Source organism: Buteo buteo, chromosome 6 (assembly GCF_964188355.1).
Source record: "Buteo buteo chromosome 6, bButBut1.hap1.1, whole genome shotgun sequence".
Classification (NCBI taxonomy): Eukaryota; Metazoa; Chordata; class Aves; order Accipitriformes; family Accipitridae; genus Buteo; species Buteo buteo.
This window is the reverse complement of record NC_134176.1, coordinates 6959785-7031873: the sequence shown is the minus strand read 5'-3', so window position 1 is coordinate 7031873 and position 72089 is coordinate 6959785. Positions and strand designations below refer to the sequence as shown.

The following is a 72089-nucleotide window of genomic DNA, read 5'->3' as shown; positions in this document are numbered from 1 at the left end:
ACAATCAAACAATCACTGGGTAATAGTTTCCCAGGTGTATTTCTGTTTTATATATTTTGTAGACATATAATGTTTTCTCACAGAGGCTACATTACTTAATTACCCAATGCTTTTTAAGTATTTTGGTAAAATTAGGTGTGCAAAAAAAGGTATTATTATTATTTCACAGGTGGCATAAAAGTAGCTTCATTAAGGAGGCTGGTACTAATAGTCCTTTAATACAGAAAGCCAGGAGATGGTTCTTCACGTTGTACATTAAACAGTGAAACATGCCAATTTTGACTTGATTTCTATGCTGCTAAACTACCCCATATTCATTTGCTTCAGCTTTAAGTCCTTCCATTCTAGTATTCTCTAGCCCTGGTTACAGAATTGCAGCTTGCTTTTCACCTATCTTCTAACAGTTTAACATAGATGTCTGGGTCCAGTCCATTGTTCCAATTGTATATAGTTTAAAAAGCTCTGCAGTGTTTTACTCTTTCCATTATATCTTGGCTTCCCTGAGCGCTCTGCTCGCTGCATTTTGCTTGTACTGGCTCTGTTTTCTAAACCCATTTATGGCTTTTTTTCTGTACACACTTGTTCATTGGGGAGCTTAAATTGACTTCTCTCCATTCTGTTTCCTTAACTAAAAATGCACCATTAAGGTTGATTGAAGTCTTTTGAAAACACTTCATAAAAAATGAAAGGCCATAAGAAATTAGGCTACCAGTGTTTGCAAATACCTGTTTTCAGCTAAATTGATGGGAAGGAATAAGAACTGAAATTTAAAAATGTTACTGATATATATTTGTTTGCTACTTATTTTTATAAGAATAGAAAAAACATGTGTAAAACATTTTGAGGAATAAAATATCGAGACTTAAAGAAAATATGCCATGCAGTAGCTTTTTGTTGCAGAAAGCCTTTTCGCCCCAAAATATCAGGCACAATACTGACGAGAGAAAATGGCAGAATGAACAGAAGTATCTGGATCAGTTATTTCCATGATTTGCTGTTTTAAAAAAAATATTTTTTAGTCTCAAATATTTCTCTTCAGAGAATATGGAAAACTACTTCTTTTTAAGAGCAACATTTGAACCATGGAATAACATATTTATCAGGAGTAGGATGAGTCCTTAATAAATTGCTTTACAAATGGGAGAAAAAGAAAGGTTAATTAAATCAGCGAAACTTTGAGTGTCCTTTCAGCACAAAAACATCTGTGCAGTGGTTGAGGATATTAAGTACATTTCACATTATGTATACTTAATAAACAAAGCAGCCTCATTTCACAAATCACCCAACAGGAATAAGGGAAGTCATTCTGAACAGCATGCTGAATTGTCAGGGAAACTTTTATAGACATATGGAAATGCATCTGCTTTAAAAAGAGAAGTATCAAGAGGGATTTGCACAAAGTTAAAAGCAAAGCAAGTGCTTTAGAATCAAAAGTGATTACACTGAAAATGGCAGCTTGCTCGTCAGAGCAGCTGAGATGGTTCCTCACCAAACAAAATACTAATCGTTCCAGCTGTTTCCAGGCTCTCCTAATACTGCTGCTTATCATTAAAAAATATATACTTTAGAAATGTGGAAAGCTCTAAAAGAAAAAAATATTTGATTTTAGTTTATTTTTAGATAATTTTTCAGACAACTCCCAAACATACTTCATTTACAAGATATATTACTTCTGTGGCTTTTTCTCTTTTCAGAAATACAGATATTGATTCTGACAGTCATCTCACTAAGTGGAGACATCTAAAATGCAGAAGACTTTCAGTATAAGACTCCTGTTACAGAACAGTAGAAAAAAATCTGCATAGTGTGAGTTCTAGTTTTACAGGGTTTTTTTCCAACCAAACAAATCTTAATTACAGACCCCCCCCACCCCTACCTAGCCCCAAGATCAAACTCAGGTTTGAATTCAAGATGAAACAAACTTGTAAATGAAATCTGTTCCTAGATTTTGCCTTTAATAATGTGATTTAAGATTTTTGTTCCTTTTAATTTTATAAAAGCAACAGAATAAGTCCACCAGACCTCAAATGCGGTAGTATTTGATGGTGTATGTGAACACAAATTGTAGCATACTGTATCACTTCCTTTAAGAATTCTCCCGTTAATGGAGGAAAAGAGCAGTGAGATCAACAAGAAAAGCAGCTAAATACAAGGAGGTCATGCAGCAGTGATGAGTTCTGTAGCAGTGGTACAAGGAAACCCTGTCAGTTTCCATCCCATTAAACGAGCTATGAGCTATGTGTTGGACTCACTGGGATTACCAGCAAACCCCTACCAAGCTGTGTGCTAGCTCTTGCTCACATCCTCTATCAATTATTCAGTTCCTTTTATGCAAATAATGTTTCATAGAAGCAATGGAGATCCATAATGGGAAGAAGAGTAACATCCATTTAGAAGAATTAAATGGTAGATGAAAAGTGTGACACTTTGCAGGCAAAAGCTATTGAAATGGTGCAGTACCAGTACCTTTTAAATGTCTGCGTGCATGCACAGATGGGGAGATTCGAAGTTTTGTTTGCTTTTTTTTGACCATCAACTTTATACAAAATTAAAGAAGAAGGCAATAGACAAAGACTCCTGTATTCACAGTTCTGCCCAGGGGATGGTTGCAGAAGTGAGGCCTCTCTAGCAGTTCTGTCTGTGTTCTTCAGGCTCTAAGCTTTCATTTTGTATTTTACAGGGAATGTATGCAACAAGCCTGGATGCAAATGGAGTTTATACTAAAGAAAGACTTCGCTGTTCTTTAGAGTCAGGAGTCAGAAAAAACCTAAAGGCCAGTCCTGCATCCTTTTATCAGGAAAAAATCCCATTGATTTCAATGCATATATGGGATCAAAACTTCTCTGCTGTAGTCCCACTACAGTTCACTGGGCCAAATTCAGTACTGGTGTATGCAGAAGCAATTCCATTTCCGTCAGTGGAAGTAAGCCTGCTGAGTGAGATTCAACAAAGATGCTCCAAGAAGGCTTGCTTTCTTCTGATATTCTTCCCACAGAAGAGATTGATAAGTAAATGCAGACAATCCTGGGTGCATCCCGCCAAAGAACTGATCATGTCTCTGATGCGAGCCTTTAAATCCTTGTCTGGGATTTTACTTGAAGGTTTATCCCTTTTCTTGTCAGTAAACTAATTATAGTCTTCCTGCTGAACTCTCTGTGGGCTGTTTGACCACTAATGTCTGGGTCTCCACTGGCAAGTTTGGGAGTGGTGATACCCCACTTATGCCGCTCCACTGCAAAGGCTGCGGTGGAGCTGCTTGTCATGAACATAAACAGGTCAGTGGGGGTGAGAAGACCTCCATCATCCTGTGCGCTCCAACATCCATTAGAGAATCTCATAACAACCTTGAATTTTATGCCAGAAAACCAGTGTCTAATAAGGCAGAAGCACAGAAATAGGACCACAGCCTCAAGGCTTCTATTTCTGTCCTGCTGAAACCCCTTTGCCACACTTTGCTAGTGCTGCTCTGTCTGTGTAAGGAGTGTGAATCAAAAGCAAACAAAATGTTATTAAATCTATCAACTTAATTTTGGGAAACCACCTAAATGCTAAGAAACTTCTCACGGCTTGAATCTGTATTTCCTGGAACTCACATACATGCTCCAGTGTTGTAACTATGTCTTCTAGACACGAAGACATCTCTTCTAAAAGCTTTGCAATGCGAGTGCCCTGTATATTTATGGTGCTTCTGCATTTAACTATCTTTAATTATACTGTTATTTGCAAGGGAAATTTTTTGCTAAAGCAGGAGAGACAGAAAACGTGTTTAAATGGAGCGCAGTTAGCCCCCCAAACAGAAATACGCTTCCATTATAAAATTCTGCACTTAAAAAAGCCCAGGCAATAGGCAGGCAAAGGTGGAATTAAAAATCCCTGAAAGATGCAAATTTGAAAGAATATTATGCACAAGCATAGGTAAGTTCAGATAATTAAAAAGAAGCAAAGCTATAGGGGGTACACACATATTTCTAATTTCACATTCACCACATTGTGCTTTTACAGCCTACAGAAATGAAAGCTATTCACCTGTAACAGGCTGGCAGAGCAATGGTCTCCCATCTTGGATGGAGGTAGCATGCCACAGAAGCTCCAAGTCTTTTAGGAAACTTTGGCTGCTTTGAGGCACAGGATATTTCTACTCAGGATTATACAAGGGCCTTTCTGTAGAGTTCAAAATTACACAGAGAGCACAAGAGCAAAAAGCTGCCCTGAGCAGTCTCTGCAGAGAGCTATCTGAGCTCACTCTCATCCCTTTGCTCTCCCCTTACTCCTAGTTAAGGCCAATTTTTAAGTCTTGCCTTAAAATTCAGTTGTTACCTGTGGCGGGCTGGGACTGGCCATGTACAGAGGTCAGTAACACGAGGCCACGAGTACCACATGCTGCATGAGCAGTCCTATTCCTCTTTTTCCTCCATGTACTACTTTTACAACCAGTTGACTTCTGTTTTGTGTTGTTCCTCTGCCTCCATCAGCTACACATGTGCTTATCTCTCCTTTGGGCTCACCTCAGAGGTACAAACTGCTTTCCCGGACACTACTGTGTCCTTGTTCAGGTCCCTCTAGCTCTCCTGCAATGAACAAACCTGACTGCTAGCAAGGCAGTGACTTTTAGGTGCAATGTGATCCAAGTTGTCTGTACAGATACCAAACCAGTCACACTCAGACCCATTTCCCAAGAAGTCAGGGCTCCAAATTAGAAAGCAAAATGAATCGGAGCCAAAGGCTGTGCTGCTCTCACAGATGCACGCTGAGCTCTGCAACACTGCAAGCGGTCTTTCCTTGCCTTGAAATTTCAAGAATGAGATTTAAATCTTTGATTTATTCTGGTGCAAATCTGCCATATCCCAGTCGAAGCGAGGGGGGAATCTGTTATCCTATGTACTCATTGCACATCTTAGTAGCCCTGATGTGAAAAATGAGCAGTACAACAAAGACACCTCGTGGCTGTCCTGCAAACCGCACACAAGACAAAGAAGACTTACCAGCCAGACAGGAGATCTGACCACAACCTGAATGTCTCTGGTCTGGTAACAATCACACTTACTGCCTGCCATCTACTTGTAAGTATAATTAATACTAACCCCTCTTTCAAATCACCTAGGAGAAACAAAAAAAAATAAATGTATGAGTATAATAATATCTTAATTGTAAAAATTAAATAATATCATTAATAGAAATTAAGCATAGAAACTCAAATTATTAAATTAAAAAACCAGTAACTCTAGTAGTATTTTAATTTGACCTGGTACGTGAAGTGAATGCTATGAAGAATTTATCAAGTGTGGAAGTAAGCTCTTGTATTAGAGATAGTACTCTAAAGTCTTCTAAGAACCTTAATTTCATAGTAACATGGTAACTTATCAACATTTACTTTTAAAATACGTATAATTTTATTAGATATCAGCAGATATATAACATGTTTATAGTTTTGTACACCAGTATATTTTTTAAAACCCTATATAATCCTATGCACTATACCCCAAACCCTATATTTTAAAAAATATGAAAAGTTAAATGTATTTTTAAGAAAAGAGATGTAATAATAAAGTCCATAATTACATTCAGATGTAGCTTCATTGCTATTCCTTGCATCAGTTCACACACACATATATATGAGAAAGGCTCTATAGATACAGTAAGCACATCTATTATAGTGAAGTGGCAATTTTTGTGATTATCTAAAACTGCATTTCTGAACAGCAGAACAAAATCTTGCACAGCAGATTTACCAGCATATAACCTTGATCTGAGATGTACTTACACTTTTTCTTCCTGATCTTTACATTAAAATTCATTCTAATATAACCCATGATATTTTCTCAGTTTAGTAAAAAGGAAGAGTAATTAATTCAGATCATAAAGCTCTTGGAACAAAGAGCAACCCACTATGCAATAAAGGTGGAGAGATCAGACTCTGCCCTCTGTTTTTTCCAGTGCAAATCTGAAGAAATTGTATTGAATTCAGACTTCTTGTCAACTAAATTCTGAGATTTTACTGCTGATTTATACCAGGGTGAATGAAAACAGAACGAACCAAAGGGATCTCCGAGTCCCACAGGATCCAGGTATTCTGCATGTATGTAAACTGTTGCTTCACTGAATTAAATAATTTCATTACGTAATTGATATTTCATATTCATTATACATTCACAATCACCATATTAAAATAAAAGTACACATGGCAAAATTCTCCCTTCAGTAACACCGCTTAAGTCTGTGGAGCAATCCTCCTCAGGAAGATTTTCTTCCCCGTGAATGTCTCTAATTTTCACAGTTCTCTTGACTCTTATGGTTCATTTAGTGTGGAGAGGCTAGAAACAATTCCAAGTCAAACTACAGAGACTTTGTTTTAAAAAATATCCATTGATTTTGAGAAGTAATAATAATAATATGTATTTAATACATTAACAACATGATATTCAGTCCTATCATGCACTCCCATGACAATAACTATATGTACCATTCACAGATGAAATCAGGACTTTGCTTAAGTAACTTGGAGATCTGCTGCTAATACAGAGAAGCCAAGATTTCACCATGTACTTCAGTACATCCCTCTACAAGCATTTTTAGAACTTTTCTTGTTTTATGAAGAAGAGATTATTTACAAAAATGATGAAATACTGAATTCCCTTAGGATCAGATTTGTAAACATACCTAGATATTGCTCTGTTAGCCCTGAGAAGCCTAAATATCTTAATAGTTTTAATCCTACTGAAAATCAACTATCATATTCCCCATACTAACAGGTGATTTGCAAATGACAAGCAGAGAAATATGTCATTACTGGTTCATAAACATCCTGTTGCTTCTTTTAACTCTGATCAAACTCATTGATTTCTCTGTGTAATGAGAAAGCTTTTAGCCCTGTTCCAGTTGTGATAACATGAAAACAGTACTGACCTAATACTAGGGAGCATGTGTCCGAGAATGTGACCTCAAAGAACCCCTAAGATAATAGAGTATTATCTTATTATCACACGCATCTACAAGCAGCTGATGGATGGAGTGACTGCCTACTGCTTTGTGCCATCAAAGGATAAAAAGCCAATGCTCTTAAAACAAAGGTATTTCCATTTGTGTCCAAATTATCTTTTTTTGATCATCTCTTTTTGGTAGAGTTTGCCTCCTGTTGAAGTACAAGTTGTAACTATAATATTTAAAACTGAACAAAATGAAGCCTGGAAGATTTTAATACTTAGAAAGGCAAACAAATGTGATGTTCTGTTTTCAGCAGGGGACTGTAGTGGAGACTCCAGTGGTAAAGCAAAGCTGTTTTCCATGTTAAGCAAGGATTCAGATTCCTTCTTTTGTACATTAAACAGTGCATTACCAGGTCTCTAATAGAATGGGAAAATTCAAGCAAATCCATTTGTTACTTTTTGAAATGTAGTGAGGTGAAACTCTGTCTTTTAAGAGCTTTGCCTTCCTGTGTGGTTGTTTCTCCTCCTAATCATAACAAAGGAAAAATACAGGTGCTTTAAACTTTCAAGGGAAATATATATATTATACATAGACTGCACTTGAATAAATTACCTGGCAGTAAATTTAAGTTACTAATAAAAATCATACACAAGTGTTATGATTAACTATGACACACACAAACCTAGGTAAAAAATTTAGTTAACTCCAAAGGGTAACTGTCTTAATATGCGTCCACCAACCACTCACCCTGTAACCTCCACTGCTAATTTTCATACAACACTTCCACATGTTGTAGTGGCTCACTAGCATAAAATTGTTAATTGAATGTTAGCTAAGATTCCTAAGAAATGTCATGGCTGCATGGTACCTTGAGTACCTTGACAGTGGGCTGACTGGGAGCATTGAAAGAGCATTGTCGAAAGACCTGAAGCAACGTTAAAACCTTAAAAACTTTTTGGACTCAGGAAACTAGGATCTTTCTTCCTACATAGAGATACAGTCAAAGTTGAACTTATGTTACCATACAAACTAACGCTTTGAATTCCAAAGATTAAGGAAGAAATGCATGGGTTCATATGTTTTCTGATGATGGAATGCAACTATAAATTTAGCTTAAGTGATTACTGTAGTCTTCCTGCTTTGATGTATCAGTGAATCCTCCTTGAAGTTAAAAAAATCAGTACTGATTAAAGACAGATCCTGTAAACAGAAATAATGAAAAGTATCGCATAACAGCATTCTTGTTTCATTTTTACTTTAGGGTTGTATGCACATTTTCTCATTATAAAATAAAATTAAAATAGAAATTAAGTAGTAAATATCAGAAGCAACTATAAAATGCTAAGAGATGCTACAAATATCATCTAAGTTAAGAAATTTAGGGAAGATAATTCTTCAAAGAAATCTAACCATAGTAAGGTAAGAATTAGGCTGTTAAGACACCTGAATAGCTTTAACTCTGCCTGAAGAGATGCCATAAGGGGAAAGGTTAAAAAAAGGCCGGATTTGTCCTAAAACATCACTTCATCTAGTCTGGGATGATGTGACTACCATTGCTTAATCAGAGGCAAACATTTTACTATCTGGGTGCACTTGTGGTGTTCTTCTAATTTTAGCATGTTGGATTTAATAAAAAGTAAGACTAAATTGGAAACACCCAGACACTATGCATAGTTTTGTAATGTTACAACAGGTTGAGAGAAATGGGAAAAGATCAAAAAACACATGGGGCATGTGAGGGAATCCAAACATAGCTACTGATAGAGGATGCTTGCTACAGCATCTCATCTACATTATTTAAAAATACATGGTCTCCATATGTGTTTTTTTTAATGTGTGGGGATCAATCTACAACATGGGGAAAAGGTCAGACATACTGCTTTAAGCCAGAAAAGCCCACTTTTTAAGTAAAAGAGAAGTACCTTTAAAAGGATCCTGGACAGTATACAGTTAAGGTAAAATCCAGTTCTGTGAAGAGGCCAGCTTAGATCATGGCTAGGGGGAATTTAGTTCTGTATAAATCAGTCATGCTAAGTAATGTCACTTCCTCTGATCACTGCTTTCTAATCTGTAACATCTGAGTCAGCATGGCACTGCTTGGTTTAAATAAGGTTATTTAAAGTGTTTCCCCTCTAGAGTTTTGGTGATATCAGTCACCAAAAACAAATGTTCCTTTGGAAACTACTCCTATCAACCCTGTGCATATGTAAATACCAATTGAAGATGGCTGTGGAGAAACATCTTTGGGAACAAGCCCTTAATTAGCTCTCTTTTTCATTGGCAAATATGGCCTACAGCTTTTAAACACATTTTTCTAGCAAGGAAAAATCACAGCTTACACCATGGTGTGTAGGTATAATAATATATGAAATATGCCTAAGAAAAATGCTTGTTTGGGACTAATCGTACACAAGGAGAAACTATGCATACTGATTCCAGAAACAATCACCTCACTGACTTCCATGTGATTTTCAGGGAATCTCTTTAGGTAATAAATACTAGTAATCAAGATGGAAATGTAAAAGTCCTAGTGCCAGACCTGTTTGTTCACTTCCTTGTTGTGGAGAAGCATTTGATACAGTAAGAAATATTGGTGTAACATTCAGTCAAACACTGGCTCGTTCCAGCTGCTGACAGTCAGTGATAGCAAGATATTGCTGTTTGTATCACAATTATTAGATGTATTTAACCACAGTAACAGCTTTACCTTTGCATTTCTGCTTCCATACTTAGTATTTTTAATTACTAAACCAAGTTAGACTTCATGCAACAGAAAACAAACAAACCAACCAACCAGAAAGTCTTTGAGTTAGTGATAGAACAGGATTAAGCGTGGATTTGGGAGATACCAGCTTATTTCTGTTAAGCAGCTGGCTCCATTTTATAATACAGTCATTGCTCTAACTGCAAAATTTTAAATTGTTGTCTAGATGTTTTCTTAGCTGCATTGCAAGTTTTATCAGAAGAAAGAGAGAGTAAACACATTTTTGGTGGATCTGGAAACTGAGGTAAAGAAAATAGGGTAGCATTTAGAGAAAGAAAAGTAATATTTGAAGATAAGTGCTTTGGCTGCACACAGCCCCCCCCCCCAAAAAAAAAGGAAAGAAGCAGCAGCAGTATTTAGGGCTGGTAAGAGCCTCACCTGCCTGGATTTTCTGTGTTGCCTTGATGCAGTTGGCTGGTTCAAGAAGTAGTGCTGTGGTGCACCAAATGGTTTAGAAGATTAGTTGCTGCTCCTTTGGCTTGCCTAAGAGCTCTTTCTGCATGGATGCTTCAAAGATTATTTGTTGTAATTCCTGGGTTCTTAGACTTATCTGTAACACAAAATGCACATGGATATTCTCCCTGCACAGACTCACCCCAGCTGCCAATCATCAAGTACTGCACTCGTTCTTCTTTTCTTCTTAATTTTCCTCCCCAGAACAATGTCACATCATTTCCTTTCAGTTCCTAGCATAGTTAAAGCTTTAATTTACAGACTGATATTGGTTAATAAATTAAAAAAACCCCCACAACCCAAAGGTTTTGAAAGCACTGAAAGGCTAACTCTTCTATCGGTGATTCAGACTGAATCTCAAGATCCATCCTAGGGTAAAGAACCAAGAAAGATATGTATTCCTCCAGAAAACACATTTCCCAGCTCTGGGAAGGTTGTGAGAAACTTACAGACTTGCAAGATACCCAGGAAAGATAAAAATGTTCTTGTTAAAAATGCTTTATTTGGCCATATAACATGTAGCACGAAGGAGTATAACTATGTTAAGTATTCAGGAATATGTAATCCTGTTTGTTTGTGCTTACTTTCATTTGACTTATTCAGTAGAGGCTCTTCAAGTTCATGGCCAAATATAAGATCAGAGCCAAATAAATTGTTAATGTTTTCATTCAGATTTCCATTTGTTATTCTGAGAGGATTATGTCTTGTAGAGTTTGCTGGCAGTAACGGAAATCCAGACTCCTCTGGAGAGTTTGCTGGAAAACCAAAAATAAAGATTACATATCTTGGTCTTTATGATAGAAATGTCGTTTTGGTTTTGCAGTAATATAAACAGTAATGATCAACTTTTTGTGATTAAAGAACTGCATGATCAGTTCTTCAAATTACTGTTGTGAGCTTAAGATTTGACTATTGCACTTTCTAGATAAACCGTCAAACATAGAAGCTATGCAAGTTGTGTACATTAAAAAGTACCAGTAGCTATAAAACTAAAATGCTTGAAACAAAATTGTAACCACTTCAAGAACAAAGCTACTGTAATGCACTGAAGCTGTTTGTACTGAGAAAGATAGAAAACAATATATTTTCAAATGTAAACCCAATACAGGGAATGGCTGGCAGGGGGCTGCTAAAAATTCAGCTTTGGAAGGATCTTTATAATATTTTAAAATACTTAGTAGTTCATAAGTCTCACTTTGTGACCACCACTTCTAGTGATTGATTTAAGGCTGTGTGCTGGCCTGTGTTGATTTGTTAATTTTGTTAAAACTGGGTACAGTACAATGACAACGGTGATTGATTGCCTCCTGTAAATCATCTCCAATTCAGCAGTGACAACATTAAAAGAGATTTAATCAGTAGCATGAAAAAAGAAAATATTATTGTGTACAGTGTTCTGGTGTCTACCTAAACCAGTACTAAATAAAGTGCTAGCCTACTTTCTGCTGGGAAAATCTCTTTTGAAGCTTAAGATCAAAAGCACTTTTTAAGCTTAAACAACACCATACGGTTTCAATTCTTGCTTTCTAACAAGCACTTTAAAAAGCACAACTAAAATGCAACTGACAAACTTGAAAAATCTTTTGTGTTGTTCCACTTGAATGATCTAATGAGAAAATGGCTCAGTTCTGTTGTAGCTAATGAGGTATAACATCTTCACTGAACCTGAATATAAAACAGAGATTTCTCTGAAGATATAGTCTTAACATGCTTCTATTGCTTTACTCATTCTGCCATGTTTTTATTTAAGTGATGTCCAATGAATAAAAGCACAGGTCAGTTTTGAAATAAAACATTTACACATGAAATTACTCAATCCAAAAGTGCTTTGAACTCTGTATATAAGCATTGTGGCTTCAAGTGGGAAAATGTGTTTCACTAGCTTACTAAGGTCCCGAGTCTGCAAACAGAGATATTAATGTAGCCAGACAGAGATGTGTGATAACACATTTTTGGCAGATGGAGTTCTGAGGCAGAACCCAAGTGTACATGGATTTTAACCTATCTGGTTTCAGCAGTGACCTACTATCAGTGCGAAGACTGAGATTTGGCAGAATGATGAAGTATCAGTATCAAGTAATAGCATTTATTCTGGTAGTACCTAGAAGCTAATATCCTGCTAAAGAGCTTTATTTATACAATAAAATAGTTATGCAAAGAATTTTATATAGGGATACAATAAGGACAAAACCCATAGGTGTGGGAAGCATAAGGTAACAGCAAAGGGGTTAGATTCAGTGCATCAAGTGGTATTTGCAGCTGGGCAACAGTTTAGATGTGGTTGGGCATGGTGACAGCATCATGGCAGTAAAAACTTTAAGGAGATAATTGGAGTAGAATAACCTTGTGGTGTAAGTGTCTCCTGGTAGCACTTCTTATCTATAACACAAAGAGGTTTGAGGAAAAGCTGGATAAGTTGATGAGGACGGGAGAATAAAACCAATTTTACTGATACTTCTCATCATCCTTAGTACGTACGTTTCAGATGTGCAAAAGAACTGTTTCTGTGCTCCATAAATATGAAACTGAGACATGAAGAGAGAACTGGCTTGCACAACACAGAGTGGGAACAGGCTCTAGATCTCCTCATTACTCTATTGGTCCTTCTGGGGAAACCGATGGTTAAAATGCATACTGCAGTCTTTTGAACTGGAGGGAAAGAATTCTGTTCATCAAACAAATCTCCCGAGAAGTTTCATGCTGTGATATGGAAAACACAGGTCTTCTGTGGGACAACAAACTCTTTCAGTGAGTGGGGTCTTAGTGATAAACAGAACCACTGAGACAATGAACCTTCTGTTCGTAGGAGAGACGTGCTGGGCTAGCCTCCTCTGACTCCTTGGTGTTGTTACTGTCACTCTTGTATTTAGGAAACCTAACAGTGAATCCTACTAAAAATCTCTGTTCCAGTGAATTTATACTGTAAAATGAGATGAGGCACACCCAATGAATGCAGACAGACTGACAGATGGGTGAGCACAAGAAAATAATGAGCAATAAAATTGGTCAGTGTGACAGACAATAGTCACAGCAGATGCCCAACTGTTATGAAGCTTTCTTTTGGTTTCATAGTCAGTGAGAATTTCAGGTCAAGGTCTGGAAGAAAACAACAAGGTAGCCTGTCCAGGAAGCCCCTTCTCAAGAAAAGGAGTAGAAAAGGTAGAAATATGGCAGTGAAAAAGGTGGTCAGCTTATCATATGCAATTGCATCTGAAGGCATTAGGACATGACCTCACTCTCAACAAGAAGCATGGGGATAGGCAAGACTGAACCACAGCAATGGAGACAAGTACTTTGATGAGGAGGGACAGTGAGAGCTAACACAAAGCAACAGGATTATGGGCAAAGCAATAAATGAAGAATTTTATCTGTGTTGAAGTATTCCCAATGGATACAGATGGGACAAGACAGTGTCTTTCAAGACAAGCCAATGAGATATTGCATTATCAAATTATAGTTGAAAATAATTATGAAGGTAACTATCAGCAAGAAGAGAAATTGGAATCAGGTGTGTCAAGAATCCCATTTACTGAGAAAAGATGGACAGAGAAGTTATATCGGTGAATAATGCACTTTGAAATTACAGTTTAAAACATTGATGCAGCATTGCTGCACTATGTAGTAACATTATGAGGTAACAGAAATAGGTTCCTCTGAAACTTTTATAAAAAATTATCAGACAGATACCCTGTGAAAGTATGGGTGCTTCTATTCCTTCTGTTCTTGTTCCACATGGACATACTTGCATGACACTGATAGTGCATCTGCTTAACCTACTTATGAGGATTTGGTTCATCAAATGTGCACCTGCAAGTTTAATTCTCCCTATGACCTCATTCTACCTGTAGTCTAGACTATCCAAAAGCTGTGTAAGTGCACAGAAGCATGAACTGAGGGTGAACCCTGCTGGAAAAAATGAGTGGATTTGCTGCAGCATGGAACTTCAGGGTAAGTATAAGTTACTACCAGGGGTAAATTTCACATTTCTGAACAATAAATTCTATAGTGTCACCTATATCTATAGATAGAGGAGCCTGAGACTCTAATGGGTCCTTTCTAGTTTTTAAATGTTTGGTTTGTATTGCAATTGCCTATCACAGGCACCTCAATGAAGGTTTCACAACACCCAAATAGTAGGCATCTTCCTGACAGGATGATAGAAAGAACCTGATATAGATTCTCACACTCATTAAATTCTGTGGTGAAGAAAGGGAGCAGATGGTATGTCTTTTTCCTGACTTTACAAAACCTGAGATTGCTTCAGAGAGTCTATCTAGAAGGAAGAAAGAAAATCTATTTTAATGCTATGATAACCACATTAGGCACCTATTATAGGTGACATGAATATTGTCCTTGGAATTTGAAAAACATTTGCTTTACTTGTTCCAGGGGCTGGTAGGCAGCTCTCATCCTCTCTTCTGCATTTACTGGCAGTCAAAACATAAGCAATAAACAGCAGTTCTTCTTGAGAGAACCCTGTGCAAAGAAAATACAAATTAACCCAGAAATGGGGTCCTTGTCCAAGAATTCAATCTGACAGTATCTTGGCTACACCAGTAAATGACTGAACCAAAGCTTACACCAATGCTACTCTCCTAGAAACAGAATCCAACCTGTGCGTAAAAGACTATATACTCTTGAGCAACTTTTTTCAACTTTAAGTGCCCGTGAATAACTGACACTTTGTACTGACAAAGTGGCATGGTGTGGGCAAATTTATACCTTCCTCATCAAGGTAGCCCAGACCACAGCAGCTTCTAATGGCTCTCAGCACTTATGAGGATTTGAGCGCACTGTGTGCCCTGGAGAGACGTGACTAGGAAACAGACTTACAGAAGGCCAAGTGTTGAGATGCAGGCTGTGCTGCAGACAGAAAAGGCTAGCAATATTCTTCTGTTTTAATATATGATGTTATTGAAAATGACAGGCGGTAAGCTATCTGAAGTGTGGACCATAGTGGTGGTGTACTAACTGACGCTTACACTGAGATGTACTTCTTAATGCCACGTTGTATAGGACACAGCTGAGCTCACCACCTTGACCCCCTTCAGGAAAAAGTCTAGGCCTACAATTCTGAAGAAGGAAACCCTGGAACAGCAATTTCCCAAGAGGAATCTGTTTGTCTTTTTTCCTTGTGAAGTGCATGACTGTTCCTGCCATTACTGGGTAACATTCAGTTTGCTTGACATTCTCCTGCCATTTCATCATCCATTTCAGAAGCCAGTTCATTTCCCACTCTGTTATAACCCTTTGAAAGTTGGTTTAAAAAATGTCCTAAGTGTAAAAATATTCTTCTGAGTCAACCACTGAAAACAGAGTGCATGACTGCACCATATGTACTACTGCTCTAACGTGTCCCTGCCTTCTCTCTTCCCTGTGTTTCCAGCTGTTGCTTTAGACCAGAAACTGCTGGTTTATGGTAAAAGGATGTTAAGGGGCATTTAGAACTTGGACTTCTTTCCACCTAATCTTCAAGGGTCTGTTTATGAAAACATGCCATATGAACTATATTTTCAACTGAAATTTAGAAAGCCACGCTTTTTCTCAAAGCTAACAATGAAAAATATATTTTTGTTTCCATTTATATTTGATGCTACTTCAAAGCTCAGCAATGCTAAGATACTTAAATACATGAAGCTGAGATCCTACAAACTTTATTCAAACACTTGGCCCCACTGAGTTCCACTTGTCCTTTTATGGCTACCAGGAAAGCCTTTTCTACTGTGTGAAAGTGTTAGCTGTCTTCTGTCCCACAGCTATGTATTCATAAAATCACAAAGGCTAGACTCTTCTTTACTGTGTTCTAATAGTTTGTTCCCAGGGATAAAAAAAGGCAAACCAACAGTACTACACTGAAAAACAGAAGCATGTCTGGAAAAAAAGAAACATGAAATTTCCCTTCGGGACTCTTGCAAGGAGTGATGTGCAAAACAACAAAAAAGATTGCTATTGAGCCATTTTAAAAATAAAATCAACTATTTCAGAAATCCTTTAACATTCTTTGACCTTTCTTCACAGATCTGACCTGCTTTGGAACATTGAAAGGACAGCCCATCACTGCAACATATTCATGCAAACACATACATTTTAAATTTATCTTGCAGCACTATGAAGAACAGTATGCTGAAGAATGAGTGCCTTCTGATCACAGTATAGCACTGAGACAGGCACAGTGAGGCAATGTGATCATCACGCATCCTATGAAGCTTTCAACTTTAAAACAATAATAGCAGATACTTAGGAATGATCTGGTTATGGAGAAATTCCTAATAGTTCTAATGATTATGAAAAGTAAATATTCAGTGTATAAAGTGAAATACACATCTAGTTCATTTAATAATGCAAATGAATATACTCACTGTATTTCTGTGTTTTGAGAGCACCTTAAGACTGAGAATAACTGGAGGTTTTTCTAGTTCAGATGATTCCTGTCCAAAAGTTAAAAAATACACCATATGTCAGGAGTTCTCAAAAATCTTGCAACTGGTATATATATATTGGGGAAAATACTGGTAATTTTATTCAGGCAAATCCATAGAAGAAAATGGGAATTTTATCTGAAAACAGTCCACCACAATTAGCTCACTGAATCTACACTAATTAACAAAAATATACTGTACTTGAATTCTGTTGAAGTCCAGAAAGAGTTTCTGTATTTTTACCAAAGGTTGTAAGCTGTTCAGTTCTCGTATTTGGTTTTGCTCCAGATGAAGAGTCAAAAGACCACTCTGACTAGCAAGGAAACCTCATGCAATCATCTTAATGCAGTTATGGTCCAATACCAACTCCTGCAGGAGTCTGAGACTTGCAAGTCCTTCAGTTTGGCTGATGTAGTTTCCTAATATAGCAAGAGTAAATGCATGGAATCATCTGTAATGGATTTGGATTCCTTTCCAGCAAAAAATTATCTTAAGCAAAAGCAGCTCATGAACTTTCTGAATTACTTGTATGTTGTTTTGGACCACTTCAGTGACACTGGAAAACTGTGTTTTATTTCATCTACCTATCTGCCATCTCTATTTAAAGCAAAATATCTTCCTAAATAAAATCTAGGCATCTTGAGGAACAAGACTTAGGTCAATTGTTTTCGTCAGTATTGTGTACAGTGAGGAGGAAATTTCCTGAGTGTGGAACTTGCTGCTGGCCATGAGCTGACAAATATATCTTCCACATGCTGGTTACCCTGCTTTGCCCTTGTAAAAGAAAAGTGAGGCACAGTAGTGCAATATGGAAGAATTTCACTGTTGAAATTCTGAAGGATCTTGGAGCCGGGGCAAGAATTAAAGCTGGGATGTCATTCTTATGGGGGTCAAGACTGTCCTCCACAAATTCAAGGCACAGAGTGAAGACTGGACATAAGGAAAGTACTGTAAAATGCTTGAACGAATGTACAGAAGAGCTGCTACCACCTACTCTGCAAAAACAGAAGTTTCAAGTTTTTTAGCCTGCTAAGCTGTAGCTGGGCCATGTTAGTAATTCCAGATTAAAATCTTCCAAACTCTGCATTATCAGGGGCAGGTTTTCTCCAAATTCTGCATCCCCAAACCAGTAAAGCAAACAACAGTATGATGCCACAGTTTTCCTTGGACAAAAGAACTTCAGCATTCCCCCCCCCCTCAAAAAAAAAAAATTTATGAAGGGTATATATGGATGACTGCAATTTCACTAATCATTGGAATGGGTTTCATAAGAATTACACCTTTATATGTTAAAAAAAACTCATTAAAAATGAAACAAATCCACTACTTTGAAGTGGAAATACTCCATATATAAATTTCTGTTCTGTGGAAGCTAGGTCAAGTTTTCTGGATCCAGACCATGGCAATCAAACAAATAAAAAACCCCCTTCCTTTGCTCACAGAAGTCTGAGGACATGAAAAGAAAACAGCTATAAACCACTGCTACATTTAGTAAAATACTTACGGCAACCTTTGGGTGTATTCTCACAACAGCTGAATGACAATAGGGCAAAATAAAATAACATGCACTGTTCTACTAATGTGTTTGTAAAAGCTTCATTTCTGTTATGTCTGACCTGTAATTAGGTAGCATGAACTAATAGATTAGGAAAGAGAAGGGAAAAAGGGTTTTAATTTTAGCTTTGCTTCTTCCTTACCACCCAGCTAATGAAACAATGTGCTTAGCGACCTCAATTTCCATAAAAACACTAAATAGTGGTGACTGCTGAGCAGGTAGCGAGTTGATTACATTCACACATCACAAACAAAACAGTATCCAAAATGTATGTGAATATGTAATATTAATTTGTGTTAAGATGTGTAAATATGTAATAAGTATATTTCATGGTTTACACAGGCTTATCTCATAAGGCTACAAAAATTAAGAGCTAATTCAACTTCTGAAGAAAGTGTCAAGAGTATCCGGGGAAGGTTTAAGAACATTTTTGTTCCTAGAATATCTCACAATTGAGAAAGAAGGCAACAGTCATTAAAAAGACAGTATCTACTTAGTGGGAAATTAAAAGCATCTATAATAAACGGAAAAATAAAAGAAATTGACAGTAAGAAGTAAAAATGTGCAAAAAATTGATGAAAAGAGCAAATGCACAAAAGGGGACATCAATGGCTTGTAGCATTAAGAACAGTAAGAAAGAGTTTGAAAATATACCAATTATAAAAGTAATACTGACAATGATTTTGGATCATTACTAGCTGAAGATGGTAGAAGTATCAATAAACCTGAAATGAAGCATAGTTGTTCACTAAATAATTTTGTGCTGCATTTGTGGGTAAAAAAAGGGCAATGTTATTCATATCAGAGAGTAATAATGAAATAATTTCCATTCCAGTATTGACTTAAAGGTTGTTAAGTAGCAGCTACTGAGCTAGAATCTGACATGTTTAAATCAGTGACTCTGAGTAAGTCACATTTGAAAAAGCTGTCTGAGAAACATTATGGAATATTTATGTTGACTTGCACTGAGTTTGGGACCATCAGCCAAGTTTCAGTGGTCTGCAAGAAAGCTAAAATTTGTCAATATTTAAAAAGGGAAAGGGGAGGAAACTAGAAAGCATTAGTGCAAAAAAATCCCTCCCATCAACACAAGGGGAATTCCTACAATTACTGAACAATTATTTCAAGTCCTTTTTGAACCACCAGTCTGTATAAAGAATGTTCATCTCTCACGAGGAAGCAGATAAGCAAAATGAGCACAGAAATTTGTCACACTATGATGGAAGCCCAAACAGCCCATATCCATGTGTGCTTCTGCCAATATCCCTTCCCCCCAGAAAATCTGAAAACAAATTCATGTTTTTCTCACACTCCATATGCAAAGAATGAAGACAAGAAGAGCTGGGTGAAGTCTTGAGAAGTATGCGCACAACAACTAGGTTTTGCAGGATTCTCTGATGCTCTGTCACTGTTACTTGTATAAAATTTGGTCAATGTATAGAAGGAATTCTGCATGGTGATTTTGCAAAACTTCTCTGATATGATAAAACTGAATTTGACTATGGATGTTGCCTTATCCATGCAGAAATAAGTAAATGAATCCTGACAGGTCCTGGAATTTTTAGTCCTGAAAGAGTGCACAGATGAGAAATGCAAACTGAAGGGTAATTGAAAATGCTCTTTAGGACACAGGCTGATCTAACATTGATGGCAAAAGGAAGAAGAAAGAAGTATGACTGTCTCCTTCAGAGGATGACGAAAAGAATATCACTTCTGAAATGAGCAAAGGAAAAGAGGTTTAATGGCAGGATGAATGACTGCTTAGACTACACACATCATTGCAGAAGAACTTTGGATGAATATGCAAAAGCTTACTTTATGCTCATAAAAGGTACTATATAGTCTGAACTGGCTGAACTCATTGATTCTAACAAGGGGTTGTGACTGCCATCAGAATACTATACAGTGTAAGGCAGCTGAATTTTCACAGGTCAGGCTCAAGGGACTGAAATACTATCTCAATATATTCCTCACTATCTGAATATATTCCTAAAATTTTGTAGTGTTATGTTGTACAAATTTAAATAAAGAATGAAGAAAGAATATAAATGATCAATCTGGTCAGAGATACATGTCCACACTCTCCCAGATCAAACCAGCAGCCAGAGAGAGGTAAGTGGTTCCCTTACTTAAAATTAAAACCTTTGTAGGAAGGTGAAAAAACTTCAATGTCTGCCTAACCACTTATGCAATAAGATCCAAAGAACGTATGACAGCAGCCTGGTATAGTTAGTTTGATGAAGAAGTGGCCTAACAAGTTCTTCACAAAGAACTTGTGAAAGAAAAGCCAACTAGATAATGCCAAACATAACATATGTGTGCAAAACAAATGAACAAAAAACCGTACTGGGTTTCTTCAAGCTAGGAGGGGGAAAAAAAGCTACACTGAAGACACCTCCTTCCTCCTCAGCGGAGTAGAGAGATAAAAGTATATTTTAAAAGCTGATGTTACGTGCTTCCTTCTGCAAGTCCTTGACGTCCATAGCCACAAGGGGCCACCTTTCGGTACAGCTGCTGCCCATTTGTTAACTGATTTGGGAGCTTTGGTCCAGGCAGCATTGATTCAATGTAATTGTATTTCAGGCACAATACCTGTAAAAGGGAAACATAATTAATCAAACAGAATGTTCCTCTGCTAACACATTAGCAAAACTGCCAATTACATATTTCTGATTCAGAAATTTGATCTTTAGAAAGTTGATTGGTCAGTTTAAAGTGCTTAAAAAAGTTTGGTGCAGTTAATTGATTTTGGATCAGATTACTGCAACAATACTGTAAAATTGAAACAGTGGTTGCAATCAGCTTTGTGCCAATTGATTGCTGTTGTTACAAAACCCCACAAACAACAGGGTATTAAAGGAGATTAAAGACTATTTTCAATCAAGGAAATTAGTTTATCATTAATATTATTATGAAAAATAGAAAAGACTGTGTCATGAACCCACTTTGGCATTAGGAAGAAAGAGTAAACCACTGAAAGGCATGAGATTATTGTTCTGTAAATACACACTGCAGACATTTCTAAACTGGTCTGCTAGCACCAGCTCTACAGCTCTGAATTAAGTAAAAAAAGACAAATATGGATTGACAATACAAGTAACATGGAAAGATAAGATAGAAATGAGGTATATAGCATGAGCAGATCCATAACATGCTGGCTTTGGGGTAGGAAATGCAACATGCTCCTATGAAAGAAGCTCCCTGATGAAAATCTAACAACAAATTCACAGTTCTTTTTCCAGTAGTAAACAATTGATTTGATTCTGACACCAAAGGCAAGGGCTTTCAACAGTTTGCTCTGTTTGCTTCTATATCACATTACTGAAATTCCAGTTCCATACCTCTTAGGTTGTTTTCATTGCTTTCCAGCAGCACTGGAGCTGCAATTGCTCAGATGAAGTATTCCACCCATTCTCCATTTACCCTGAGGCCTGCCAAAGCACCACAAAGACTAATTGTGTACCTCAGCTGCATCAAAGCTTGCTTGCAAGGTACTTGTTACTACTTAATGGTAGAACCAGGATCCTCTATTGATCAGAGAGACATTCCTCAAGTAATTTTTAGGAATTCATAACTGTGCTGTTGGTACCCCTCTTCAAGAAATTCAAGGCTTGCAATTGTAATACCTTAAAAGGCACATAGTCAGTGTCAGAGTATTGCTCTACAACCTTTTACAACAAAGCCTCCAGGGAATGAAAGTCCTTGCAGGAAATAATGCTAACAAGAATGTTTAAATACTTGTCCCTGTCCTGACATCTTAAAACAGTCTCTTGAAACCAAGAGTCAAACTAAAAGGAGTTACAATTTCTTTATGAGCAAGACCTACTCAATTCCACCAGAATATTGACACTGATATTCCTGGCATGGTAATACCATTGCTGAAGGCCTACTAGGCCATTTAAGATCAAGAGATGAAGATCATGGACTGCACCATGAAAATTGTATTCACATGTTACATCAGGTAAGGACTTTCACTGACAGATGCAAGATGCTGGGAAAGAATAAAATACAATTATGACTCCAAGAAGACAAATACATACATACAACCCATAGAAATACTTCCCTAAAGATTAATATCAGGGATGATTTCTGCAAACAAGTGTGACTAGTCCTGCGTAAAATACTATTTTTTTCAGAACAGTGACTATCCCACTGAGTGCACATATCAGTGTTCAGTTAAGGATGCAACCAATCACAGGTCATTCTTGCTCTAAATTCCTGTAGATCTACAATGGACAAGGCAGCTTTTTTCAGAAATTAGAAGATCGCAGAAGCAGCACTGCACATATGTACATGTCTGTTCTCACTTTGGCTGAATTTGTTCTGAAAGGAATCAGATCAGATGGGTTTTGATCAAATAAAATTTCTCTTCTAGATATACTTGGTCTGGAGCCAGTACCCTATCTCTCCTAGACATTTTCTGTTAAACTGTGTGCAGGCAGCACCACTCCCTAAATGAAAAATGGAAGCATTTAGAGAAAGAACATTTCTTCAATGAAACTGTGGAAAATAACCCTTTGTAATGAAAAATTACTTATTTTATGGATCAGTCAAGGGAATTTGGCCTACAAATGCTCAGGAATTATAAGGTATATTTGCTAAATACTGATTCTAGCTTTAGATTTTCACATTCTATCCACAACATTAGATGCCATTTTTAATAGATAATGCAATTCTGAAAATCACTGCACCTGATATTAGCAGCTGTCCAATTTATTCTTGCATTTCTGTGAAGTCTGAATGTCGCAGTCTATCTGCAATCATGTCAGAGGTGAGTTTGCCTGCAAACAAATCTTTTGCACTTTCTCCTTCTGTTGGTTCCTGTTAAATGCATTTGAAATGAAGTCTGCTATATTAATGAGGATCTAGAACTATCCTAGTAATATAGGCAAGAAACATTTTACAGTTCAATGAATTAAAAATATTTAAAATCAAAGTAACTTAAAAAGTGTTATTTTGTCTTTATATGAGCAGAACTGGATGACAGTTTTCTTATGGAACAGTTTAATGGAGATAATCTGTGTTCTCTCAGTTAGTTTACAATAAGGATTTGTAAGTAATGTACACTAATTTCACAGGTGTTAGAAACGATTAAGCTCCAAAATTATAGTTAAAGCCTCAGGAACCCTAGCAATGTGCCAGGACACTATTGTGCTAGGCACTATTACAAAAAAAAGGCAATTTTACCTCAAAATGATTGAAGAGAGACAGAAACAGAAAATGGAGTATTATTGAGCATATGAAAAGATTACACACATATTAACAAGTCTGATCAGCTGGGTGTTAATTTGTTAAAGAACTATTTTTTAAAAAGTTATAGTAATAATCTGCATACAGAATAACTTACTACTGTGATACCATCTAAGGCTTTGAGAAAGGGAAGATGGAATAATACAAATAGTTGGTAGTGATCTTGTTTCCAGACTATTCTACTCAGGTCCAAAATTACCAGATTACTTAAACCCTAAGTAGAAAAAAGCACGGGTTTATTAATATAACTTTAAAACATCCATATATAGGTGCATTCAGACTACTTTGTTTCCAGCTCCTTCTTCAGCCATCATCTGCATGACTCAAAACTGAGAAATGACTTAACAAAATCCAGATATCTTCATTTAGATTAATAGCACTTTTCAACACTCAAGACACAAAGAAAGCCCTTAAAGGTAGTGAAAACTGCACCGACATTGCCTTAAAAGCCTTTGTGCTCTCACACAGTTTTACAGATCCTGAGCATAAATAAGAATCAGGGTCTCAGTCTCCAATTAGTGTCTGAACCCAGCCAACAAAGTTTATAATACATACATTAGCATTCCACGTAAGCTGAACAGAACTGGAACTGCTGCAGGTGTAATTATTTATTATTTGACATGAGTTGCAGAATTATTCCATGGATTGTAAACCTTGATTAGCCTACCTGGTATAAGTGATGTTTACCTCTGCAAAACATTTTGAGCCCAAACCACCTGGAGGGTTCAGTACCTCCTTCTCAGGAGTGAGTATCAATCCAAAAATGTTAGACTGAGGTTCCCATCAGTTCGGGTTCCACTGTAAAGATGGCTAAATGCAGCAACCACATAGCTTCCTCTATACTTGAACAAGTGGGGAAACACTGTATTTGTAATGTAACAAAAACAAAATTAGTTTTGAAATAGTAAATATTTACCTTTAAATGATGTATCTCTTGGTATAAACAAAGTTATTACTTATGTATAGCTCTATTAGGGAGTAAGTTTTCTTTAAACCAACTAAAGATGTGATTTTGTTGTTCTCAGTGGAAAGGAGGATAAGACACAATTTCAAACACATGTCTTTTGAGGCTGATAAGACAATTATTATTTACACTACGTCTTGTAAGTTTGGTGAGCTTTGGTGGCTGATAGAGAAGATAAAACAAGTTACAAGTGACACAGTTTGTGTTACTGGGTCCAACTGTAACTAGATCAATGATCATTAGATCAATTAGATCATTAAACATAGATAAATATGTACATTTTAATAAGAAGTACTTATTTTGCTGGAACATAACTGTTCTGCCTCACTCCCTTTCTTCAGTTCTGCTAAAGATACACTCAGATTTTTTAATATTTGAAAAACTCACTCTGTTGGTAGCGAGTAAAAACTTACCCTCTATAATATTCACTATAAAGAAACACTTCTACTGTGTCCCAGCTTAACAGCCTGCATTATCACTACCACGGTAAATATAGTACCATCTAGTGTTGAAATGTAGTTTTCATCTAAAGTGAGTTCTCTGAGGTTAAGACAAGACTCTATTCCTTTTATTTATGCAGTTTGTTGTTGCTAAATGATGCCCATCTTAAATGCTCCTGTTTTTCCAAGTTGGAAATTTTGAAGAGTGTTGGTCAGCCAGATTTAAGACAGTGATCTGTAATAAAACTCAGTATTAGAGTTGAAAGAAACCGAACAGTCAATTAATCTGTAAATTAATTCCACCTATTTATTCTGTGCTCAGTTTCTATGTGTTCATTTTCTAGTAATATCAATGGCAACTTCTTGGATGCAGAATGTGATATTTCCGCATTACGCAACAGAGCTACTCATCTTTAATGCATTTCAAAAAAGTTCAGCTTCTCCTCCAAAAACAAGAGCTCCATAACATAAGTGTGCCAGCTCCCAAATGTATCTTCGCAGTTGAAGCTATCTGAACGTAAAGACAATTTTTTCTTGTCTGCATTAGATCTTAGATAGTTTTGTTCGATTTAAATCCTTCTGCAATACATGGTTGTTTTATTGGCTAGACTGCTTTACACATCCTCATTCTCCAACAGGACTTTAATGGAAACAAGTTTTCAGCCTAACACCAAGGCTGGACATTTAGTCTAGAAGAGGCTGAGTGCAAAGTCAGAGCAGAATTCATCCTAACTTTATAGTTCTTCATGCTTTTTATATACAAGCTAAGTACCCTTTTCTCTATATCATAGATTAACAAACTCAGTAATTTTCTTGTTTGAAATATTCTTGAACAGAAACAAATAAATGTCGATACTAAACATATATTTTGCTGTCTAGGTTGTGAAATTACTTTCTTACACAGGATCTGACTTTAAACACCTGGCAGCAAGCTTCCTGTAAAGACAAGGCTGTCAGTGATCCAATCTATAACCTGTTTGTATGACTACGACTCCCCCTTTCCAATAATACTACACTATGTTAGTCAATCATTGCACAATGGAGAAAATAAAAGATCACAGAGTCCCAATCAAAAAATTCAAGTTGCATTGTAGGGGCCCAAAATATCCAGTATTGTATCGAGACTGTGTCTAAGACAAATAATCACTTAAATATTCAGTGCCGTTAGACTGGCTTTGGTGATGACTAAAGAACATTTGTTGGCTCTGTTGTTTTATTTTCTGAAGTATTTATCCTACCCTTTATGAATCCCTTCTCTCTGATGTCACAAAACTTATATGACATATGCTAAAGCATTAATTCTCCTGGCAATTTTTCTAAACATGAATTCCCTAATGTACACAGAATAAAGTGCTACACTTATCAGCAGAAATCTGTTTTCCCCTAGTTATTCAATATTCTAATAACAAATTGAGCTGACAGAGGAGCTTTTAACCTTTCATACTGGGTAGATTAACATGATTTCAACTGATGGATCAGAACAGGTTAGGATGACCTTGGATCTTCCTCCACTGACTCTTGTGGCTTTTTGTTAGCTCAGTTTCCTCGGGAAACAAGGCTGATGTGATTGTGCTATCTGTATAGCCATCTGCTAGCCTTACCACTAGTTTTTAAACCTATTGGTGAGTTTTGGCCCTATCTGTCAGACAAGCACTACTTGACTTCCAACAAATTCCATGAAAATGAGCAGCTGAATTACAGTTATAAACTGATGATCCCAGTGAAGGAAAGGTTGCAATATTGGCTCAGCTACAATGCCAGACACTAGAGGATTCAGGAGAGACCTGTTCTGAATGATCTGAGAAACTCTGAGAGCTCACAACTGATGAGGCACTGGATAACCCAAAGACAAAACTCTTTCTTAAGGCAAACCAATTTCCTTCAGTCCTGCTGCCCATCAAGTGACTGCTTAATTAGTTTATAATTCTAGGTAGTCTTTCAAGGTGAGAGATAATGTTCAATGGGTTGTTCTCAATGTTTCTTGGTTTGAAATTAGATCTACTAGCTCTCTTCTTGCAATCTGTTCTTCATATTGGCATTTAGTAGAACTCTGTGAAATTTTAATCGTGCCTGACCACAAGAAATGGATTAGTATAGAGAGTTCAATATGCATGTGGCAAAGCTTATTTGGCTTTAGACATGAAAAATGCCTAAGCCTCTAAATTTTAGGGCAGGGTATATTTGAAGGGTCAGCATTAGAGAACTGTGTTGCTATATGCATTAGAGAATTGAAGTTTATAGAATTTACTGGGAGAGCTAATGTTTCAACATGTTTCAACATTATACTTTTGTGACATCAGAAAAAAGTTGGGTTCAAAATTGGCAGAATAAATTAGCTAAGCAGAGCTACTGAATTTTCTAATGAAAAATTCTCAGGGCATATCTCTACTAATCAGGGAGAGAATGCAAAGGAGTTGGCTGCAGTTTCCTGAATCAGTCTGGTTCTGTCATTATCCTTGCCACCAGTGTCCTTGCTCTTTAAAAAATTGCCCAATATTCTTGAACCTTCACTGACACTCTCCTTTGAAATACTTCCAGAGCATTTGGAATTCCTGGAATCCTTAAATGAAGCAAGTAGATTAAGGATTTTGTCTTGCCTTAGGAGGCAATTCTTTAAAAAAACAAGCAAGTGTATCTCATAAGCACGTCCTTTATATAGCCTTGGTGTTTTACAAAGGGCACTTTTCATATGCTGAAAGCAGTCACGAGCAAAATGAGTGACACAAAAACTTAAGCTAAAAAATGTGAAGGCTAGTTAGGAGAGGTTTAACGACACAGAAGGTTAAACACTAAACACTTCATCATTACACACTTTTTCATTTACAGTTAAAAAAATCTTCACCCTTTTAAGTTTACAGACTAAAGCAAATATTCATGAGCCCTACTGGATTGGGCCATGGCCCTTTTATTCCACTACAGCAGAAATGAATGAAAAATAGGAAAAATGATAGCAGTGGGAATAAAATAGTTGTTAGAAACAGGGATTACTGAAAATGAAAGCTACAAATGTCAATGAAAATTTGATGGCGAATATAATCAGAGATCATAATCAGGACCTAGTGAAATTCAAGCAACGCTATAGACTTGATCCTATCTACGGATTTTAAAATAGTCAATCAGAATACAGGAGAGAAAGATAGTTTCAATGCATATTTTTCTCTGTCTTTGGGACGGACCATGATGAGGTACTCATAATTTACATGGATAAAAAAAATACTTTGTATTTTGTTAATAACTAAAAAGAATCTAAAGCTGGAACTACTCATGTTAACATTTTTAAACCAGGCATTTTTCAGTCAAGGATATTAATGAACCAGTTGAAGAATTTTCTAAGCCCCTCATTAATTCATTTTATACAAATGATAGTAAGCTTGGGAAGTTCTAGAATGTTATGAACAAACTGAAGTTATAATAGTGTTGAGGATAAATAGGATGACCAGAATAGGTCAGTTAGCTTGATACCATCCTTATGTATCACAGAAAGGCTGGTGTGCAACACAGTAAATAATTACAAGTTAATGGCCTTATTAATAGATGCCAGTATGGTGTATAGGAAACAAAATTAATATTAAATTGCTTTTGATGAAAATTTAAATGTATTGATAAAATTAATAGCTTCTGTCTGATAATATAATAGAAAAATGATATCCAAAAGTGAAGGTAACTCTTGTTAAATAGACAAAAACTGGTTAGAGGATGGATCTCAAAATCTAGCTACAGAAAGAAAATCTTCACTTTACAGAGTATTTTTATTGATGTTCTGGTCAAAATTCTTTTTCTCAATGACCTAGTAAAAAAGAGCAGGAGTTCCTTCCTGGTAAACTAGGAGATGACATAAAGATGTTAGTAAGGTCAGCTATAAAGAACAGTCTTATAATGACTAGCATGGTGGCCCTATTTAAAAAGCACACCTCTGCATAGAACAATTTGTAAATTATGTAGCTAGGAAAAGAGAAGTTCACACTCATGCGATGAAAGACGGTATCTCAGGAACACTGAAAAGGACTAGAACTAATGATAGAAAACCAAATGAATATGAGCTTGCACTGTTGCCATAAGGACATACATGACAGTTAATATTTAATCATTGGTTTAGTGAGTAGGATTAGGCAAGCAGAATTATATCTGGGTGTGTCATTATCAGCCCAGTGTTGAAAGTTAGTGTATAGTTTTGTAGGAGGCCATATATAAAAACCATGTGGACATAATGAAACATGTTCAGGAATGAACTAGAATAATGTAATGAGAAATAAAAAAACCCACTTTATAATGAGACACTTAAGAAGTTCAATCTAACTTAGTTTCCTAAAGATAAGGTAAAGTGGGATGATTTTGGCTAAATAAGGAAAAGACTTCTGGTTCTTTTGGAACATCTGGTTCTGCTCCTTTAGAACACCAGAAAGAGATAAAATGAGACCCAGTGGATTAGATTTGATAGTAGCCAAATTTGTATTAGAAACAAGATAGACAAGAAAGAGGGAGATAGGAGAGACCTGGTAGATTCACTGTTACTTGAAATCTTAAAAAAACCACTAAGAGTGGCTTTCATACCAGCAAAAAAATATCAGCAACAGAGATATCTCCATCTGTGGTGGCTGGTTGGGCTCTCTGGTAGGATGCAATTCACTTTAACCTACAGTAACCCTCTAAACTGTTAGGTGACTCATGTCCCCAAACTATTTTTGTTTCTGCACTGCCTATAAAAGGAAGGTAGGGTGACTAGTTCAAATATGGTTATCTTCTACACTGTAGATGAGCAAAATTAGGTGAAATTAATCCTAATCTGGATGGTTTACTGTAAAATCTGCGGTAGCTCAAACAGATGGTATGAAATTGATGCAGAAATTACCACGCAATGCTTTCTTACCTGCTTTATGCATAAAGTCAGTCTAGAGAATCTTATTAGTACCCCTTGGTCTTAAAAGTCTATTAATGCTAAAAAGACAGTTTCACTGCAAAATAAGTAACTTAAATGCTCTCTTCAGGGTATCCTGGACCTCCTGTGAGGCATCTTGAAATGGCCATTCTCAGAGCTCAGAGACAAGGTAACTATTGGCTAGATTTAGATGTGTTCAGAAATATGTTTTAACCAAAAAGCATACCCTAAGACAACAAAAAAACCTTTTACAGATATTAATCTAAATGTTAACCTAAATACATTAAACAACATCAGCCCTATGATTGGATACCAGTTACTACGATGCATCTGCGACTCCACCTTGTTCTTGCAAATTTGAGACAAAATTTTAGCGCAAGGAAATAACACTGAGAATGGGAGTTTTTTCTTCATCAGACCTAGAATATTCTAACAGAGACACCTGGGGGAAAGAAAAACATTTTAAGTATATTAAGTATATAATGTAAGTAGATATACTATACATACTTCACAGCTTAGCATATAGTAAATGGCATAAAAATCCTGTTGTTCTTGGAAGAGGAAGGTGATATATTAGTAGACATAATAATTCATACATCTAGTAAGTTTAATAGTTTGCAAGACTCCTATAGATCTTGCACATATCAAGTTTTTAGAGTTTTCAGTACATAAAACAGAGAAGGTAGACCTCATTAAAATGCTCTGTGTTAACTACAGTCTGTTTTTTGTGAAGATATTTATCCAGATTTTTTCAGTAAGACATGATCTTACTCAGCATGTGGGCAGACATAGTCTCACTGTGACTGTGCTGTGATCACATGAAAGTTGTGTTAGCATGATACTGAGTTCCAACCTAAGTAATAACAACAAAGAACCAGAGACCGGAACTGGTAGCTCTTATTATTTCTTTTTATATCTTAGCGTGTATTGAAAAGATGCATTGAAGCTTAATTGACAGGCCAAATAGACAAGGCACCATCTTTTTGGATGCTTCCTGGGTGCCCCAATGGAGTTCTGTTTCCTGCATTGGCTTGCTGTTCAAATTATTTGAGAGGCGTTCTATTCAGATAGTACTCTGTTTGCCTCACTTTGACTTGTACAAAATATTAAATTTACTGTTAAATGATCATTAAAAAAGCTTTTTTAAGAGTCTCAAATTTGTAAGGTTTAACCCTGCAGACTCTGACTGAGCCCTTTAAATAATGTTAAAATGTACCGATTCAAAGGGAATAAAGAACAGAGAGAAACATTTGTTCCAGAAGCTGGTTGGGCAGCAGGAATGAATGAGAGTCAGTAAAAGGGCTGAGTACTGGCTTTCTTGCCAAAGCTCCAGCCAACACAGCTGTGCTGCTGCAGACAGATACATGCAGTAACAGAGAGACTAACAGTATATATGCACATCCCCAAGGCTAGGAACTGTCTCCACTCCCACCCCTTATTCAGTGCAGCTGAGACAGCAAAATTGAAGCCAGGGCTTGTTTTTTATATCTGGCACAGGCCACCAATAAATTTAATTCTTAAGGGAAGCAAAAAAGAAAGGAACTATGCCTCAAAGTTGTCTCTGAGCAAAAATGCCACAGAGCTTATTCACTTGGTTAGGCTGTGACTACAAAAAAGAAGTGAAGGCCCTGTGAGAACAAAGTTGCCAGAACATGATCATAAGGCTTCTTACATTGCAAGGGCCTTAGAATTAATAAAGTGCAGGACCAGATTTTAAGCCTTTATAACTGTGGTCATGGTCAGAATGCTTTCCCAGGAATTTCAAGTGCTAATATGTACCTTATGCCATAGGTTATGTGTGATGTCAAGAGTGAGTGTGTTGGGAGTGTGTTTACATAAGATGTTTATCTCTTCCCTGGACTTTTTCAGCTGGTTCTAGCTCAGGTTGAAGAACTGCAGTTTGCTTAAGCCTCTAATGCCCTCAAAAGGGCATTATAACATGGTTATAGCTCACATCAAAATATTCCCAGTTGGTCTGCAAGGCAATGCATGTTTGAAAATAGTTGTATGGCCAAAAGTGTTGCAAAAGAAACTTTGGTTAAAGTAATCAGACACATTTAATCTTTAAATAGACTGAATTGGATACAGTGCCTGGGACTCCCTTTGCTCAGTATTGGGTCTGTTGAGGGAAACCTAGTGTGCTCCAGACATGTTACTTTATTTGTTAAAATGAAATGACCATTATAAAGGTCAGATGGGTGACAAAGTGATACCACTGTAATACTGTGATTCAAATTGGAGACAATATCAACAGGCACCAAAACTGTGGGCTGCTAATAATATCATAGTGTTCATGGTCCTAGTTTAGTCCCCCATTGTCTTCCCCTGTGTGCATCCTGGCTCAATCCTGTCTTGTGAGCATACCTCACAATGCAAGAATATTTATGCTAGTAAATGTTCCTTAAAAAAAAAAGAATTAGAGCTTAATTTCTCACCAGGTCATAAATATTATTTAAGGAAGTAAATTCATTAAAGCTGATGATAAGCTTTTGAAGTGTTTTTAAGTCTAGAGATGTCCTACAGCATGCTCAGGCTGTTCCCATTCAAATTCAAAACCTAGGCCAAAAGTAGATCAGAAATGACAGTTTTACTGGACACACAGCCAAATTCTGTAATACTCCATGGCTGCCTTTAAAATCAAAGAGCTTCAACTGATGGAGTGCAAATACAAATACTATCCTACTAGTTAACCATAAAAAACTATAAAATGTGAATCCAAATTTACATGAAACAGTGAAAAGACAATAAGGGCTATGATGACTCTTCTTCACTTATTTGAAGACTATTTATTCTCCAACTTCCCCCTGAAATAGAAGTAACCTGAGTAAGATGCCAACAGTCAATCAGTTCACAGGAGAAGGGAACAGATGCTGCTGACACTAAGGAACTGGCAACTCTTCCATTATAAAAGAGCAGTATGGAAAGAGTGGAGCCAAGCAGAGACAGACAACAGATCCTTAGGAAAAAGCAAAGTGAGAGGAGAATCGCTAGCCTCTCACTACAAACACAAATTACCGGAAAGATGGCACTTTGGTAAAATAAGAAGAGAATTGTTATTCACCCTTTCTTAACATTGTCTTTAAATAAGTTTTAGAAAAGAAAACGTTTATTTGAAGCTGTAAAAAAATGGGATTGAAAACATAACCATCAAGTACAAGAAATAACACCATTCACAAACTACGGTTACAAATGGGACAGTTCAGAAACCATTTCACAGTTTCATGTACCAGATATTTAGCAGGGCTACGTCATCAGAAAGGCCGGCTATTGAAGGTGCCATACAATAGTTATGCACACGAATGCAATGTCAGAATTATGCATATAAATGTCCACCTGAAGAATCATATTTCTATGCAGCTATTATAACAATATATATTTCTGAAGCTAAAATCTGTAGCCCGCTACTGTTTTGATGTAGTTTTTTCCCCAGGCTACGTTCTTGTGATGTCAAATCTGTCCTGTCCCCCCCCCCCAATCTTTTCAAGAACAACTGGCATAATGGCATGAAGTCACGTATTTCATAAATTCAAAGGAAAGGCTGATAGTTTAGGTCATGTCCTATCCTCAGATGCATTCTTCTTAAACTTTTTTTCATTGAAATTACATGTCCATTACACAGTAGGAAATGCAATTAGGATTCAGCCCAATAATTGTAAATCACATTGCATAATGACTGATAGGCAGAGGAACACAAGTTCTAGTGATGTTAAGTAAAGGTAAGCAACATCAGAATCAAGTCCAAATGGAAATGTTGATTTTTAACTTTTGTGTTAAGTTTAGGTCATGGGCCAACCTGAACAGCAAAGTAAAAATTACATAATACATTTATTTTACTGAAAATTTGACAGCAATGCCTCACATGTACCTGACTAAATATTGGCCTTAGCCACTGAGAATATTGTTTTTTTTCAGTTAAGCAAAAAAATCTGAGGCTTGACCTTTACTGTCAGTTCCGTGTTCAAAACTTCATCATCGCATTGCAAATCATGACAGAATAAATCATTTTGTGCTTCTCTTTCCCTCTTCCACAATTATATTGCACATAGAAAACAGACACAGGTCTTTGAGCTATATAAAATAAAAAGCATTTGAAATTTGTAAACTTTCTGATTCTTAATTAAATAATTTAATACTGAGTGTAAAATGAGAGAAGTTCGATTATGAAATTAATAGCAATCAAGTCAGGAAATCATCTTTCTCTAACACAGATCTGCTAGAAACTGGATTTAATTGCCTCATATTCAAAGCGCTGCATAATGTTTTTGCTTGTATGGGTTGTTGTGTACCATACAGAACTCTGGCTAGAATCAAAAGAAGTACACCTATGCACTGAAATTCCCAAAGTCCAACAGCAGCCTAACACTGGACCATGGGACCAGTCAGATGTACTCATTAGTGAATTCGACTCTCTCCTTCCTTTCCCCAGAGCTGAACATCCCACTTCCCCATACTCTCTTGTTTCTAACAGAGAGAGTAACTCAGAGTCTGAAATGAGCCCTTCTACCCTGGCAGAAAGTTATGAAGTTAGATGAGTGAAACAGCAGTATTATATGCTTGTAAAAATGAATAAAAGGAATCAAGGAAAAACTTTTTCAGAATACCAGGTGAGAATAAAATATATTTTCTTTTTTTTTTTTTCAAAACTGCACATCTCACAATTTAGATCAAACAACTAAAAATCATTTGCTCCTGCAAGATCCCATGAAAGAAAGATCCTTTGCACAGTCAATACTAAAATTGGTACTCCAGAGAAAGTAGTTCTTAGTGACAGAGAACTTAGTTTTCAGCTGCATTTCTTTTAATCTGTTGAAACTTAGAGGATCTTTGCTTTCTCTGCTATGCTTTTTACAAGTACAAAATGAAAGCCTCACTGAAATCTCACTACAAGGAGCAGAAAATTTCTCACTGATTTCCACAGAATTTTCATCTGGCTCTGACAGAATGGACAGAAGAGAATCAACCTTAAATCTGAGCTTGTCAGGTTGTGTTAGTAGAACAGAATTTAATTTTACCTACTTGTTTTTTTTCTTTTGATCTGTGAAATCCAAAGCTTGCCTTCTAATATCACAGGAGGAAAAACAAAGTTCATACCCGTGTAATGTACCCAAACTCAGCAATGTATTCTGGCAGGACCAGTTCATGGTCAAACACAAACCACTTGCAACGCCAATGGCTGCAGTCACAATTTCTCTGTTCCGAGGAAGCTCACATCTTGAAAGTGGACAAAACAGGGTAAATATATTGGTTTTTAGCTAAGTTTGGTATTAATTTCAGAATGTAAATGAGAAAAAGGTATCTCCTTCCATGAAGATGTGTCAGTTTTATTCTTTTCTACCATTAGACTTTTTTTGCCATACAGATTCACAGAGGCTAGTAAAGGAGTTTAACTTGGCTTTCTAATACTCTATGGAGAATAAGCAACTGTCAGATTCCAGCATGAAGATCACAGCCTGTCAAAGACTAATTTAGATCCTGAGGGCATGGACAGCTCTCCTGCAGTACCTTCATTGCTGCACTGTCCAAAACTACTCCATCATATTATGGTGTGATCACCTTCCAAATTAGCTTTCATTTCCTCCCTTCTATGAAACCTGAAACAATCCCAGTTCCTTTATAGAGAGGCAGATGTTACTCCCTGTTAGCATCTGAAAGTTTGGAGAGTATATCAGAGTGAACAGGTAAAATTATTACTCAATTCCCACTCTGTTCTCTTGCAAAAAATAGGGTAAAGCAGAATCTATCACTCAGAGGATACATATGATACAGAGATTTAATGTGGTTACTTACAACAGTGTATTTCTCAGCAGTACTCATTTTTATTTTGCTTAAAGGTAAAGGCTGTGGATTTTAAGGGTGAAGATTCCCTCTGTGGTAAATGCATATTGCCCTTTGCAACACTCTCTCAATCCTGCTGTACAAAGAGTAGTTATGAAACTGCATGAAGTAAGCTACTTTTAGTGCAGACTAATGGCTAAATAGCACATCTCACTTTCACTCTGTGAACTAAACAAGCACAAATATTTATTCAAAGAGGAATCTTCTTGCTTGCTATTGTCTGTGAAAAAAATGCACTTCAGCTGAGCAGAGACCATGTTTAGAGGGATGAAAGCTCTTGACACAACCTAATGTCAAAGATGAGTTTAGAACACAAATGTTAATTTAACGTTAACTTTATGCTAACAAGTGCCTACAAATACATACCATTGCCAAAAGTAGATGCATCACTTTCTAGGCATTTCCACGGCCTGAATACTGGATTAGCTTCTGGGTAGTTGACTTGATGGATGGGATTCACAGCACAAGCTGGAGCACTGTGGCCAAAGAAAACTTTTGCAATTACCACTTTCCCTAGGAGAGGGAAAAAACCCACTTAATGCTTCTAATTTTAGCTTGGGAGTGCAGACAGGATAATACAACATTGATGCTTAATGTAATAACAGGCAGCTACATCTTGGGCTGGCAAATGAATGCTCTAATATGTATGTAATACTTCTTAATAAAAATATGTATTTTTATATATTGTGATTCTGGTTTTATGTTTTTTATGAAACAAATATACTTTGGAAAAAGATTACACTGTGGAATCTAACATTTGTAGCTGGCTAATATTTAAAGCCAGTGAAATCTGAAAATAAGTAATTTCATAAACAGTGGAACCCGTAAGGCCAGGTATCCTTTGGACTTGTGTCTTCCAACCTCCTTCTTCCATACTGCAGTAAACCCAGCTTCCCCAAGCTCCCTGTGACACCAAGGCTAAGCAAAAGGTAGTATGTTGTCATGGTTTAACCCCAGCCGGTAACTAAGCACCACACAGCCTCTCACTCACTTCCCCCCCACCCAGTGGGATGGGGGACAGAATTGGGAAAAAAAAAAGGTAAACCTCATGGGTTGAGATAAGAACAGTTTAGTAGAACAGAAAGGAAGAAACTAATAATGATAATAAGAACAATAACAAAATGACAGTAATAATAAAAGGATTGGAATATACAAGTGATGCACTATGCAATTGCTCACCACCCACCAACCGGTGCACAGTTATTTCCCAAGCAGCAATACCCCCCAGGCCAACTCCCCCCAGTTTATATACTGGGCATGATGTCACATGGTACGGAATATCTCTTTGGCCACCTTGGGTCAGCTGTCCCGGCTGTGTCCCCTCCCAACTTCTTGTGCCCCTCCAGCCTTCTTGCTGGCCAAGCATGAGAAGCTGAAAAATCCTTGACTTATTATAAACACTACTCAGCAACAGCTGAAAACATCAGTGTGTTATCAACATTCTTCTCATACTGAACCCAAAACCTAACACTGTACCCCTACTAGAAAGAAAATTAACTCTATCCCAACCAAACCCAGGACATATGTGCAATGGCTAATCTCAAGCTACATATACGCTGACAAACTTGCCAGAAGTCCATACTGACTGCCCTGTTGGCTGATGCTAACTGAACCCTAGAAAAGCTGAGAAATATCTATTTTCTTTGTGAGGAGGAGGAGAGGTGTCCTAATTTAGGTTAAGACACATTTCTACAAAAATCATAAATACTTAATTACCTTTAAGACTTCAATACTTTTTTGCAAATTTGGTTGAAATTTGATCATTCCTAAGCCATTGCAATGACAGAGTCACACAACATGACTGGTGTTTTTCCCTTCCACGCCTTGTCCTGGACACGGATTGACCCAACGTATTTGTGTCTTTCCTCACTCATCTAGAAAAGATTAGACATATCTAATTGTTTCTCACATGAGGATATGTCTCATAGACACTTCGAACTGCTGTCTGGGAATTACTCCCAGCAGCTGAAGCCCTTTGTGGAGCTTCCTAATACACAGAAATGCCACTGGAACAGATTTCAGCAGTTTCAGAGCTCCTTTCAAGGCTGCATATGCCACCTCATGGCCATCTACAGTATTTACAAAATGTCCTTTCTGTAACAGCAGTTATACAAGCCATACAACACATATTTCACAAGATCTTTCATAAACTTTGAATTGCCATGCTTGAATGACTTCTTAGGATCACTACTCTTTTTGCCTTCTGCCTTGGCTTATTGTTTCAGAAACTCTGTTCTGGGACATTCACATATGCTTGGACTGTTACAGAGAAGAAAAGCTTTTTTTCCTGTCAGACTGCTGCAAAGATTAAAGCAAGGGCCAAGTATCTTTATTTGACTGAGACTATTCCTTAAAAATTTAAACAAATTTAAGCAGCATGAAAATATAGCTATGAATTATGATAAGGGATGGCAGGCAGGGAAAGTGAAGACTAATGAATAACAAAATAGTTTATGGTGTCATTATTCCAACAGAATGAGAGATACAGACAAGAAAATCAGATTTTTAGCTCTGTGGGACAGGGCCCATCTTCCTGTATGCTTATTAAGCATTTAACACCACAGAGAGGAATCTCAGTGGGGCATCTGCAAACTAGCATGATATAAACAATAATAAAGCAAAACAGGACAATAGATACTACATCTGAAGATACAATCTTGCCACCCAAAAATCTGATCACTTCTCAGAGCAAAAAGAGAAAGGCAGGTGGGCAAAATGTTGGAAAGAAGAAAAGGAGAGTAATGGGGACTACAGAAGAGTTGCCCTGAATTAATTTTCATTCATAAGTCAGAATGAAAACTTCCTTACCTGAAATATCTCCATCCTTGGAGATATTCAAGAGCTGTCTAGACATGCCTCTGCGCGGCCTGCTGTAAGTGACCCTGCCTGATCAGGTGGGTTGGGCAAGGTGACCTCCAGGGACCCCTTCCAATCTCAACCATTCTGTGAGTCTGTGAAAATACTTCTTCTAGTCTTAATTTCTTACTCAGCACAAAATACTATATTCCACCTGTCTGGCTATTTTACAGTCTGGAGATGGAAGGGGTCACTGGGACAGGACTGACAGTTACTAGGGTTATGACTCATCTGACAAGTAGGATCCATGCCAGAGGAACCCTATGGTTAGGGCTAGGTATCTGGAGATACCAGGGATAAATGGACTAGGATTAAATTTAAGATTAAGGACAAAGGAGGCAGTGATTCAGAGGTAGCACAAGGCTTGCGAGCCAGGACCTGGAATGCTGTATTACTAGAACTGAGACTGAAAGAACTGAAAAAGCATGGTATGCTTTGTTCTAGCACTGGTAGAAAGAACAAAATAATAGCAAAATAATATTGTGTTCAAACAAATACAAGTGAAGATTATAAAATAAATGGCTGAAGAAACCACTGAGCAAATCTGTTCCACAGGCAGTAAATACAGGTGCTGCAGCTGCTATTGTGGAGACTTCCAAACTAGCCCTGCATCAGTCCCCACAAACTCTAGTGAGGGACACTAGTGAGAAGTGGTGAGAAGAGACAAAATGCAACAAAAAGAGAAAGGGTAAGGAAAGGACAAGAAGATGATGAGAAAAAGTGGAAAGCACTAATCATGCCTTTGCCACAGATGGCATAAAGATGTGAAGAATGAAGCAGAGGTAACACAAAGAAATATAATGAGAACAGAGGAGGAAAACAGAAGAAAGATGAATAGAAAAATGATGAAAGGAGAAAGGAAAAGAGAGCAGCACTTTTCTTCCTGCTCTCTTCTGTGCTATCCTTTACTAAAGAACAGCATTCTTCTTTCCACAATGCAGCATACCGTATGCACTTCCAGACCCTGGAAACCACCCTCCAGCATTTGTAGCAGCTGCTTTTCCTTAACTGGCAATTCAGGGTTGCATACATAAGAGAGACATTCCATCTTTTCTTCTTAAGAAACTACGAAGAGAAGAAATAGGGAAAGACTCCAGGTTTTCATTATGCTGTTGCAAAAGCAGACAACAGACAAGAATAGACATTCAGACCATACAAAGTTTATATGTTGCACAATATTTACTAAGGACATTTAAGACAAATTCCATAATACTGATGTTCACAATAATCATGAGATCACTTGCAAGACTTTTTTTTTTTTCCCCTGCCTCTTTATAATCAGTAAGAGTAGTCTCCATGTTCTGTATTAGATAAAAAAAATAAAAATACAATCTATTTATTTGCCTCTGGAATCACAAGTCTTGTCTTTGCTGAAGAACCTTAGCATGAAGGTAGCAATACCATGAGAAGAAAGAGAATAGTACAATTAATGTTGACAGCAGATCCAGAACACCATACAAATACTACAAAACTGTTGATAACTTATTTTCTTCTTGAAATTCTTTTTCATAAGGATGTTATTTCTGGTGATTTACAACACTGCAGTTTGAGTATCAGCAAGTTAGTGCGAGGATTTGATTAATTATTGCTGCACTTCTCTGCCAAAATAAGCATCAGACCATGAGGTTTCAATTTAAGAACAGCATTGTGCTGATAGTTGCTTTTTAGGGAAGATGCAGAAATTCCCTATCACCAACTGGAATGGGGTCTAATATGTATGAATGGAGCTGATCTGGCTAATACATACTAGGAGCTAATACAACGAGACAGTTTTTCATACAACCTGGAGGATATCCTACCAGCGTGATACAGAGTGCATTGGGGAGCTTCCTGAAAAGTTTTGTTCTCTTCAGGTAATATGAAAAGAGCTCCTAAAATCATTAGCTCTGCCAATCTGACTTCCCCAAGGGCCAAAAAAAGTGCTGGAAGTGCGTAGTTGAATTGTCTGATAAAGTTTGCTACTTTGGATAATTTTAGGTAAAGCTATAAGAGTAAGAGTAATTTTGTGTTTCCAACTTTATGTGAAGAATAGCAAAGGGTGAACAAATCTGTTTCATGTTGTATTGGAATGGACTAGAAGCTCAATAGTGGTGTTTCAGCTATGGAGGAAAATAACTGTTAGCTAAAGGCTTACAGGAAAAAAATGTGAAAGTGGTACAATCCATAAGATCATCTCTGCCCACCTCTGAATGTTTCTTGTGGCTATGCTGTTTCTCAGTCAAACCATACCCCGGGCCCCAAAACTATGAAGCAAACAAAAAAAAAACACCCTAAAAAAAGCCCCCCAAACATGCTGAGCCATCTTATGCTATTAACTGAAGTACTGCATCTCAGAATGGGTATGCTCTGAATCCCAGGGAATTTGTTTTGATCTTAGCAGCTAAAATGTCCTGAGCTGAGAGGGTACCTGCTGTCTCTCAGGCAGATAAGATTTTGCTTTCAAGATTGAAAAGGTCTTCCAGCTCCCTTCAAGCTCTCAGCTCTGATTTCTAGACACAGAAATCACAAATACATTTATATGTATAAAATAAACTTTCACATACGTATAGTAAATGCACATAAAAGATGAAAAGCACTGTATAAACTGTACTAAAATCATAACAATACAGTCACGCATATCAAGTCAGCAAACTGCTCAGTATGCAGAGAAAGAAATGGATTCAAGAGGAGTTCTCTCTCATAGCTAGAAGTGGGCAACCGGGTGTCCTAAGACCATTGCTCCACTGCTGACACAGTTCTACAACCTGCTTTGGGCAGATGTTTCCCAGTGCTTATGACAAAGATCATGGCTGCATCACAAGTCTCAACCTGATTCTTGGAAGGCAGTGAAATAAATAAGTACAATCACACAAATTTCAAAGTTGAGACTTACCCACAAAAACTTGGGACTTGTCTGCATGGATACAAATCTACCTTGTGACTGTCCTGACATATGCATATGCTGTCCTGTGATACAGAAGAAATACAGACACATATACATCTGGGTGGGTTTTTTTTTGTTTCTGCATTGTTAATCTACTACTGCTTTCCACTTTCAGAAATATGGCCACGCATAACTATTTAGTCTATTTGCACAACCATTAGGAATACATGAGGTAAGACCCAGATTCTAACAGCAAAAACCTGAATCAATTCTTGTGCCTGATATTTTCTACCAAGCTACAGATCTCTGAAGTCCAAGAGCCAGTCATAGAAACACCAAGCAAAGGGACTTTGGGGAACTTCAAGCCACCTCTATCTGGGTAAAACTTCTTAATAATCCTAAATTATTTGATGCTTTGCAAAATGTTTCTCTTCTTATAATCACAAAGTTAACTGTTCACAGGTCAGCGCTATACTAAATAGCTCTTAAAACTTAGGCACTAACTCTGCTACACTGAAAACTTCTTTTTACAGATATATTTGAAACTCCTCCTTTAATTTCAGCATCAGAATTTGATTGTGCACTCTACAGATGTGATTTATTTTCATTCCCATGATACCGTATGCTCTGAAGTCCCAGGTACAGAATAGTGATTGAATTATATAATAACAAAAACTAAACCTGTGTGCAGAAATGCACAGAGGAGAGGACTAAGATAATAATATTTCCTTCTTGTTTTGCACTGAATTTTTCAGTGCTATCTACATGATTTTCTTCTGTTTCCTATTCAGAAGAAAGAATCACAAGCAATACCTCTAGCCTGTTTCACTTCATTGTAACTTTGTTCTCTCAAGTGGAGACAAATAAATTCACCTTATTTTATTCAAATGCTCCATTCAAAGTTAAGCATCAAATATCAATATCTAATCGCATGTGATCCATTGTGTTCCTTTTCTCTATTTGCACTGTCATATTTAAAATCTGTTTAAATCCTTCTTCACAATGCAAATGAGCAGTTCCACTATAGTAAGCACAATTATGCATAGAGCAAGCATGGTTTGCAAGAACCTACAACAGCTTCTACAGTCAAACTTGAGAAAGAGGAGACAGCCCACTGGCCAGCCAGGAACCTGGGGGCAGAAGCTCACCTATTCCTTGTGGTACACAGGTCAAATAACTCAAAAGTATGTGGCCATTTTCTCTGTGTCTGACTAAGAAGACAATAAACTCCCGTAGTTCTATCTGGTACTGGTAAGTTGCCTTAAAGATTATGGAACACTCAGACACCTTAGAAAGACAACCAACCTAGAAATGCAGTAGGTTCTCTAGTTCTTAATTTGATGGAAAGTTTTCTTAAAAAAGAAGATGTAACAGTCAAAATCCTTACTGCAACTAATAAAAATATTACTCTTTCTCAAAAAGATTTTGTGCTAAGATTACTCATTCAAAAACCTTTGGTTTGGCTTTCATCCCCACAAGAGTAATTTATTAATTTCTCCTTGCCAAAACAAAAAGATCCTTGGCTTGAGAAAGTGGCATTAAAAGTAACCAGAATGCTATTTATAAACAACCTCAAATGGAACCTGCAGGTACAGAACTACCTGCAGCTCTAACAAACGTCCCTGAACACAAAAAGAAGGCATACCTGAGGTGGACAAGCTTGGAGTACTCAAGCAGAAAACAGTCCTTGAAATACTGCCAGTCTAAATTTGAATCTCCCCTCAACTGAGCGTCAAGGTTATTCATACAAAGATTATGTAAGCAACTTCTAATACTTCTTTACAAATACAGCTGTGTAGAAACTTAGAATAATCATTATCATTGTTGTTAAAAAGCAATTAGACAGCTTGCTTATTCTTTTATCTTCCTTTTTTAAAATCAAGGCCTTCATAAATAGGTAATAAAAAAATAAAGGCAACAAAAAAATCCGTCTTTGTGGCTCAAAGCTTCAGCCTAGTATACCACCAAGAGAAGAAGAGAGTATTTCCTTTCTTGTCAGCTATCTGCAAATGGAGTCTGTGGAGCACTGATGCTTCAAAATACTCCAGATCCTTGTAATAAATTTGTTTTGTAAAAATTATTAACTTGGAATCATAAGAAACAGGTTCTAGTTTGAAGTATCTCTAAAAGATTATTCGATAAACCTTCTTCAAAGTGAATGTTTCCCACTGTTTCCAATTCCATCAACAAGAATTGTACTACCAAATTAAAACTTTTCTTCATTTCCACTTGGAAATCTTGTAAAATTCTGCCTGGAACAACACAACAGGACAACTTAACAGAACTTTGATTTTTTTAAAAACAAGAAATTTAGACAAATTATTACAGAAAGACCTTTTTTTTTTTTTTAATCCGAAAGACTACAACTGTGGATATACTGAACCTTATATGTGGATATACTGGTCCTATACTGATCCATAACACCAAGCTTCATCCACTTCACCCTCAGTGTTGCTCCGTAATCATTAACTTAAGGGAATCACCTCTTCAAATAAGAGGTCTTAGTTTGCTATTTAGTATTCATGATGATATCAGTCCAAACTGCAGCACTAACAAAACCATGCTGGACTTGAGTGCAGTGTGAGGCACTGGCATGAAATCAGTGGCAAGTAACAGCAACAAATTTCACAGTATGTTTAAATTCTCCCACACCTCCACCAGTTGTTTCTTTGAGATGACTGACAGTCTTTCCTTCTCTTTATTAACAAGTTTTAACACAGTACTACTTCAGTATGCTATTTCTACTTAAACGCAGAATCTAAATTATTTGATTCTTTTGGTGCCTGATGCACTACAGACTCTTTGTACTACACTTGTAGCTAAGGACAGTGTTCATTGGTCTAAGACCCAAAACCAAAGCAAGAACTGGCCAGATGAGTGGTATGCCTTAGTTGTCCTGCAGAACATCAGAGAGAGAAGAGACATCTTCCTACTCATCAGAAAAGAGCCATCTAATTCTCCCTTCATAAAAATTCTGTAGAATGAGCTTCAGATCCATGCTGGCATCCAACACTAGGTCTATGGCATCAATGATATCCTCCATGTGCCTTATTACAAAGGTTTCTTTGTGTGGAGACTTTGTGCTGGCCATTGACTATAGAATGACATTGACTCATGAAGTCCTAAGCTAGAATCAAGAATGACAAGAAAAAGAAGCCATTAAAATCACATTGGAAATACAGGAGGAAAAAACCCCTAACAAACAGAAACAAAAAAAAACCCACAGCACTTTGCTGGATCTCTACTGTTTAAAGGCCCAGAAAACTTTTCCAAGCACTGGTCCAATATAACTACTCATCCCAGCTATTTTTGTTCAATCCTTTTCCTATTTACTAGATCACCAATAATGGGAATGGCAGCATCTGCCTGCTAGAAGCTGGCCTGGTTCCAATAATTCAGACCACGCAAGAGCTGAGAGCTGCCACTTTAATGATATTTGCAGGACTCTAGTTTGGACCTTATAAAAAATGTATTTAAGACAGGCTTCAATTCCTGTCATTAATCTCCTAACCACCAGCCACCATCATACCCTGAAAATATCAGAATACTGTTCTTCTACAATTCACTAAACATACTAATACAGTTTTCTGTTCTGGAGTGTTATTCTTTCCTCCAGTGCATTTATTTTTTGTAAGAATGCCAAGACACATCTTTTCTGTATCTTCATTATCATGAACTGAATTTTCAGTTTCCAGATTCTTACTCTGTAGATATTTATTACTTGATGTTTTACCCAACATTTGCAGCTTGGCCAATTCACTTTCCAGCTGATAAAAAGATCCCATTAGGATTCAGAAGCAAGAGGTTATGTTAAAGTATGGCAAGAAAATGATCTTATTTATGTTTCCTCAAAAGAGAAGCCCTCTAGATGTGTACTAAAAAGCATACCTGAAAACATAAAACCAGAAAATTATTTTAATAAATTCAAACTCTTGATTGTCAATAGAAAAAGCTGAATTACTTGGCCAAAGGGACAGCTCTGCTCTGAGCAACTGCACATACTCTTCTGTTGTATACTGGCTTATATCCCAGTCCTATTCATATCATTTAGACCATTGTTTCACCCAGGCAGAACCGACCCCTCAGTGTGACTTCATTATGATGCAAGTCTCAGCAATGAAAAGAGAGTTAGAGGGTACAATTAAAATGGAAATGCAGATTTTCTTCAGACACCTAAGGGTAGGGAACATTTCTCTCCCCATGTGTGATCACTGTGTGGCATAATTACTCTCTGCTTTGTGGAAGCAAAACTCTTTTTGCATTTTTTTTAAAGAGGTAAATCTTCAGGATCAAAGAAGCTGCTATACAGCTGAGATTAGGTAAAGCAAGAGAACAAACTACTCATTCCTCTTGAATAACAAGCAAGGATTTGGCTCCCAAGTATAAAACTTCCAAAAAACTATTCTTAAAGAAAGCAATTTAGCTCACTCTGCCTACAAACCCCGATGTGAATATTATTTAAAATATTCATATATGCCCTAACTCTAGGCACTTCTGACAAAGAGATGAGGTGACTGAGGCACATGTCTGCTTCCTGATCTACATATGGCAAGCAAAGGAGGAAGATATGACCATAAAGGCATGAGCCTGCATTGGCAGAGTCCTTGGCGTGTGTACCCTTGACCAAAAGAATCTGTTGACTCTTGATCAAAGTACTTTTAAGGGGTCCTATTTACATAACCAGCAATATTTTTTCAGTTATATTTGTACAGACGTATGTGCAAAGAGCTCACTCAAAGTGCATTGAAGACGTACTAGGAATGTTTACAAACTGCTGTACAGAAAATCTGTGACACAGGTCTTTTCATTATTGAATAACTGCAGTTGCACTGATGCAACTACGGTCCGATTCTGATCCATTATGTTGCTTATACTGTTCTTAAAGGAAGGGGAACAGACCAATCAGTTGGAAATCAGAAAAAAACCAAAACGGTAACTCAAGAGCTGGGTGAGGAAGAGCTTTCTAATCTGCAAAACAGAGACCTTTCAGAAATGTTTATAGTATCAGCTAGAATAGGCAATAACCATAATAATCTGGGAACTCAGCAGGAAGGTCCTCTGCAAACATCTGTACTGTATGAATAAAAGAAGCAACCTGAAACACAGTTTACCACTTTAGGTCTGTATCTTATCTAGTCCACTGTTCTGGACTGTATCTCTAAGGCTTCCTTCTTGGTGCAGTTCAATTTAAGACCCCATTGGTCAAAGCGCTTACCTAAGGCTTGAGACACCAAATTCAAATAATTATGAACATGGCAGAACTGAAAACTGGAAATGGATCCCCTGCAACACATTAAGTGTCCTAGAAACTTGGCTGTTGATTATTCTGAAGAATAATTAACACAAACAACGACGTCATACATGTAATATATTATTTTCTATTTCCACCCAAAGTGCAGGGATAGCACGTGGAAGGTCTTTTTATTACACATAAAGATAAACCAAGAAAATTTAATAGATTCTCTAGCATCTATTCAGATATGCAGGCATGATTTACATTTCCATTTTATAATCAAACAGGCTTGATTTAGATTTAAACTAAATGCCCTTTATACTAAAGGCAGTGAAAAAGAAAAATAAATATATGCACAAATCCCACTGATACCAATTTTCTGTCATCTTTGACATGGCTACAGCAATGGAAAGGAGTTTGGAGTAAACAAAGATGAGCCCTAGGGAGTTTTGACACAGACTTTGGGATGATGAGGGCTGTGTATATTGGATATGACTCTGAACCATGCAAGTTGGTAGGAAATTTTTATCAGAATGAGAGAAAGATTAAGCCATGTACATAAATCCTTGGTAGTAATCAGAATGCTCATGCTAGAAATGCCAGACTGGTATCACCTTCCTATTTTTTCTATTAAGTTTCCAGCAAGGTTGACCTTCTGCAAATTCTGCAGAGTATGTAAGCCTTGTGAATATTTTAAACAATACAGTTTTAATCTAATATAGCACTGCAAATGCTGAAGAGCCTGTAGGCTAAGAGGCAGATCATTCAAATGTAAAAACAAATTTGACTGGAGTCTAAACAATGTTGGCCTCTGTTGTAAACTATAGCTTTCTTTTGACATGGAAAGAGAGAATGCATTTTGCCGAAAGGGAATTAGCTTGGAAAGCCTTAGTAAATGATACTGCAATGAAAATAAACTTAGTCCCCCAGCCTTAGCTTCACAGCTGTGCATGAGAAACCTAACAGATCATGCCCCATGTCATGAGTACTCATTAGCTTTTGGCTGCAGCCCATGTCTTGGCCTTGGGATATCATGAGAGCTAAATCACTGATGTCAATCATTTCTCTCCATGATGACACTGCAGTTCTTTGCAGTGAGATGCCACTAGTGTTTGTAGTGGCCTTGCTAATAATAATTTCTGGAAGCAATCTACTGCCTTTACATTTGTACTTTGTCAGCTGTAATTTCTCAGTCTTCCTTTTCCTTCCCTATCATCATGCCCAGCTTTGATTTCTCTCTCCTCTCTTTTATGGCTTTGAAGGTTCACAGTGATCTGATTTCATTCATGCCTATCAGCATCTCCTTCTGCTCTAACTACTTTTATCTTGGTATCATTATCTCCCTCTGCCTGTTTTTTCATGTACTCTCCCAAGGGAAGGTGGACTGAGCTGCAGCACTTCTGTCTCCCTGTTAGGGCACGATGACTCAGGTAATTCAGAAAGCTACATGGTCTTTTGCTAGAAATGGACATCTACAAATTTCTTCTTTCTTTACATGCCAAACTGCTAATCACAGAGTTCTTGCTGGTTCTGGACTAGCCTCCAACTCAAAGATTAACATGAAGAGTACTAATTTGGGGGGGAAAGGGTAGAAACCAATTTCTCATAGGAGCTACTTTGATATATGATAGCATGAGAAAAGGTCAGGATAAAACTTCTCCTGAACAAGAGTTAATCTCTCCAAGTTAAAAAAAAAATAAATCCAAACACTAAAATAAAATTAAATGGCAAGCCTTTTACATAATACTGAAGTGTAGACAAAAATCTGCAGTTATAAGAAAACTAAAAAAAATCTTTTCCCTATCCAGAATCTCTTGAGGTCTTCGAAAATGAGTGATTTAGTTAATTCTGCATATGCATAAAACCTTGACAGCTAATCAGTTCTGAATAATATTTCAGCCTTACTTCTTATAAATGGAAGTTTAAAATTGTCCTTTCTGTTGTTCAATAATCTAAAAGTTAGCCCTCCTTATTAGACACATATATATACCATACTATTAAAATACCATACATTAGACAAATTAGAAGAAATCATAACAAGGACACCAGACTCACCTCTATATTCTTGATCAGGTTATTATTCAGCCAAAATACATACAGCTTTGTTAGGGCTTCCCGATTTTCAGTTCTGGAAATTTCATTGCAATAAAGATAAAGCTTTTGCAAATTTACACATTTTTGTAGACCATCTATTTTCTGCAATAGGAGGTATTACTTTGTGGTACTGAACAACGATATGTCACTCTTTTTTTGTCAAGATGCTATTAACTTGTACAGAAAATTGTTAGGTAGTTCCAAATAATTTGAGACCACATGCTCTATGTAGAATTCTGGTGATTTAGAAAGCTTTTCAATTTAGCCAACAAAGAAAAAATAGTAGCAGCTACAACAGTTCATGATAAATGATTATGTGTTTTTAAATACAGTATTATTTTCATTAAAATGTCTTCATCCTAACCAGTTTCCTGGAAAAGGTTTCAATGTAATTATTCTAGTTTTAAAAAATAGTGTTTCTAATGAGAGAGAAAAAAATCCAACAATAGGTTCTAAATTACAAAAAACTGTAATATGTAACAGACATAATTTGATCCATATCTAAAATGGGATTTTTAGATACTTAAGTAAAGAAGTCCCAGATCATGACTCCTTCGAATAGTGCCTTCTTCCTTGAACAGATGAACGGAGTGTTTGTGTAAGAATATGATAACGATTGTAAGGGAGTGGAAATTGGCTAAACTTGGCTAGAAAAAACCCTCACAGTTAACCTACCACTTAACAGCATTCAGCAATCCACAGCTCTTTGAGCAACAGGCAGTACTCTAGGTCTGAAATCTTTTGAATGCTTTGTCCAATGAGAATGAGAGTAGTTACATTTGGGAAGTATTTCATGCCTATGATTTTGGGATAACCTGTGAAAAACATCTCCAGTGCTGTTGTTTTTATCCCTCTTGATCAATGTCTTCATAAGACAATCCATTACATGTGTATTGGAAAAGAAATGCAACTATTAGTCACTTCATATCCATGCTGTAAAAAATATATTACATAATTTTCAATTCTGCTAATTCTAATGAAGATTAAAACCTGGAAATTTGTAACTTTCTCTATAAGCTAGTATATGTATGTGTATATGTATACACACACACACACACATGCATACATACATATATATATATATGGATAGATGGTGTGCTTTATCAGTCTTGTAGTTTTCCACTTCTGGAGTGGTTGTATCAAGTAAATGTAATAATAAAAGCTTTTGGCCAGGAAAAAATAAAAAGTTTACATGGAATTTCATTATGGGTGAGATTCAGCTGAGATTAAGACACGAAGCAGTATGTATCCACAAGTGTGCCTCTTGCCTAAGCTCTCATGTTAGTCAAGAGATTTAACCAATATAGCCAAAGGATTCTGGAAAGCCATTCCAGATGATCAGACATCAGACATAAGATGACTTATTCTATAGGCTTCCCTGACTATATTGACTAAGGATAGCATTCAGAATGTCTGTTGCGATTTCAGACACCTTAAAGTATCCTGCAGCAGCTGTTCCAGTATCCTCCTAGAGACGTGTGGTGTCTTAGTTACCTGGAGGCAAGTAAAATGGCACTAGACAGCTGTATCTATGCAGATGAATCCTATCCTTGATTTCCACTGACTGTAATGAGAGCCAAGAACTGAAATGCATATGTACACAACTACCTGTAGACACCTAAATGAAGATGTCTTAAACTGGAGTGGGTTTCAATTTTAAAATTCTAACCAGTTCAAAGTAGACAAAATTTCCACTATCTTAGTTAATCACCCAATTCTGCTCACAACTATCCATTGTCTACAAAAATGCAGGACTAAGTCAAAACTACAAGATTTATTTTGGTCAAATTTATATGACAAGCTTATTTCTGTTTCTACATAAGAATAATTCTGCAGGGCATTTCACAAGAAAAAAAAGTAGGGAATTGTACCTTAAAAGTAGTTTACTCTGAAGATACTCTCTTGAGAGCTTCTCATTTCTGCATCCTAACTACTAACATTGTTTCCAGAGTTCTGAAATATTCAGATCACCACAAACTGTTATTAATGCATGCCCTATATCACCTTTGGGGCATTCCAGAATGGAGACAACCCTGTCTCTAGAGATGGTCTCTCTAGAGGAGCAAAAATAATTGTATATTCTAGCAAGGACATTGATATTTATAGAAGTACTGAGAGAAAAAAAAAAAAAAAAGATTAAAACCAAACCCAAATTAGTAGCTTCTCAGTGCCATAATTTCCACAAGATTCTGGTTTTGGTTATCACTTGCATCATCTCTTGAGCTCTCTGCAGTGACTATTATTACTTAGTATCCTCTTAGAAAAAGTACAGTAATATTATCAGCTGTGTAGCCATCCACAGAATTTATAAGTCACAGGATTTCCAAGAAGTTTGGCTAGGAGATCTAAATTCCTAATGGACTGAGTTCCAGAATCTGTATTTCTAATGGAATCACAATGGAGATTACAACAGAATAAAGCTGAAATTTCCTGGAATACTTTGATTTATTACTTTTTTAATTAACTTTTTTAGATTCTAAAGTAGTATAGTATAAGCTATTCTGACCACCTTCATAAGGAAGGAGGAGGAATTGCACCCACTTATCCTTGTATTGGACTCAGTAAATGGTATTTGCACAAAGACACAGTAAAAAAGAACCAGTCAGAGCTCATAATTCACCAAAAACCTCAACAAAAGCCCCTCTGCATGTATGTAAAAATATACCAGAATATAATGGAGAGTATAAAACCTCTGCTACAATTTTTTAAGTAATAACACAGCTGCTACAATTCTTCTTTAGAATTATCAAACACTTATTAGTAATGAGTATGATTGTTGCAGCAGCTTTTTTTTTTTTTTTTTTTTTCCTTTTGAAAGCACTTTCACGGTATATTAACCACAGTATGCACAAACTACATCCTTAATATACCACATCCCCACTGCTTTTGAATTTCTGCCACAGTATTTAACGACACACAGCCCCTCTAGCAAGTAATTTAGGACAGGAAACGAAAAATATATTTTTCCATTTACAACAGCTAAGGAAATTACATTAGACCTGAATTAGATTTGGGTGGATGCCCGCTCCTCTGGGCTCCGTAGGGGAGCTCAGGGAATTGTTCTACCTCGCCTAGAAGGGACATGGCTTTGCCAGCATCTCTTCTGGATCACTGCCTCCACAGAGAGCTTCCACAGAATACATTCCCACAGAGTAATGCCACGGATTTGCCCGCTGCGGCCTAGTCGAGGCCTCAGCCTGAGGCTGGGCTGAACCCTCAGGACTGGCCACCAACTCCCGCTGTGTATGGGAGACCCCCCTCGCCCCGCCCACCAGTGGGCTGAGAGCCAACCAGGGGCGAGTGCGTGATGCACTGACCCGCCCTCACGGGTCAGGTGGGGCAGAGCAGCAGCCAATCGGAGGCGTGTGTGTGAGGGGGGACAGATCTTGTGGGACAGGGAGTGCCGCCATGGCGGTTACCTCAGTGAGAGGCGCCTGCAAGGGCAGGGGGTATTGACACGTGCCAGAGGGCTCAGCACCAGTAAGCCCAGTGAAATGGGCCAGTGGAAACTGGGTCCTTGGGATCCTCAGCCGCGCTAGGCCAACGGCCTGACAGCGACACGCTGGAGACCTTCTCCATCCCTTTTCCGGGCACCTGGCCCAGTGCTGGTGATAAATTTAAGCTGCAGTGACATTTCCTCTTGCCCTGTCAGTGTGTGGGGTGGTGGAGTGTAGCTGGTAAGCTGGTTTGTGAAATGTCAAAAAAAGAGGGTTAGAGAGTTTTATTCTGGCTTGTGTATCTCTCTTGGTCAGGGAAGGTGTCATGTCTATGCAGCAGTTTATCTTCAGGGGGCAATGTAAACCGACTGTGCCAAACTGCAGCACAGAAGCTTGCTGTGGCTTAGCTTAAATCAATTAGAAGTGTAAGCGTGAGATAAAACAGGCCATTCTTAAACCAAAAGGACTGTGTTCATTGAGCCATTTGCACTAGATTAATTTTATCAATTTAAGAACAATTATAATTAAAGCACTATATTTTTTTTTTTCATGCAGTAAGAACCAGCCAACCATTTTCCAGTGGTAGAATTACTCAGCAGAAAATTGGATCCTCACTGAAACAAATATCATCAAAAATGCCTGATTTGTGAGTAAGGAAGTTACATGTATTGAAAATTACAAAGATTTCTGTTAAAGTCTTTGTATTAATGTTTCTTAACATTTTTAATGGAAAGGGAGAAAATTGCTCAAGCAGCTTCTGCAGTTCTGCCAAGGCGGATCAATCTGTCTGTAGCTCGTTACTTGCACTGCTTTTTCTTGTCACCAGATGTCACTCCAAGTCCACATAAGGCAGACGGCTTCCTTTTATTTCTACATTGTAAAAGATGTTCTGGCTTGGTTTTAGACTTCCTTAACCATAGGTGCTACATTTCACTTACCCAAAGGCAAAAATACACTTCTTTTAGCAGAAGCCTGTAACAAAGTCTATGAGTCCAAATATGCTCTCCTGAACTAACATATTGTAACAAGTACATAATGAAACATTTTGAAATTAAAAAAGGGATGTTAATGCTCTGAAAACTGTGCACACTTTCTAATTCAAGGAAAAAAAAAACCCAAACAATCATCTGCTCTGACCCTTCTCCAGGGAAATTTTTATGTCATTTTGCTTAAGGGGAGTATGTTCTGTTCCCTTTACACCAGATCCTGCAAGGAAGAGGGTCTTCTTTAGCAAATTACTCCTTTTCTTTCCTTTCTCATTGACAAAGAATCTTAGGATCAACCTTCTCAGTAAATTAGTTGGGGCAGCTAGGCCAACTGATACCATTTTGAGATCTGTCTAATATTTTTTTAAACAGTAATTGAATGAAAAAGCATTAAAACTGGACATTGCATCTAAATTCAGATATTCATTGGTACTATCCATAGCAAAATGCAACTGCTTTTGTTTCTGAGCGTGTAATGGAATGACTCATTATTGGCAGTGAGGAAAGCTAAATGCTCTAATTTGGGTATAGGGATTTCTGTTTGACTGGAAAGCACTCCTCTCTTACCAGAAGGGAATTATTGTAAAAATCAACATTATTGTGCACCACTGTTAGTCCTTTCTAGGTGACTGAATCATCTCAGAGTGACCTGCTCTGGCAGCCTAAAATCTGTGTGCATAATATTCCTAATCTCTTCAATTGCAGCAAACATGCAGGGCAGCATTACAATATTAATCATTAACTCAGCTCATTAAGAACTAGCTAATGTTACTGCTAGATAATCTTGTGGTGGTTTATAAAGCAGTTAAAATGTATATTCGCATGTACAATATTTTAAAAATGTCTGGCAGTATTTGCTACATTTTTCTTTTAATGTAAAGGATTTTCAAACCTCAGTCTGAATTAATCATTTATAGTGTGTTATCTCTCACCTTCTCCTGTGGCACATTCTGCTCTAATTCTGCTAAAGCCTTTTACTATAATTTGAAATCATTTCATAGTATAGTCAAAGCAACTGCTTAAGTGCTGATTGTGCTTTGCTGCTGTATATTTACTTTTGGAATTGTCCTTGTAGTTTTGCTGATTACTGTAGAAACTTTTGAAACTGATGTTCATCAGATTCTCATGGATCACTGTGCCTCATAGGCATGTGTTTCTGCCTCCACCTTCTACTGATGTTGATATTTGGTTTCACTGGCATTGCTAAACAGTCATCATTGTATTTGTTTGTAGAAGGGTCTTCATCCTTAAAAAAACACTATTTGTAATCTATGTGCAGCTTTTTGTCTGCTTCTGCTTTGTATCACTGGAGTATTTCTGACTTCCACTGTGCTATTTATTAACCCAAGTGTTTCTGGTATCATCTCTGCAAGTGAGTGCATATTTAGATGAAATGTCAGATTAAATGGCAAGAAACGGTCATGATAGACCTCATGTAAATGTTTAAGAGAGATTATATTTTAGAATCTAGGCTCTCTATGCCTTAGCGTTAATAAAACTGTAAGCACTTTAGCTAGCTTTTAGTATCAGGTAAGATATATGAGATAGTTTGGGGGTTGTTTTTTTTAATAATTTTAGCAGTATAAATATTTTGATGTGATACATGGCTATGTCTTTTGAAGTGTTTAAAATAATAGATTTCCCATTAAGCACCTAGGAAATATCACCCCTTTAGCTGTGATTGCAAGCAGTTAGGTTATCAGGATAAGCACGGAGGGTAGTTGGAAACATGATCTAGTTATATTGATGTCTCCACTTAATAATGCAGAGTCCTCACTCCCACTGAGGTCAAGAAAAATACTGCTGAGACAAGACTGAGGAAGGCTTGTAGGGTTTGGCCCAGCAGTGATGATGCATTAAGTGTGTTCACAAGAATCCCATGAACCATGAGCACAAATGTGGGAAGAAGAGCACTTGCTTGCTTTTGGCGCTGCCAAAAATAGATGTTATTTTGGGAGCATTCTGGTATGTATCCCAAACTAGTTACAGCTTGACCAGCAAGATCAAATGGAATAAAAGTTTGTTGTCTGAAGTATGTCACTAGCAACAGACATTCATCACAGACAATCCAGAATCATGATTTTAAATGCATATGCATTAGTGTTTTATCTAAAATAACTCCTGACTCTCTGAGCTCTGGGTGGAAAAGGCCATTTCCTAGTGGCTCTGGCTGCATCGTCATGCCACAGAGTGTATGATGCAGAATGAATGTCAGCGCTATGGGGCTCTGCTCTCTCTGCAGCTCACCTGATTTTACAGACAACCGTTCACGATTTTTCTAAAGTAAATGAACTAGACAGAAGTATATAGATGAATATGTATGTCTGTGCTTTGTATTTTGCATGTTTTTAGATCATCTGAATTGCTGTATTTTCTTGTTGCTTTGGATGACAGGCCATAAAGACTGAGGAGTGAACTCAGATGGGCACTGGGCATCTATATGAAATTCCCTGTGGAACAGGGCAAGCTGCTTCTTATATATCAGTCAATAACATGTAGGAAGGAAGACAGACTTATCTCAGATGGCTTGGTCTTGGGGATAGCTGTTGAAAGTCTCCTGTAAGGAGATGAAAAAAACAAAACCAAACCAATAAAACTTCATTAGTGCTTCTAAAAACAATAGGTAAGACATTACTTACAGAATGTTTTATTATTGCAGTAACTTCTTCAGTCAGCCCTGGACCGGATGTCATGCTAACAGACAGAAATGAGCTCAGCATTGATCTATAAATTAGCAGTTGCCTAGTGACTCATGATCTTGGCACACTCTCTTTGTGCAAACAAAAAATAGCACTATGCAGTAATGGGTACATGCCAATTTTTTGTTAGGGTCACTGTCCCAGAGCTTATAGCAATTTTTGACATAAATTTTGACAGGGAGAGCAACTTGAAAATGGAAAATGTCAAGGAAAGCAGGGAATTGTTCAGAACCAATCAGCTAGGTACCTACAAAGGAATGTTACTATAAACATACTGCAAGAAAAAAAAAACACACACAAAAAATATGGCTGAAATATATGAAAATAAGCAATGTAGCATAAAATAGAATTTGCAGGGCATATATTAAATGCATTATAAATTGGCTTAAAAGCAGATCTCAAAATGGGAAAAAATAATTTTAATGATTATGAATCAATTTAATGAAGCTATCTAATAATTTTATTGGCCATCCAAATGGTAACATAGGTCTCTGCCAGTTAAATCTGCAGGTGACAGGCTTGTTGAGTAGTAAGTAATGAAGTTACACGTATGAAGTTATTTGAATCACCTAATTAAATGGTGACAGTTAAGCAATATGCACTTCAATACAGCTAAAAGCAAGCTGATACACTGAGGGTATATGGACTACAGCTACACGGTAAGAAACCTTATCCTGAAATGCTTTGACTCAGGAGAGGGACATAGGCTCATCCATAGCAAACTACGTCAGCCTGAGCTCCTACTGTAGTGCTCTAGTTGAACTGACCAACATGATCTATGGGTTTATCAAGTAGATGAACACAGAGAGTAAGACAGAGAAGGGATTTTTTTCTTTTGTATGCAGCACTGATAAACCAGCTCCTGTAATGGTGTGTTCATTTAATGTGCCTTCACTCCAGAGAAGGAGGCCACAAACATAGCCATGGACTAGGAACCAAACCTGATGATACACTGCTAACAGACCCTCCCTGATGAAAGGAAGGTTGAGTCTGAACTGAATAGTAGTATATAGGTAGCTATGGAAAATTACAGCTGATAGCAGAAGGCTTTTGAGTCTGACAGGGAAAGGTGCAACAACATCCAGCCACTGAAATTTTAAGTTGGACAATGTATTGTAGCATGCACATAACGTATTATCAGCATTAGTGGGGGTAGCAATGTGTCAATACTGAATTATTCTGTACCATTAATCTCAGTGGGATCTGCGTTAGGTTAGAAATCAGCACCTGTGAAACTTCATCCTGATAGTTTCATGGACAATCTTGAAAAAGAAGTTGCAAGATTGTCTTTTTATTAATCTCAACTTCATCTTTCCTTTTAATCTATCAATAATATACAACCCATTAAGCTCTTTAAAGTTTACAATCTATATTTTTCAATGCTTATGAATAGTAAAGTAAATAATTTCCCCAAGAAGGGGATCAAGCTCTTCATGATTTCTAAAGAAGTTCTGCAGATATAGGAATGTGAGTGTACTTCTTGTCTTATTGGTGAATATTGCCGATTTTTATAAGAGAACAAACTCTGTTTGCACCAGTACTTTGCAAAACATCACCTTTTTCTGTCTCCATCCTTTTTGTCTTTCTTTTCTCTCTATGCATCATGAGCCTCAACAAGCTCCATTGAAACAAAAGTAAATCTTCCATGGGACATGGTGTCATTACAGTCTCATGAAGTCACAAGGGAAGTAATTTTGGCTCTAATCTGCAGTCCATGTGTAATCCTATAGCTCCTCTGTATCCCATGGAATGATGCTAATTTTGTGCCTACTGAAGGCCAAAGCTGTTTTATGGTCATATTCTTGCCTGCTATTGGCTTTATTCTACACACCGGGCATTAAACCCAACCACCAGAGTAGGTGTGGAAGAATCATTTCAGTCTTATGAAGCATCCTTATGAATCATCTTTTCCCAGAGCCTGGTTACACTGAGATCAAGACCACTAGTTACAAAGTGGTAGGGAGAAGCAAACAAAAATGTTCAACAGAGTTCTTGAGCATATGTTGCTGTCACACTGTAATGTCAGTTACCAGAGGTCTCTAGGAAACGTGAACCTCAAAAAGCACCACAGAAGAAGCATTGGAACATTTTGTCTAATATCTGGGGCAAAAGAATTGCACTTGAAAGCAACAATAAAATGCAGTGAGGAATTTTCACCTGCTTTTCTTTTCTTGCATTTTTCCACGGTGACTAGCATATCTCTTTGTCTCTGAGGCACAATGGAAATTGAAAACCTGCCGGACTGGAAAAAGTGCAGTCAGCTTTCCAGGATGAAATAATACCTTAATTGGTCTGTCTGCATGGATGAAAAAGGGCCGAGCCCTATCATCCTAGTCTGAGAGATATGATGAGAAAAGCATCCTAGATCTGATATCAGCAAATCTTCTTTGAGCTATTTGTATCTTTTGACAAAGAGACCTGGTAACATAATTCACAGAACAAGGATACTGTAAGACTTATGTATCACAACATTGTTTTGAGCATATAATGGACTTCCTACATAACCAGCTTAAGGAAATCTTAAAAAAATATTTTTCTTTCTCTTGCATTTCTTTTTTTCATCAAACTTTTTTTTTTCCTGACACACAGAAACAAGACTAGCAAGGACCTTGAGAAGTCACCTAATTCACCCCTTTGCTCCAAGGCAGAATGGACTTCTTCCAAACCTTCCCTGTGTACTGTTTCTGTAACCTGTATTTAAAAGCCTCTGGTAATGGAAATTCCAAACCCAAAGACTAATGGCAAATGTTAATTCCAGTGAGCAGAGAAAGTTAGTGAGTGCAAGAGGAAATAGTGGTATGCTCAATGGCACTTTGATATTACATTACCTTTTAGATTTTGCTGTAGGACAGCAAGAACCTGGAAATTTCAAAGGCTCAGCTGACTATGTCAGGAGTTTCCGTCATGTCTCTGAACTATTTGTACAAGTTTATATCCCTTTACGTTGCATAAGGAATAAATTGCTTGCTCAAATTCCTGAACTGAAGATTGATAGCAGGAAATGGAATGAGTATGCTTTTGACTACTAATATGATAGAGGAGAAAACACCCAATTTATAGTTTTGAGCAGGTTAATGTATCAAAAACCTCCAAAACATAAAGCCATATTTGAAATTATCTAACAGGGAATCATATTTAGCTATCACTAGGTTCCCACTGTAAAAAAAGTTATAACATAGTCTAAAGGACTCAGAATTACTAAAAATATAAAATTAATATTCTAAGTTCATATTCTGAATGAATAAGTTAATGAAACATCATAAAGGCTGCTAAACATTGTTATACTTTGGGCAAAGGAACACTGAGAAATGATCAACTGGTATTACTATAGAACAGTTCTACTTTTCAAAGAAGGACTTAAGGCTCTCTGTGTTATATTTAATAAAAAAAAAAAAAAAAAGTTAAGAATTCCTGCCCGGTTCTGAGAACCACAATTTATGTATTTCTTTTGAAAAGATGCAGCAAAAATGTGTCTTTAATTTTTCTTCTTGCATTGCCGTAAGTAAAAATGTTCTAGGGCAAAAAGATTGTGTGTAAGTTTCTGTTACGGTAGTAAGTATGCTCTAACAGGTTGAGATACTGATATTGCCAAAGCAAAGGAGAATTTCAAGAAGCCCAAGCGACTGAAGCCATCTGAAATGTAGAATGACTCCATCAATAGACATGCCAGGCCTGTGGAGCCCCTGAGTATCCAGGGTCCTGACGACTGCCTTCAATTGCTCTGGGAGAGGGATTATGATTTCAGAAGTGCAGCTGAAAGGCACTCACACCACATTCTGGAAAATTATTTTAGCAATATAATACACGAGTCTTTCTGAGCATAATATAGAAACTAGATACTAGGGCTCAGGACACTATTGTTTCATTTTTGGAGTGAAGAATATGTCTTTCCCTTTCTCTGATGCTTCTATTGGTTCTGTGATATCTGACGTTGAAAATTTAATGTAAACACCATTTCCAGACCTTCATCTTACCACCTCTGTAATGATTTGTAAGAGTCACCCCTGGACCTGGATCTCCTTGCTCTTTTAAATGCAACTGGAAAAAGAACAGGAAGTAAACACCACCACCATCCCAACAAAAAGCAAAACAAAGCAAAAAAACCCACAGAAAAAGCAAAAACTACACATACGGGCCACAAGGCCTAGTGCCAGTTAACATTCACTCCCAGAGTGGGGTTAATCATGGGTGTGTGTCTCAGTAGAGAATTTCCAGCCAGTACAACCGAGAAGAGAATGTCTCTGTTAGCAGAAGAAACACAAACCCTGATAGCATCAGATGCTTTGCTTCTTGGGGAAAAGAGGAAATGCGGCTCCCCAGAATGTTGATTGTAGTACTGCATCATATTCTTGATCACATCTTGGGCCATCTGTGATTCAAATTATTTCTTTCACTAAACTAAACTCCTTTTAAGAAGCCCACTAGAGCAACAGTAGCAAAGGCTGGTTTGCTGTCTACAGTGACATACACATACGAGCAGAAAAAGTGCCTTCTGGGATTAAGAGGGAGAGCAGACATAATGAAGACAGCTGATGAGACTTGTTTCTTGGTTGTACGTCCCACAGACCAAATTAATTCCAGCAGATGAGTAAAAGATGGAAAGACATGCTAATTAGCAGCTTTTTTTTATGAACGAGTTTTGTACTTCAGGATCTAATTAGCTTTCTAGATAAGGCTTATGCTGTCTGTACTTCCAGAGGCAAAGGTGGCCAAATTTCTGTTTCTCCAATACAAGGGTTATGTTCATGTATTTCCAATGTTTGAAGAGAACTGCTTCAGATTGATGAATATTTACTTATATAGTCCATATATACCCTCTAGATGATGGGAGCCCTGTTTCACTACTGCTCTGGGGAATTACACAGCACAATACATTCTCCAAAGACAGGGAAGGTAAAGGGAACACAAAGGGTTGAAAGTCATGGGTAAGACCATTATATCAGAGTGGTGGAGAACAGTCATGGTTGTGAGGCAATAAACAGAGGGAGAAGAGAACAGGAGGAGTCTGCGGGGAACCACAGTAAGAGGAGAAAAGCCAAGAGAAATAGCCAAGATCTAATTGCTTTGCCTACAGTTTATATGTTGAAGGAAGAAAACAGAAAATATTTAATGGAAACCAAGTATGGAAGGAAAAGAGAAATCTAGAGAAAAATATAAAAAAGAACTTAGCTAGTTAGAATAAACTGGCTATGAGGATAAAATAATTTCCTGGGAAATATATGTGAAATTTCCTGGGAAATATATGCAACTAGTTGTATCACATCTCTGTAAATTTTGGGGAAAAAGATACGTATGATAAATAATTGTGCTGGAAGAAATTGAGACCTAACACTCTGCTGTTTGCAGCCCACCGCACTGGATTTACTACCATGACACATGTACTTTTAAAAATTCAAAGCCATGCTGGCAAGTAATTTCTTCCCAATTTTTATGCTGCAATTTGTGATCAATTAAGATGTTTGAAAACAATTACGAAAATCATGAAGGAGGCTGAAATACTAGTTCAGGGCCAAACTTGTACTAAATTTTGCATCAAGTCTGACTTCAGAAATACACAGATATTTAAAGATAATGGGATGCTAAAATGTTTGCTGACTCATGACATCAATGAATAAAACCACAGAGGAAGTGTATGGTACTGTACTATAATGGTGGTAGCATGTAGTGAATAAAGCCTTAAGGACTGTCTTCGCATATTTGGAAGACAAGCTCTGAGCCCCAAGACCACAATAGTAGAGGACAGAGGTTAATTAATTTGTTGCTGTTACTTGGCTTTGGTACTGGTCAACCACAAAGGATGCATTAAAAAGGCCACCCAACACTCCAGCAGCTTCTTGTAGTGTGACAGATCTAGGACTGTGCTGCCACAGGGGTAATAAAGACAGGCTCAGGCAGCAGCTTTTCTCTTCCAAAACTAGCTCACATTTCTAGGGAAATACTGAACAAAATAGAGAGGAAAGAATGAGACAGATGTAAAATTTAGCAATCATAATGAAACTCTGCATATTGAACTAGCATCAGGGTAGACTGATTCTCTCTTGCCAGGCAGATTTGATTGCTTTTTAAATAGAATTATAAAATGTATTGGAAAGAGGGAATCCGAAATCTGCCTTGTATTTGACAGAATGTGTATTTGAAACAGATACCTCTCAAAACTTAATTCAAGGGGATTTAGGTGGCGGGACTGTCACTGGCTGAGTGGTAACACCTGTACGAGATCTTATGGTGAAACTGGCCATTGATCAAGTGAAGTCTTCAGCTTTCCAATAAAACAAAGAAATCTCAGTTTGCTGTTTTGACAGATATTACTGAAAGTATAGTATAGTGCTGCCTCAATCAAATCAGTTACAGAGAGCGCAGCAGTGTGCAGACGAATGCTGCTTCTGCTGCAGGGGAAGGAATGGCCATGCTGATTTTCCTACCCAGATACATCCTGTGAGAGGAAACATCAAACACAGTCCACACTGTCTTGATCTGTTCCACTTAAAGTTATGGCAAAATTAATCTCCCCGCATGACATGTGTCCCTGAGGATTGTTTATGAGATTATGGTGTGAGAGACAAATCAGAAATTGGTGATGTGTGGTTGGAGAAGGAGCAAACAGTATGTAACATTCTCCTAAATTCTGGTTCAATGGTTAAAACATTTCACTGCTCACTGACTGCAGTGAGATTGGCATTGGCAGTACTCTTGGCAAAACCAATTTCTTCTTTCTGGCCCTTTCTAATGCCTCTAGACTTTCCGTCACCAAAGGAGGTTTCAGAGGTCCAAGTTGGGTGGAAGCCAGGCAGAAAGCAACAGCTTCTCTTAGCATTAGTTTACACACCATTCTTAGTCTCTAGTCTTCTGGGGTTGCAGCTGGATTCAAAAGATGGTTATGTGGATTAGATCCTGTTGCCCCTTTGCCTACTGTTTCACCAGAAGAGGAGAAGATGGACCAAACTTCTGTTAAGATAGTTGTAACAAATCCAGGCAGCCTCTCCAGCTGTTGGGACCTGCCTGCAAAGCTGCAAACTCTATTCTCCAGTCTCTCCCATAGGACCAAAGTATCTCTAGACAGAATCAGTGAGGGGTGATCTTCACCCTTTTGTGCAAAGGGAGTTCTGTCACTCACCATCCCACCAGAGAAAGATGAGTGCAGCAGGGGTCAACTTTGCAGACATGGAGCTGCTTCATGCATGCCTGGGATTAGTGCTTATGTGTTGTGTATCCTTGTTTGCTGTGCAATGTGGTCTCTCTACACACTACGCAGTCCAGCCATGACATGCCATTCCTTACTGTGCAGGAGCAATGGGTGCGGCATATCCAGAGGGATATTTCTGTTGCTGGGAAGTCAAGGTGTGAAACAGGCTGATACCACCATGCTCGCTAAAGGGCAGAGTCTCCAAAACCAGAGGACACAAATGGCTAAAATTATCTCTGCCACAGCAAAATGCTGGAGCATAGATTTAGTGCTGTGAGAAGAATTAGCAAGCTGGGCATGAGGGAGGGAAATGAGGGGGGACGCTTAGTAAGCTGAGGGGCAGGAGGGTGGGAAATGATGGCTGAAAAGAGGAGGCACAGGGGACACTGGATGCTCCCAGTAATGTTCAGGGGGGGCGTGTGCTGGATATGTGCTGCTCGTCATACTCATAAATGATGTGGAAAAAGGAGAACAGTGATGTGACAGAGATTACAAATGATGTGGAATTAGACAGGCTAATAAAAACAAAAGCTTTCTGCAAAGAGTTGCAAAAGGGACTTCATAAAATTTGAGTAACTGGATGGTGAAACAGTAGATGAAACTCCATGGCGATAACTGCAAACTGCCGCACATGAGGAGAAACAGCTGTGACTACAGATATGCACTGATGAGCTCTAACTTAGCTATCACATCTCAGGAAAAAAAGATCTCAGAGTAATTGTGGATAATTCAATGAAAATATCAGTATCATGTTTGGGCGCAGTGAAAAAAGCAGCCAAAAAGTTAGAAACCACTGAAGGGGGAGACAACAAAACATCACAGTGCAGCAGCAAATCCCCAGTGTACTCACACCTTACATGACACAAGCAGTCTGGCCTCTTCCCTGTTCCTTCTTCACAAAAATTTTTAAAAATATAACTAGAAAATGCTCAGGGAAGAGTACTTAACACGACTGACAGTATGGAATAATTTCCATATGAGGAGAGCCTAAATAGATGTGCTGCCCTTGGAAAGCAGATGACTAAATCACAGAGGTATATAAAATATACATGAAATATATATTTACATTAAAAAATATATAAAATATGACACACAAGTGGCATGAAGATGCAAATAGGGAACAATAGCCATTATTCCTTACAATACGAGCACATCATGAAATTGTCAGGCAGGTTCAGAACAAACAGAAGGAAGTATTTCTTCAAGCAGCCTATAATTAAATTGTGGAACTTGTTGCTACAGGATGTCATGGAAGCTGAAAGCATAAATGAATTAAAAATGTGATTAGACAAATTTATGGATATACCTCTATCAAAGGCTGTTAAACAGAAGGATGCGGTTTCAATATCTGACTCGGGAAATCTTTTAGCAAAGATTGCAGGAAATCTGCAAGGATATATTGAGGAAGGAGGGCAGAGGATTTTCACTCCCTGTGAAAGGGAGTGATTTTTGCTCCTGGTTTCCCTCTCTATGTGTACTTTTTCTAATCAGCTGCAACTGGACCCTCTCGGAGACAGGATCCTAAGCAATCCTTTGGCTTGACTCATTATGGCTCTTCATAATTCTTACTCTATTTCCTTTCTCCTTTCCCTTTATCTGTCTTCAGTTTTTATAACCAAACCATTGGATTAGCTAAGACTCTCAGTAGCATAGCTCCTGGGTGACCAGAATTTACAACGCTTTTTGACTCCTGGGAGTGTTGGACAGTTCACCTGGTCTTGTCTTAATGCTTAGCACCTGGCAAAATCGGGAGGATTTTTAATTAGCTCCTGGGTACATGAGCCATAGAGTTTTTTTTCCTTGATGCCTCCTGGAAAAGTTTTTGAAGGCAGTGCTAGGCAACTATGGGCAGTTGTCTGAGGCACAGAACAGACCGGAGTTACAGTTCTAATTACTGGTCACGTGCTCCTGGATTGACTGTGATAGTGGACAGTGACAATATGTAGTGAGTTGAGCTAGGTTGAAAAAAATCTGTATTAGAGCTATTCTTCATGAATGAATTTCTGTTACCTAAAAGACCACTTAAATGCACAAATAAAAAATGTGTAAACAATCCAGCTCTGGAACAGGATGCAAACACCAATTGGGGGAAAAAAAAGAACAGCTAAGAAATGGAATCTGGAAATTAGTTTTAAAAAATGACCTCTCTCTTGTAAACTGATACATCTGGGAATCACTCTGCCCTTCCTCCTTCCCATATTCGTGTTTTCAATGGGAGGCAGAAATGTTGGTGGGTACACAGAAAAGCAGAGGTTAAATGAACAGCAACAGGAAAATGAAATCACAGTGGTATAATGAAATGGAAATGGGGTTGGTCAATTTGATCTGTATATACAGAGGCATTATGTCATGAAGTCGCTTTTGATTTAACCATAGTAAAGCATGTCTATGATGCTGCAGCTAGTTTCAGAAGACTGTTAATAATAAAACCAGAACAGATTACACAAAGTTCAAAACCTGCAGCAAAATGAAAATAGTGAGTGACTTTTGGGAAGCTATGAATACATCAGCGAAGAAAACACCAGGGAGGGGTAAAAGTTGTTTAAGCTAAAGTACACTGTTGGCACAATAACAAATGGCTGTAAACTGGCCATGAATAAATTCAGGCTGGAAATCAGAAGAATTTGTCTAGCCCTAAGAGGAGTGAATTTTTGGAACAGCTTTCCAGTAGAAATAAGAGGGACAGAACACTCTACCTCATTTTAAAATGACAGTGAACAGTTTATGTGATATTGTTGCCTGAAATAGAAGAGGACTGTGCCTGGCAAGCCACGAAGTCCCTCATATTTTTGTATTTTAAGCAATTCTGTATTATAAGATGAAGGTAGATTTGAGAACATAAACATTTGAAGGGCAGAGGGAGAAGAAGTACTTTCTTGAGAAACTTCCTGAGAGTGAAGTGGTTATGCAATATTTACTCAAAGGAACTCATGGATGACTCATCGTTTGGGTTGTCTAAAATAAGACTGAATAAAGCAATAATCCAGGTACTTTCAAGATGTGCCCTGCAGTGGCCAGTGTAATGAACAAGGCAATTTTAATTGGCCCATCTTTATCATGAGTCAAAATTACAGAGCCTTGAAGGTTCAAACCCTGGAGCCCACTGACAAATATATGACACACAGGGAGATGGATCCTCTGAAAGTTGCTGAAAAGGAGGAAATAGTGACTAAAAGTTATGCCTGTTGGGCTGGGGACTCCTACCTGCTCCCCTCAGCTCACAGGCAAGTGGTGTCAGGTTTCCACATTGTCGGTATGAGCAGGGTCTGCATCCTAGAGAGAAGCCTGCAGGGAGATATACATTTCAAGAGGAGCTTCAGAACCGACATTTCCAGCTACATGGTTCAAAATATCATGAAAGAACCTCAGGTTCTGAGACCAGGTGGCTTCAGGAAAGTTCCCATAACTAAGGCACTAACCATGGAAGTCAGTACTTAAAAGATCAGACCTCGGATACAACGATTGGCCAATGCAGACTACAAAATTAGCTTCTAATTTTAGTTTTATCTTTAAACAGCTGCTTCTCTCTGAAGATGACTTTTTTTGAATATTAAGCTGCCATCTAATCTTATGTTTCACTTTGGGAAAGTATGATGTTGGAAATGCTCAGTGATCCCCTCTCCTCTTTCTCAGGCACACAGGAAGGTCTTCTGTCATCTGAATGACAAACATAGCAGTAGGTTTTCTGTTGAGAGCTGCTGGAACATTGTTTTCCAGATTAATGGTGAAAGTGATGGTATGGAGACTGGAACACATGGAAGATACAGTAGGATAGAAGAACAGGTCAAAATGTTTTTCTCTTACAAGAACAGTCACTGGTGCTGAGCTTTAGTGCATCTTTGAAATAATAGACTGGATCCTTGGTAATGTATCACTGTGGCTCTAGGCACAATGCATATTTTAGAGAGTGTTATTATTACACCAACAGGTAATGGCTTCACAGTGGTGGTTTTAGTGAACTAGAACAGATCTTTAATGGAGGATGAAAATATGAATTCTAACTTCATTGATTGTCTTTTTTAATGGAAAATAAGCCATAGTAAAAGCAGACGTATTTGGGAAATTAAGCTATCTGAATGAGTTTTCTGATTTTAATTCAAACTAAAGTTTTTATTCTTTACATTTTAAGACTTGTTCCCATGTATATCAGTAGAAGGCCATTTCATTGTCCTCAAGAGAGATCTTTTAATCTACCCCCTTGACATTTGTATTTCTTGATTAAATAAATATGCACTCAGAGCATTTAGTATCTGACCATGCACACTCACACAACAGATGTCAAGCAGTTACCCTTTATTGTTAATATACAATCAAATTGCTAAAAGCATTGAAATTTGGGGCTCTGTCCAAGACCGATGTATGAATAATTAAAGTAAAAAAGACTTCCAGTTCTCACATTTCTTTTTCATGAACTCAGTTGATGTAACTTTCACTACTGAGAATACCAGAGCTGGACAAAACCCTGTCGGCAATACTTTCACCACTAAGAATACAGGTTCAGAATCATGAATTATCTCCTACTGATTCTGCTGAACTGCTTCAGCTAGGAGGTGGAAATGCAAATCCAGAATCCAAACCACTATTTTGAGATAGTGTCATTTAAAACATTTAACTTTCACAGAAGGTATCATAATAGCCAAAAGTATTTCAAAACTTATTTTATATAAATTAGTGAAAATGTAAAGATGCAGGAAAACCCCCATGTATCTACCATTAATGAGCACAAAGGCAATTAAGCTAGTAGCTTAATACAGCTGCAAGTAGGAGATGCTAAGAAAGTTCTGAGAAGTCATAAAAAAACAAAATCACAAATGATTCCTCCCTGTTTCCACAAGGCAAACCTCAAGCAGCTTTTAAGTTTTCAACTCTATATTGAATCATGTGGTCACTTGTTATGTGATCATCTCATTTTGATTTCTCACCCCTGGCTGGAGAGTCAGAGTTGCCAAGATTCTCCCCTTTTTCAGAAGCCTCTTTAGGAATGTCACAAGAATTGTGTACATGATATGGAGGAAGGAATCAATCCTGTCTTCCAGGTTAATTTTGTCCAGAATGGTCTTGTGAAACCTGTTCTACTAGCAGCTGAACAGAGACACTGCTGACCTGAAATGCTTTCTATCAGCATCACAATCCCCCTTCCATCTGGAGTTATCATTTCTCATGCTGTCCTGGGAGCCCAGTTATCTCACTTTTTTTTCCCCCAGCGCCTATCTCTAGTTTGCTGTGTTGATTGAGGTCCTAGAGCTCACAAAGCTCCTGCTGGCCGGGGGTAGATGACAGAATTACACAAACATGTGGTCTTTCCACCACTTGAAGGCACGGCAATCATTAGAAGGGTTGATAAGACTTCCTAGTGTAAAGCACAGAGAATATTCAACTCCTTTCACTTGCTTGAATTTTTCTCCCAAACTCCCCAAGCTGTGTGAAGGGCAAAAGCTCATTTCCTCTTACAGCATCTTTCACTGGCTCTTATCTATTTCTGTTTTCTTATCTATTTCTCTACCATGTTCAGCTGTAATGAGTTGATAAGAATTCAGATAAGGAAATTACAATGAATGGGACCTTGTTTTTTAATTCTTGGGCACAATAAGGACAGATTCTTTATGCCTTACTCTAGGAAACCTTCCCTGTAATGTTGCTTGTGAGGTGCAAAACCCACTTTATTGTCACACAGATGAGTCATAACCTGTAGTTCTGTTTTCATAAACATAATGTTGATGGCCAAAAGTTGTATGTTGATGCTTACTACGAACTTTCCAAGGCGGCAATTCATCTCAGCATTTTGAGGAAGGTAACATTCTCTACACAATCCAGCAGAGGGCCCTGGATCTGATTTCACTTTTTTTTTGGCAGAAGATTACTTTAATTATACAATGGGGCTGTTCATGAGAAACCAGCAGAGCCCTGCTTTCAGTTCAGGTTTTGATTTTTGCAAAAGTTAAGTTACATTAAGAAAAGAACATGCCACATGTTATAAAAACAAACAACCAGGCTTATTTACTTACCCACTCACTCCACTGCAAAATGCAGAGAATAAAAATGATGATTTTAGGGGTTAGTTATATCAGGGATTAATCCTGCCTGGTTTTGCTTTTTCAGCACTGACATCAGCTAGAGTTTGGGGAATGTAGGCTTGTGTTCATTGCAGACATTTAATTCACAAAATAAAGCCACAGATGAGTAGAACTGGTAAGAATTTGCAGGTCGTTCTCTCCAATTTGAATAATGTGATATACAGAATGCACTACAAAGTGATTTTGAAATGTAAAGCAATAATGTTCCCTTTGAAGAGCTGATATCAAGTGCTAAATGATATATCAATTAAATGCAAAAACAAATCCCAACCCTGCAAATATTATACAAAACCAGCTTCTTTGAAGTCAATGGGACTAATTACAAATATAAAATAGAGCCTGGTTCTACAGCACTTCTGTTAACTGGAGTTTAATTTCATGAATTTAATAAAAAATTGATTAAAGGTCTTAGAACAACTCTAACTTGGCTTCAAACTGGCAAAATGCAATCCCTGCCTGACTCTGCCATCTGTGGGTCTCTAGCACCCAAGCAGCTCAGAATTGTGTTTAACTTTGCACTGCAGAGCATTACAGTTCTCATATCATAGATGAGGTGTGTGGGCACCAACTGGCAAAGAGTTATATTCAGTATTATAGCCTAACTATTCAGTATTATAAACCCCAACCTTTAGGCAGGTAGAGTGTATTGGGTTTGTGTGGCAAGGTTTTAGTAGCAGGGGGGATTACGGGGGTGGGTTCAGTGAGAAGCTACTGGAAGTTTCCCCTGTGTCCGACCGAGCCAATACCAGCCATCTCTAAGATGGACCCGCCACTGGCCAAGGCCAAGCCAATCAGCAATAGTGGTAAGGCCTCTGTGATAACATATTTAAGAAGGGGGAAAAAAAGTTGCGGGGCACACAGAAATGGTAGCCAAAGAGAGGAGTGAGAACATGTAAGAGAAAAAACCCTGGAGACACCCAGGTCAGTGAAGAAGGAGGGGGAGGAGGTGCTCCAGGTGCCGGAGCAGAGATTCACCTGCAGCCTGTGGGGAAGACCATGGTGAGGCAGGCTGTCCTCCTGCAGCTTGTAGAGGTCCATGGTGGAGCAGATCTCCACCTGCAGCCGGGGGGGGACCTAATGCCAGAGCAGGTGGGTGCCCGAAGGAGGCTGTGACCCCATGGGAAGTCCATGCTGGAGCAGGCTCCCAGCAGGACCTGTGGCTCCGTGGAGAGAGGAGCCCACGCTGGAGCAAGTTTTCTGGCAGGACTTGTGACCCTGTGGGGGACCCATGCTGGAGCAGTGTACTCCTGAAGGACTGCACGCCATGGAAGGGACCATGCTGGAGCAGTTCGTGAAGAACTGCAGCCCGTGGGAAGGACCCACATTGGAGAGGTTCGTGGAGGACTGTCTTCCGTGGGAGGGATCCCACGCTGGAGCAGGGGAAGAGCATGATAAGTCCTGCCCCTGAAGAGGTTGAAACGGCAGAGACAACGTGTGATGAACTGACCATAAACCCCATTCCCTGTCCCCTTGCACCGATGGAGGGGGTAGGTAGAGAATCTGGGAGTGAAGTTGTGCCTGGGACGAAGGGAGGGGTGGAGGGAAGATGTTTTGAGATTTGGTTTTATTTCTTATTACCCTACCCTGGTTGATTGGTAATGAGTTAATTTTCCCCAAGTTGAGTCTGTTTTGCCTGTGGTGGTAATTGGTGAGTGATCTCTCCTGTCCTTATCTCAACCCATGAGCCCTTTGTTATATTTTCTCTCCCCTGTCCAGCTGAGGGGGGTGGGGGGAGTGACAGAACGGCTTTGGTGGGCACCTGGTATCCAGCCAGGGTCAACCCACCACATAGACCCAGCTCAAAAGAGCAACTAGACACATCCGTTATTTGCTGTCTATTTCGTTTTGAGATAGAGTTGCCATGCTCAGGGTTGACTGGGCAACAGACAACAGCCTCTTGCTTAGATAACTTCTTCTCATAAGAAATATTCAAATGAATAATTAGAAATGGGGAGTTCTGAGCCTGATTTTGATTTATGGATTGGCCGCAGTGGCTGCTGTAAAGATGTTTTTGGTTCTCATTTGGATACAAAGCAAGAAAATTAGGTCTGTGCTATAAAAAATGGAGGAAAAGACGATGTTGCTCATTAGGGGAATACAAGTCCCAGCTATCAAGGTTACACTGAGGCAGCTATTGCAATGTTCAGTTTTATCATATGCAGAATTATCTGTCCTCAGACTTCTTACATTAAACTTAATCTCTTATGTTGCCTATTAGAACTGTATCTTTAGATGAACCAATGGCACGCATGTAGATATCTTCATAACAACTATTAGAAGCACTGCTGATTACCTCCAGGTGACAGTTGCTTAGAGGTATCTCTGGGCACAAAGCATTGTGTCTATCAAGAATGTGTTGCCTTTCACTGCGGTTTTGTCAATATTGGCATATTGCAGCAGTTCCGGGTCTTAGGGATGGTGGATGTGCCTCTCAGTTACACTAAAAGGTATAATCTCTTGTGTGTTTTAGACATGATTGCAGGTCTTATTATCTCCATCGGCTGAATCTCTGATACCCTCTGTGCCATGCCAAATCCTAAATGAAAGCATATCAGGCCATTTCTGTTTCCTCCAGCATGGAAGCTGTAATCTTTTGCATCTATGAGTTTCTGAGATGTGCAAACAGTACATTATCAACACTGTATCAGCATAAATCAGGACTCAGATGCTAACCTCTAATGGACTTGCTGCGGAGCTGTGTAAGTGCACAGAGCACTCTGTGCACAAATACCTTCTAATGTAATGCAAGGGAATGAGGATTCATAAAAAACCCTGTTTCTGCTTCCCTGGCAGCTGGCTCTACCTTTTGGGTACAAACCTAACTATCCTATGATGGAAGCAATTCTGGTTAGACCTTTGTCACACTTTCTTCAGCTTCTACCAAAGGTAGATTTGTGGGTATTTTTATTGTAGGGGTATTTTTTGTTTACTTTTGCTGTTTTACCAGTATCAAAACCGTTACCCATATAAACTTCTGGCCACTGTATGATCTGTTCAGAGCTCACATAGACTGTCTTGTCTGATACTTTCTTTTCAGCTGGGTCATTAACAGTGAAATTAAATAGCACCAGACCCATTGGTGTCAGTCAGAACATTTTTTCTCAGTGATGACTGGCCTCTGAAACTGCTCTGCCAGGGCTTGAAGAAGGAAGTCCTGTTCCATGCAGCTGGGAATCTCTGACAG

The 72089-nt window shown here is 37.8% G+C and overlaps 2 pseudogenes; both read right to left on the bottom strand.

The window, feature by feature from the left end:
- Window positions 1-15314: 15314 nt before the first annotated feature.
- Window positions 15315-38303, bottom strand: LOC142032362 (leucine-rich repeat-containing protein 9-like; annotated as a pseudogene).
- A 931-nt stretch (window positions 38304-39234) lies between these two features.
- On the bottom strand, window positions 39235-44984 carry LOC142032361 (leucine-rich repeat-containing protein 9-like; annotated as a pseudogene).
- Between the last annotated feature and the right edge of the window lie 27105 nt (window positions 44985-72089).